The 72,089-nt window shown below is 39.1% G+C and overlaps 1 protein-coding gene across 2 annotated transcripts; it reads right to left on the bottom strand.

The window, feature by feature from the left end:
• Window positions 1-20,094: 20,094 nt before the first annotated feature.
• Window positions 20,095-68,936, bottom strand: LOC149005181 (NAD(P)-binding Rossmann-fold superfamily protein). Of its 2 annotated transcripts, none has more exons than XM_089167956.1 (17): window positions 68,785-68,936; window positions 61,467-61,712; window positions 61,207-61,368; window positions 60,769-60,819; window positions 43,506-43,640; window positions 43,292-43,315; window positions 43,034-43,145; window positions 41,460-41,585; window positions 41,309-41,358; window positions 30,021-30,179; window positions 29,842-29,937; window positions 29,641-29,756; window positions 29,393-29,516; window positions 21,587-21,700; window positions 21,291-21,371; window positions 20,566-20,747; window positions 20,095-20,219 (listed from the first exon to the last, which is right to left on the bottom strand). In XM_089167956.1, exons 1-16 carry the CDS (start codon window positions 68,845-68,847, stop codon window positions 20,601-20,603), a joined length of 1,806 nt encoding a protein of 601 aa, XP_089024082.1. In that variant the 5' UTR covers window positions 68,848-68,936; the 3' UTR covers window positions 20,095-20,219; window positions 20,566-20,600. The 2 variants fall into 2 exon arrangements, with proteins under 2 accessions (XP_089024082.1, XP_089024081.1); XM_089167955.1 differs by having other exon boundaries at window positions 20,095-20,222; window positions 68,785-68,935.
• Between the last annotated feature and the right edge of the window lie 3,153 nt (window positions 68,937-72,089).

The following is a 72,089-nucleotide window of genomic DNA, read 5'->3' as shown; positions in this document are numbered from 1 at the left end:
GAAGATCAAAGGTTTGGAACCAAAGAAAATTTAAAGTTTTGGTTTTTATCAAAAGAAAATCAAGGAAGTGAAGTTAGGTTCTATCTGAGAGAAAATAAAGATTTGGCAAGAAGTTTACGTAATTTGCATATGAAGTTCACATAGAAGTTGGATTTGAAGCCAACCGACTCCTCAACATCACTCCTAGACTCAAGAGGGAAGTTTTCTCTAGAGCTTCTATTGTTCTTGAGTTGTACTTGTGAGCAAATGAAGCCTAAATTCGTATTCAACTTTGTTTCGTTGCGGATAAGTAGGCGATCACTTATGCCGGTCAATTAAATGGACTAACCACCCTAAGCGATTGGTTGGTTGGAATTTTGCCTATTTTTGCCCATTTATGAATCTGATTTGATTTTTGGATTATTTTTTATTTGTTTTGCACCTACCTACTTGTATTTACATGAATTGAGGCATTCTAAGTGAAGAACTATACTTTTGATCAAATGGTGCAATGATCTATTATTGAATTTTCCAAGATGGTGCATTTTAGAAATTGAAATATGGTTAATGGGCAAAATGGTGGAAATTCAATAATGGTTAACCCAAGTCCCTCCACCTAGTGAGAACCCTACTCCACCTAATCCTCCCGCAATAATTACAGTGCAAGATGCGATGAACATATTGGGGAATGTGATGGAACAACAGCAAGCATAGTTCAACAATGTGGTGTAAGAGTTCATGAATATGCATCACGTAAGACAAGTAGTTCCCAGTCCTAATGGAGCTGGTACTTTTGCAATAGGTGCTAATGCTGGCAGGTTTGCCTTTAGGACCTCATGCTAAGTTGATGGAGCATTTCTCGAAGTTTCAAGTCCTGCATTTAGTGGAGTCACTAACGATGCCTTGCACCCTAACAAGTGGATCTGATAGATGGAAAAGGCATTTAGGTACCTTCAATGTACTGAAGCCCATAAGATTTTATGTGTTGAACAGAAGCTACAGCATGAAGCAAATGCTTGGTGGAATGCCACCCGGCCTATGTTGAAAGCTCTTCATTAGAATGTTACTTGGGATTTGGTTTAAAAATGCTTTCCATGAGAACTAATTTCCTGAGTTAGTGAAGGATGTAAAAGAATTTGAATTCATGGCTCTCACTCAAAGTTCCATAGCAATTTTGGAATATCAACATAAATTTGAGAAACTTTTCTTCTTTGCTCCTGAATCAATGATAGCTAGCCTATGGAAGGCAAAGAAGTTCTTTAACGAATAATACCCTCGATAAAGATATATCTCTCAGTATAGCTAGTGGAAAGCTATGCTTAGACAGTGCAGATTGCTAAGAAGGTGGAAGAAAGAGAAAAAGAAAGCTATCAAATGCAAAACTCTATTATGAACAAAAATAGCTTTGTAGAGCGGAACAATAGAAGTTTTACTAGGCCTACTCCTTATCCCACTCCCACCTATCAGCCTTAAGGTGTGAGTTTTGGATCGAGCTATGGATCGAGTAATGGACCAGTGGGTCCAACTGTAAGAAATCAGACTACTAGTGTAATAACCCCCATAATCCTAACTCGAAACCTAAATTTGCAGTCCGAGTACCCGAGCCTCTAGTTGGAAGAGCTATGGGCCAATTGAATTAAAAACCATGTTTCAGCCTTGAAGCCCATGGATCTAGATGAAGTTGGTGAAGAACCCTCCAAACTTGGAACCGGAAGAAGATCTAGCTAAAACCTAGATGGTTTGGGTAGGTGGATATCCAATACAAGAAAATCAAGTTTGGATGTTGTCTATGAGCAAGGTAAGAGCCCTCTACATGTTGCTTAAGGTTGTAGTTAAGGTAGAGATCAATTGGGTGAGCAAAATGCTTAAGTATTGAAAAGTGCTAGGAGGTGGTTGCTTAAGAAAGTTGATTGGCCAAGCAACCACCACCCGTGGCAGTTGATGGAAAATTCAGCAAAAAATGTTTGTTATGCCTTCCAACACTCTATTTAAGGTCCCCAAAACCTAATTTTGCTTTATTTTAATGCTCTAGACTAATGGGGACGGCTGCAACATCAAAATGCATGTGGAGAAGAAGAAGAAGACCTTGTTTTGTGAAGAGCTTCACAAAATTTTGGTTGACCGTTGAACTCTAGAAAATGTTAACTAGACTATTCTCTTATTCTATTAATTTCTTCACTCTCTTGTACTCCCAACAACGTGTTAGATGTCTTCTATCATTGTTGATTGGGGCCGTAAGGGTACTCCATACTAGCACTCATATCGTACCATGGTTCACATTCAGTTCCATTTGCCTCCTCAACTATATAATCAAGGGAAAATATATCCAAACTCGAACATGAGATCTCTTCTTCACCTATATAGACATCCAAAAACAACAAGCCACAAGGATGAGTTCTGAAGAATTCAATAAGTAATTCGAATAAATATGCATATCCACTATCCGAACATAAAGCAATAACAATAATATGGTGATATGATATGAAGTGACATGACTATGCAAATGCGAAGAAAAAAAATGCTCCTATACTCTAACCAATGAAGGTCTCTATTTAGGTAGACACGCATTAAGATATAACACTAGCCTCCTTTGGGTAGGTCTTGTCACTCTAATCCCTCACAGACAACTTACGTCTATTGAGATCTCAAGTAAGGGGTACAATCACTTCACAACCTTGGCTAAGGTTTAGATCACCACTCTCTCACCACACCATTGGCATGAGTATTGGTGTGCATCAGGAAAAAGCCTAGCCCATTGCAAGTCATCTACTTTGTCATATCATTCTAGGTTCAAATACCTCCCCTATGGCACCAACCAACTCGGTTATGTATCCTTCCCTATCTAGAGTTGATGTATCCTATGGCTCCAACCAACTTGGACTATATAGATTTGGGCTTCCCAAGATTCTCCTGACAGATAATGGTATGCAATTCTACAATCCAACCTTCAAGAATTTCTGCAAGAAGTATCATGTTGACTTTTGCCAAGCTTTATTCGCCTATCCTCGATGCAATGGTCAAGTCGAAGTCACCAATAGGACTTTACTAGATGGAATTAAATGACGATTGGATGATTGTGGTTGATGATGGGTCAAGAAATTGCATCATGTCTTGTGGGCATACATAACCACTATTTGAACACCAACTGGAGAAACGCCCTTTTAAGTTATCTTAGGGCACCGAAGCCTTGGTACTAGTAGAGGTGTTGGCATGTTTAATCAAATCAACTCATTATGATGTAGAAGCCAACGGAGAAGGCCTTAGGGCCAATCTAGAGTTTTTGGATGAAGTTTAAAAAGGAGCACTCTACAAAAAACATAGCTTATCAAAAGAAAGCGGTCAAGTATTACTTTTGAGGCAGGTGATTTAGTGCTCCATCAAGCTATTTTTCCAACCCCAGGGGCAGAAACAAATTATCTCCAAAGTGGGAAAGTCCTTGACTTGGTTGTTGTGAACTACAACCTAGGACTTACAAGCCTATGGATATGGAGACAGAAAGAGAGCTAACTCATGCATGGAATTCTTTACACTTGAAGAAGTTCTATTGAATAAAAGCTCAAACACTTGTTGGAAAGTATCCATGATATTTTTTCAAATAGTGGCTGCTCGAATATTATCAGGTACGTACACTTTGCAAATTTTGCTAAAATTTTTCTTTCAGCTCAACATAGCCATGCCTTAGGGGGCTAGAGAAAAGTTTGTCAATAAGTTAGTCAATGCCAGCTTATAGTGGAACTTTCATTTGAAAGAACAATGTTTTTGTGGTTTTTTAAGAGAGGAGGAAAGGGGGAGGGGAGAGGGGGGGGGGGGGGGGGGGGGGGGGGGGGGGGGGGGGGGGGGGGGGGGGGGGGGGGGGGGGGGGGGGGGGGGGGGGGAGGGGGGGGGGGGGGGGTTTTGGAAATTTTTTTGATTATATTAAAAATGAGTATTGTTGGGGGGCCTAATTTTTGGTTTTTGTTTTTTTTTGTTTTAAAAAGGGGGACCCCCCCTTTTTCTTTTTTTTTTTTTTTTTTTTTTTTTGTTTTTCCACCTTTTTATTTATTAATTATTTTTTGGAGTTTTTTTTTTTTTCGAAACAAGAACAAGAAGAAAAGAAAGCGTTTAAGAAGTTGCAATATTCTTTTGAAATGTTGAGGCTTGAAGGGTAGCAATAAAGCCCTCTGCCGTCTCCTCTGGGATATCTTCTTCTCTAAAAGTATCTAGAAGAGAAGTGGATGGAGAAACTTCAATTCTTTGCACACTGTGTCCACCCCATGCTCAAAAGATACCATGCATGCTCGGATCACTACCTCTTTATATTCCCGCGATGCCTAAAACTTCCCCAACACCCTATCTTCGATGGTTACAGCCTTGTCCTTGAGTAGGATGACTTGGCCATTCATCTCATGTAGTTGTTGTTTGCCTTCTTATCTACCTCTAATTGAGTGTACCATTCAGTTAGCTTGGCATTTTTCAGTTTGGAGTTTCTACACTTCTCGATTGCTCAACTGCACTTTGCCTAAGGCCTCTAACTTCTCTGCCAAAGCAGCATCTTTTGTTTTGATGGCATCTTTTGCCTTCTTGTTCGCTCTCTCCTTGCCCTACTCATGGTACTTCTTGTTTGTACATGCGTCAAAGTGTTTCTTCTTGGTCACCTCTAGCTCTTGCAAAGCCTTCTCATGATCTGAGACCAAGGCTCCATACTTTGACTGGATGCTAAGAAGTTGCTTGTTAAGCTCTCTAGCTTCTCCTCGATACACCAAGTTTCTCCTTCGAAGTTTGGCTACCTCACTAGTGGCCCAATACCTACCACTGTAGGGAAAGTAAAATTAGTAGGAGAAAGGAGGTGATCATAAAGGTTGTTACCTAAAAGTAGCTTACATGGCTGAAAGGGCTTCAAATTTGCCGACAATCATGTCTCTCAAAGTATATTGATCCATGGAAGATGTTGTATTATCTATCTATTTTTCATAAGGGAATCCTCCCAAACTAAGCAACCTTCGATCAAAGTCCACTTGGGGACCCAACGTTGAATGTTCTCTTAGGGATTTGCCATTGTGTAAGTTATGTTGCTGCTGCTATTGTTGTTGTTGTTGTTGTTGTTGTTGTTGTGGTTGATGTTGTTACCAGCTCTTGCTAGAGAGGCCTATAGATGTTGTCTCTCCAGTGATTGGATCACCCTTCTTGGCAATTACAACATGCTTTCTAATGTTCCCAACATAGTCAGAGTTGAAGGTAATTCCATCTTCAATCAACAATGAATACTTTAGAACCTCTTCATCATCATCTTGGGGTAGAGCGATCTTGGCGGTCTTCACCACCTTCTCCTTCCATTTCTGAGGAGATAAGGGCCGCTTTTGGTCTTTAATGATGAAGCCAGTTGAGTAGCAATCCTTGGAAAAGGGATCGATGGCCTTGGAGAAGTAGACTCCTTAACAGATGTCGACCTAGATGCCTTTTCCCTCGACTCCTCTAAGGTTTTCGGTTCAGTCCTAGCCACGGGTCAAGGGTGTCTATTCAAGTCAGTTGGATCATCCCTCCATTGTCTTTCTGCCTTGGAAGCGCCTTCGAAGGATGTCATCCTCTGCATTTTTCGGCCATTTCTTCACGAGAAATCATTTGTGGAGCTAAAAGGAGAAACGAATGCCAGAATGAATTCCATAATCAAATGAATGACTAAAGAGGACTCTAAGTCCATGAGGCTCATCGCCCACAATTCCCCACTTGGGGATAAGGGATTAGTCTCTTTAGTTTAAGTTGCCTTTGAAGAATCATCTTCTCGGGTGGCTTAGATTGTTTTCGATCAACGATTGTCAAAGGGCAATATTTTAGTTCAAAATAGTGTAATGAGGACAGACAAACGTGTCATCATGGGGAACACCTCGAATGGCGTGCATGTCCTTTCAACTGTTGACAAACCGTCACTTCAATTGATAAGTCATCTTAGGAGTCGGTTGACACTTCAAGTTCTCAGCAAACAATCTAGACCAAAAGACTTATGGAGAAAGTCACCCTTTGAACCTGACACGTGGAGTGCAAATCTGAAAACTAGGGGGCTTATGTTATGCAAAACTATTTTTGAGGCTTCCGAACTTGTACGAACCACATGAACCAGGGACAACAGGGTTCCGCTTAGTAAATTGCCAGGCATAGATAGGCACTCTTCAAAAAATAGTCTTCAGACTAGCCACTTGGCACTCCTCGAAGAATGTCTAATTGCCCAACCACCCGGGGGCAGTTTCATTCCAAAGACGCCATTCTACCATTAACATTTTCCAAACATGTCCCTTGACGGACTTTTCGACTATCAATTGTTTGAAAGATCTCCAATAGATATGAAGCACTCATCATACAGTTGTAAGCGTGCCATAGCATTAAATGTGTTGTACTTATGCATCAACGCTTATCAAAAGATAAGATAAGCCACTGCCAAAATCCCTCTGGGTATTGCTTCCCACCGGCTTTTCAAGAATTCAAAGCATGGCATGTAACATCTGGTGTCAGTTTTGAGGGTTCAATACGGACCTTGTCAGATGCACCAAACCCAAGCCTTTGCCTTGGTCCCTTCGATGAAATTCATTGGGAATCGTGTATGACCATCCTACGGCTAACATTTGTCATCTCCATGATCTTCTTCTTCTTCTTCTTCTTCTATAAGAATGCTCATTTATACCTTTGTGTGGTAAGTGATGCGAAGCTAAGTCAAGCTAAGCAACGCTCAAATTGAATTAACTCCTACACCTACCCAAGAGAACTTCATCTCTTTGAGCATTTACTCATCACTGAGAGGAACTATGTTATCCAAAGTCTAAATTCACCATTGGAGGTGGCCCACTCTCACATGTTTCTTTGTTTACAAATCCTTGGTTTGACAAGCTTCTCGGCTGAACTGGAGTTGGAAGATTTTGGAGCAACAATGTATATTCTAGAAAGTTGTCCATTTGGGTCAACAAGATCTCAGCATATGTTAGAAGAGGTAACTCGGTTTATTTTATATGATTTAAGAATTAGAGTTTTAGACTTTAAGAATGAGGTTTCAGGTTTCCTCTTTCCAGTATCCTTGTTATATTTGTTGTTTTAGCTATAATCAACTTTGAACTTCTCGAGGTGGTTCGGTTTGTGGTTAGGACTTATGGAGATGTGGCTTTTCTTCTATTACACATACCTAGTTGGATGAAATTCAAAATTCAATTTCAAATTTGAATTTGAATTTCACCAACTCTCTTCCTCATCTCTCCGCCTTGCCTTCCTTACTCGTACACATATATTTATTGTTCATACAATAGATAATAAATTTATTGTACATGTCATAACAAATTGTATTGATTGTAAATACCATAGATAACCCATTTTTGTATTGTATAAATAGTGGTCATTTACCACACATTAGTCAGTAAGACGAACTTACATTCTATGGAATTTCTTTCCTAACTTGGTATTAGCCTAAGATTGTTCTTGAGATGTTCTTGAGATTGCTTTCCTCATCATGGCTGGTGATGGTTCCATCTCTATTTCACCCACTACTGATATTTCTTCAACCTTTGTGTCGAGTTTAATGCATGAACAAATCACCCAATTGCTTCCTCTGGTCCCATCCAAGAATTATTGTTTGGTAAATTTATTAGGTACTGTTGTTTGTCATTAGCTAACACTTGGATATTGAATTTAGGTGCAACTGATCACATCACCTTTAATCCTACTCTATTGCGTCATTAAATCCTATTATTTCTAATCCTATATCTATACCAGATGGTTCCGTTGTTCCCGTCACTAGCTCAAGTAGCATTTCCATTTGTGATGGTATTCCCTTGCATAATGTTCTTTGTACACCTTCTTTTCATTTCAACATGTTCTTTATTAGCCGCTTCAGCGACAATTCAAATTGTGACATTATTTTTTCTAAACATTCTTGTATTTTTTAGGACCGTCAATTGAAGAGGATTTTGGCGATGAGTAGGCGCAGTGCTAATCTTTATTATCTTGATGTGGAATGTCTTTCCCTGCCATCGACCATTGGTTCTCCTTCTTCTTTTGATCTTTGGCATTGGTGCTTAGGCCACACTAGCACCCTTTCCCTACCACTTTAAATAATTCACATGATGCCATTACTTTCAATCGTATCCCTTGTTTTGTGTGTCCTATGGGACAACAAACTAAATTGCCATTTTTCTCTATGACTATATCCACCACTGCTTGTTTTGATTTAATTCATTTGGACATTTGGGGACCCTATAAAATTAAATCCCTCTTGGTTGCACATCTCTTCCTTACCATCCTGGATGACTTCTCTTGTAGCACATGGATCTATCTTATGGGATCTAAATCTGATGATTTTCTTATTCTTCAGTTTTTTGCCTTGGTTAAAACCCAATTCAAAAACAAATATGAGGTGTTCTTTCATGGCACAAATTTTTTTAATGGTCCCACTATCTCATAGCTTAAACAATTGGGCGTCCTCCACCAATCTAACTATGTGGATACTCCCCAACAAAATGGGGTTGTAGAACATAATCATAGACATATAATAAATATTGTAAGAGCTCTTTGATTTCAATCAAACCTTCCTTTGCATTTTTGGGGTGAATGTGTTCAAATCGTTGTTTATTTAATCAAATCGAATACCCACTACCATCTTGGGAGGCCTCACTCCATTTGAAAATTTTTATTGTAGACCCTCTTCTTTAAGTCATTTGAGAGTTTTTGGGTGTTTATATTTTGGCCGTAATACCAATATTTCTCATTATTTTGATAAGCATGCATACCCTAGGGTTTTTATTGGGTACCCCTATGGACAAAAGGGCTATAAGATTTTTGACATTTCCTCAAAAAAGTTTATGTCATAAGGGATGTTAGTTTTCAAGAACACGTTTTTCCTTATACCCTTCTAAACAAGTCCACCACACCACATCATGTTTTACCTTTACCTGTGCCTAATGTCCCATAAGAGTCTCATGATATCTTCTCTACACCGCTTGCCAATCATTTACCTCCTCATTTGGCCCCTTTAGACATGGTGACTAAAAACCAAGATGTCACCTCCGTACAAGAAACTCCCACTCCTACTGAGGCCGAAGTAGTACTTCTTACCGAAACTACTTCCATTGCAGCCCCTAGACCCCACCCATCCATCATCCCCCATGTCATTTTGAAGATTTTCATTGTACCTTCCCTCCGTCATTTCAATCCTCATCAAAGACAGGTACTAATACACCCTATCATCTCTCAAATTTCTTGAGCTATGCTAACTTCTTATCCTCAAACATAGCTTTCCTTGCTTCTTTCTCTACTGAGAATGAACCCAAGAATTTCACAAAGGCAACGAGACATCAGGAATGGCGTCACGCTATGAAGGATGAAATAGGGGCCATGACTCTTAGTAAAACATGGACATTTGTTCCCCTACCACCAAGAAAGAAACCCATTGTTGTCGTTGGATATATAAAATCAAACGTAAGGCTGATGGCACCATTGAACGATACAAATCCTGTTTGATAGCGAAAGGCTACACTCAGGTTGAGGAAGTAGACTTTATAGAAACATTCATTCCGATGGCAAAACTTGTGATTGTACGGGCACTTTTAGCAATTGCCACTTGCTACAAATACATGTCTTTTAGAACAAATGGATGTAAATAATATTTTTTAACAAGGCGACCTCAATAAGGAAGTTTATATGTTGCCACCTCCTAGATATTGGAGAAAGGGGGAGAACTTGGTTTGTCACCTCCATAAGTCCATGTACGGCCTCAAACAAGCCTCCCACCAATGGTATTCTATGTTTTTCATGACCTTGAGTGAACATGGTTTTACCAACTCCAACTTTGATTGCTCTCTTTTTAGCTATCGCCAAGGTGCTAACACTAATTACATTCTTCTATATGTTGATGATATTTTCATCACAGGTTCTAGCAAGCTACTAATCGACTCTATTAAGGCCATGCTCCATAAAAAATATCATATCAATGACCTTGGGAAGTTGATTTTTTTTTTTAAATTTTTAAATTTTTTTTTCAGGATATATGACAAGCCGCCGGCCGCTCCTGCTCTACATAACATCCGCCTGTTAACACCCCCGCTATTTTTTTGGACATTGAGGTTGCATGCTCTAATAAAGGACTTCATCTCTGGCAGCACAAATATTCACTTGATATTTTGACCAATTGTGGATTTATTGGTGTATGGCCTATAGACACTTCCATGGAGCAGCATCTAAAATTATCTTCAAATAGTGGTGAAGTTCTTCATGACTCATCACAATATCATAAGCTAGTTGGGTGTCTAATTTATTTGACTATCATTGGGCCCGACATTTCTTATGCTATTAGCATTCTTAGCCAATTTATGCATGAACCTCAACAGCCTCACCTTGATTCTACCCATCATCTTCTCAAGTATCTCAAAGCCTCTATGGGCCTAGGATTATACTTTTCAACCTAGACTACACTTCGTCTATTGCATTTTTTAGGGAACAATCCAATATCATGGAAGACAAAGAAGCAACATACGGTATCTTGTTCTTTTGTTGAAGCTGAATATCGTGCGATAGCCAATACAACTTCCAAAGTTCAATGCTTTACCACACTACTTCAAGAGATTGGCCTTGAGGTGAACTCCCCGACAACCAAGCCACATTACACATTCCATCAAATCCGGTTTTCCACGAGTGCACTAAACATTTCGAGATCAACTGTCATCTTGTTCGTAAGAAATTCCAAACCAGTTTCATTCGTGCGACCAAGATTCACACTAGATCTCAAGTGGCGGATTTGTTCACCAAAGCACTAGCTCAAGATCATTTCATGGATTTAGTTGGCAAGTTGAATGTCTGAAAAAAACACGCACTAACTTGAGGGGGAGTATTACACATACCTTGTTGGTTGAAATTCAAAATTCAAATTCAAATTTGAATTTCACCAGTTCTCATCCTCATCTCTCCACCTTGCCTTCACTACTCGTACACCCTATATTTATTGTTCATACCATAGATAATAAATTTATTATACATACCATACATAGCAAATTGTATTGATTGTACATACCATAGATAACCCATTCTTGTATTGTATAAATAGTGATCATTAACCACACATTAGTCAATAAGAAAAATTTACATTCTATGGAATTTCTTTCCTAACATCCATCCTCTTTTATTCTAATCTTCTTAACTACATAGCACCTCATCTTTGGCTAGTAATCATGTACTCGCATAACTTATAAAGCAATGAAACTAGTTAGCTACCTGTAAATTGTCAGGCTGAGATATCATTCTAACTGAATTGAAACAGACCATGCATATTTGCAGCTGTTCCTCCTGCTTTAGATTAGGATATGGCTCTCAACTACTTGTTTGTCATATATTTTCCTTTCTCTATGCCGAGAGTTGACTTTTGGATGTGCAACAGAGGTGTCTGTCAGGCCAAGGTGGCAGTTTAGTTTGGAGTATAACTGAAGACTTGTATTAAACAATGAGTGTTTCAAGTCCTAACATGGAGATCCAATTTAAATTCTTACATTCAATGAGTGTTTCAAGTCCCCCACATGAAGTACGTGGGACCCCAAGGCCACTCTCATGCTTCCTAATTCATCATTTATACTCAAAAGTCCTTGCAAACATCCCCTTTGAACTTAACCAGTTGTTCACTTTGGGTCATCAAGGAAATCTTCTGAAATCCCAGCAAATGTTTCTTGGGGGTCAAACCTTTCGGTTTTATACAGATGAAACTGTATTCCACGATCAGTCACCATCTTGCATTAGCACCAAAACTAATCTCAATTCCCTTGGGAGAGAGTCACACTTGCCAATCTCAGAAATGCAAATCCATTGATCTCCTAGAAATTGGTTGCCAAAACTTGGCTTTGGACATTCGTTTAATTTGGGTTTGGCTGGGTTGACATTCTGGAGCCCGAACATCAATATAGTAAGGGACGCAAGATGGGAAGAGCCCTGGAGACTCCAGGGGAAGACCCATTGCTCACTGGTAAATAAGCAACTGGCTATGTGAAAGGTTTACAACGAAGCAACGACGGGGATCCAAATCGGCTTGAAGTTGCTGGTTGTTTTAAGCATTATACAGTTTATGATTTAGACAACTGGAAAGGAGAGCCATTGACCCCTAATGATACGACTCAGGAAAATACCAAAGATAAGGCTGAGGTACCCAACCCGAGACGATCGACACGTAGAGGAAAACGCCATGCTTTTCTAGAAAGTTATATTTGAAATAGTCTTTTCACTATAGTTTACTCTTTTGGAATAGACGCATTAATATTTCTGTAACTGCTTAAGGGACCACTATAAAAGTGGGGTGTCAGACATTTATGAGGTTATGTAAAAAGTAACTATTCTCTCTCATCTCTCCTTACCTTTCTCGAGTCTTCTTTCTATCTTTTCTCATCTTTTAAATCCTCTGTTACTGTTCATCTTCTTCTCACCAACAAGAATACTGTATCATTGGTCCGAACCTGCTGGATCCACCATGGCTGAGGAACTCGAGCAGGCAGCGATTACTCAGGCAACTAAGTGCTGCGTCCAATGACATGCTTCAAAATTGATCGATGCAAGAAACCTTGACGGCTCACGTGACGCTCTAGCGCCGAACTCTGCTGGCTGATCATGGCAAAACTACTCGATGGCGGAAGAGTTTGCAGGGACACCGGATCGGGAATCAGTATTTTGGGTTCTCCTCCACGATCGACCACGGTTCTTCTTCAATTGGATCCAGACTAGAGCAGCTCGTGTTGATTTTCCCAATTCGATGGCACAAGTCCTTCGGGTGGTTCTGGCGGAGCAATTTTTTGAGTTTCATGCAACTCCTGATGATCAACGATTCATGTTGGCCTCGATCCATTGGAAGGTCTAGCGTTACGTGGTTTCAATGGATAACCAAATCCAGCTCTTCTCAACCTGGAGCACCTTCACCGGCTCTCGTGAGATTTGGCCCAACAGATACGATGATCCAAGAGAGCTTTGGGGCTAACTCGGCCACGCGGTGGACATTCCGCGCATTTGAGGGTCTAGAAATCGCGTGGGGCTTGCCTTCATTTCTGGTGAGTTTCTTTATTTCGGACTCCATCTGATATCGCCATGAGGTGAAATCCTTTCGACCGGTGAGTTGATGGATGCCATGATGCTGCAAGGATTCAAGGCATTAGGTGAGATCAGGCGACCAATTGTTCGCCCCATGCCATTCGTCAGACCACCATTTCAAATACATTCCACGGCGGGATCTGGAATTTCCAACCAGCTCTAGCAATACCATCACCGACCACCATCCCTATCAGCGATTCGTTTGCCGAATGCAGCAATGGAGAAGGGATTATGTTACAACTGTGACGAGAATTCTCTCCAGCTCACCGTTGTAAGACTAACAGCTGTTTCTCTTGGAGTATGAAGAGAGGACAGCGAGATCGTTGGTTTGGGGGACCTTTCGGAGCAAATCGGTTGTTAATGGAGAAGCGGTGACTGTCTTACCATTCCCTCACTGAATTTCGTCGCCGACAACCATCCGATTCACGGAAGATTGCGGACGCCTGCTCAATATTGCTCGATGGAGGGAGCACTCATAATTTCATTCGAACCATATGCTACCACATTTGGACACACCGGTGAACCTGCGAATATTCGGTCATGGTGGGCGATGGAAATAGGCTGAAATGCGAAGGGCTGGTCGTAATTTATCTGTGCACATTCAACAATTTTCCATGACTATTGGCGCCTATGTCCTACCTTTATGTGGAGCGGATCTGGTCTTGGGAGTCAATGGATGGCTACCCTAGGCCCAATTGTGTTCGATTATGCTAAGCGCAGTCCAATTCAATAATGGGCTTTGTTCAATAACATTACAAGGAGATGGGTCAAATGGGCCTGAACCTATTAAATATCGGGGCTTGCATAAGGTAATGGCCAATGAATCTGGATGGGCCTTGTTCCGATTAGAGTTGATGTCCACAGAACATGTTACATCTACCCAGTGACACCTGAACTCAAACCCTTCTGGCGGATTTGATGTTTTTAAGGATCCTATGGGCTTACCACCGGTTCGAGCCGGATCATGAGATCCATTTGTTGCCGGAGCTGGGCCTGTGAATGTAAGACCCTATAGATATCCCTATTTTCAAAAGAATGAGATTGAGACCCGGGTAAATCAAATGCTTTCTCTGGCCTAATTCGACCTAGTACCGGTCCCTTCTCCTCTCCGGTGCTTTTGGTGAGATGGCACATGGCGTTTTTGCGTGGATTACCAGCCCTTACGCGGTCACAATTAAAGATCGGTTTCCATCCCTCGGTTGCGGCTGTTTGATGAGTTATATGGTGCACAAGTATTTTCTAAAATGGATCTTCGATCCGGTTATCATCAATTCGTGTGCGCGTCGAAGATATTGCCAAGACGGCCTTTCGCACGATGCGGACACTATGAGTTCTTGGTGATGCCTTTTGGGTTGACCAATGCACCGTCCACATTCCAATCCATGATGAACTCCATCTTCAAGCCTTATCTTCACGGTTTGTTCTAGTGTTTTTTGATGATTTATTAATTTACAGCCCATCATGGCGGCCCATTTACAGCACTTGAGATTGGTCTTTGAGTTGTTGCGGAACATCAATTATTTGCCAAATTATCTAAGTGTGCTTTTGGCCAATAGAGCATAGAATATTTGGGTCATGTGGTTTCCTCTCGTGGGCTTGAGGTGGATCGGACAAAGTGTCGGCAGTTCTAGCATGGCCCATACCAACAACCTTGCACTAAGGGGATTCTTGGGCTTAGCTGGTTATTGCGGACGTTTCATCAAGAATTATGCACACATAGTTGCTCCTCTCACTTCCTGCTCAAGCATGGAGCTTTTACATGGACTCGGGGCTCAAGAGCCTTCCAACGGTTGCGCTCACCCTTACTCAGCACCGGTTTTAGCTCTCCCTAATTTTGCTGAATCGTTTACAATTGACCGTGCATCGGGTCTTGGGGTTGGGGCTGTCTTAGCCCAAGGAGGACATCCAATTGCTTATTTTAGTAAAAGATGACTCCCACCATGCAACTCGGTTCCACATATGTCGAAATGTATGCTATCACTCAAGCGTTGGGCGTTGGCGTCGGTCCAATTGGGTCGAAGTTTATCATCTTAGCTGATCGAGAGAAGTCTCCGGAACTCACGGCTCAAATCATTCAAACTCCTGATCGGGCCAGTGGTTAACGGCTGGTGGGTTATATTTTTGACATCCATTATAGCCTGGAGGAAAATATGGCTGCTGCGCCCTCTCTGGCCCATGGGCCTCGGACCGTGGACACGGCCCATTCAGCCCAACACAATAATTTAATTGGGTCGTTGGGTCTACCTGTTTGGTGCAACATGGGATGGACTCACCCGGTTGGGATTTCTTACCGTTGCGAGAGTCAGCGGCACATTCGCCTGAACTCCTCCCTATCCTTCGGCTATTCGTCTGGGACCTCACCTCCGGGCTTAGTTTTCGTGATGGAATTCTCTATTACCACCACGCTGGTTATTCCACCGACTCTTCAACAACGATTCTTACATGAATACCACAACACTTTCGGAGGACATTCCGGTTGGTTCCGCACTTACCGCATCTCTGCACGTGTTCGGGGGCTCGGGATGTCCAAAATTTGTTCTGCTTGTTCTACATGCCAACAAGTTAAACCGTTGCAATCCTAACCCGTTGGCCTTCTCCAACCATTACTAGTACCCACTCAAATATGGAAGATCTCTCGATGGATTTTATTACGGGTCTCCCTCTCGGCTCAAGTCTGCAATCATGGTCGTTGTTGATCGCCTCGGCAGTATGCCCATTTTACGGCCTTGGCACCTAATTTCACGACTACGAGTGGCTACGGCTTTCCTCCGGACATTGTTCGCCTCCATGGTTGCCAAAACAATCGTCGGTGGCCGTGACCCCATTTTCCTCGTCTGTTTTGGCGAGTTACTTCCCAGGAACTCGCTCGCCATGAGCACCGCTTACCATCCACCGCGGCCAACGAGTCCTCAATCGTGCCTTGACTTATCTCCGGCTTTCGGTGTTGCGTCGCGTTGGGTCAACCTCCTTCCTTGGGGGAATTTTGGTTCCTGCCTTTCCTCCTCTGCCGGGCACCCTTTTCGGCTTGTCTCGGTCGACCTCCCCCGCTGATCGCTCATCCCTGGCTCTCCCCTGCTGTGCGTCGCCGATTAATTTCTGCGACACGCCCTCTCTGCTCTACGCATCATCTGCATCGTGCACGCGCTGAAATCCCGGCTGATCGCGCGCTGCCGTGAATACATGTTGGAGAATGGGTATGGGTCAAAATCCGTCCTTACCATCAAACTTCACTTGTTGCTCGCCCAAACCATAAACTTGCCAAACGTTATTTTGGACCTTTTCGCGTCGTGGAGCGTCTGGGCACTGTTGCTTATCGCCTCCTTCTTCCTCCAGAGGCTCTGATCCATGATGTCTTCCATGTTTCCCTCCTCAAACCATTTGTTGGAGTCGAACCCTCTGTTCCCTCTGCTACAACAGCTGTTCCTCCACCCGACCCTGTTCCCCTTGCCATACTCCAGCATCGGTATGTTCGTCGCCGTGATGGTTCTTACCCTCAAGTTTTGGTTCAGTGGCAAGGTTTGCTGCCGGAAGATGCAACTTGGGAGGATTTCCATGAGCTTTGTCGCCGATACCCTGCTTTACACCTTGAGGACAAGGTTCTCTCCCCAGCAGATGGTAATGATACGACTCAGGAAAATACCAAAGATAAGGCTGAGGTACCCAACCCGAGACGATCGACACGTAGAGGAAAACGCCATGCTTTTCTAGAAAGTTATATTTGAAATAGTCTTTTCACTATAGTTTACTCTTTTGGAATAGAGGCATTAATATTTCTGTAACTGCTTAAGGGACCACTATAAAAGTGGGGTGTCAGACATTTATGAGGTTATGTAAAAAGTAACTATTCTCTCTCATCTCTCCTTACCTTTCTCGAGTCTTCTTTCTATCTTTTCTCATCTTTTAAATCCTCTGCTACTGTTCATCTTCTTCTCACCAACAAGAATACTGTATCACCTAATGACACCAGCGAGGAGATCCGGATCTGCACAGGGAGGTCTCCCATTTATATGGTTATAAGAGCACATCAGACATGCAACATTTTCATAAAAAACACAGCTCTTGAATGGTGGTTGGAATGCATCATCCAAGTCCTGTTGGTTTACCTCAATCAAAAGTAACAATAAAGAGATCAAATCCTATTTAAATTGCACAATGGCTGAACCCAATAATACAACATAAATTAAATTGTACTGCTTTCTTGGTTGCCACAGCATTGAAATGATACCAATCTACTCCTTTCCAGTAGTCTAAATCATAACCTGTATAATACTTACAGCAACTTTAAGCCGATTTGGATCTCAGTCTTCGCTTTGTCGTAAACCTTTCACATAACCAGTTGCATATTTACCAGTGGGCAATGGGTCTTCCCCTGGAGTCTCCAGGGCTGTTCACCATCTTGGGTCCCTTGCTATATTGATGTTTGGGCTCCAGAATGTCAACCCAGTCAAACCCACACATATTATACCCTTTCATGCTCTCCAAGTAATAAGTTCCCAAAGGATAGACTCCAAGCTCAGCAATAAGGCTGAGAACAAGGTTTAGCCTGACCACTAACCCTTGCTGATCGGAGGCATCCTTGCTCCATTGACTGGGTTGATTGATCAACAATAATAGGCCAGGTGGCACGATATAACAATATCACCGGACCACCAGTTCACCAGCTGATTCGACCTAATTTAAGACTAACCGAGCAGCAGGTGAATTGCCTAATGCATAGCGAACAACGCTTGGAAGGAGATCTGGCTGAGGTCATATGTCTGGTGCGTGACTATCAATTGGACTTACCTTTTCTATGGCCAAACACTATAGCCATCAGATCGGAATTTCGGTTGAAATTTCAATCTCGACCATTGAAATTCAACGGTAGATATTCAATTTCGATTGAGATTTTGGATTTGACGATCCAAAATCTCAGTTTGACTTATCAAGGTTATTTTATCCGACCAGGATGATCAAACCAATGAGCAATGCTGACTACACCACATCTAAGGAAGCTGACTTGGCAATCTTGTATAAACCCTAAATCTTAACAAACAAGTACCTAAGATTAAGGCCGAACAATGGTACACTGTTCAACGCTCAAATCCTCTGTTTACTCATTTTTCGTAATCTTTCCGTGTTGCTCATTGCCTAACTTTTTTTTTTTATACGGAAAGAAAACTTAGTATTAAATAAGAGAACAAGTACACAGACTATTAGCATCTATGACTTCTATTCTCCCTTGATGTTCTATGGAGGATATATATGCTATATATATAGCCATTCCTGGAGTGTGGTCGGGTGAATTGTTTAGACTAGGTTTCTTAATATTACAAAATATATTTATCAAAATTGGGACATAATCTATTGGCCATTTCATGTGGTTATGTAGTGAGAGTAGTTCTAGCACTTCCTTTTCATTGCTCCATATGTCTTCTACTTGTATGTTGTAAGCTAGTGCCTTTTCTATTCCACTTAGGATAGCCTCCACGATCTTTCCCTTCTTCAGTCCTCCTGCCGAGATACCTTAGGTGTCCTTCCCGAATGTCCCACACTCCATCCGTCTCTCTAATGCTGCATTATGTACCCTGCCACATCAACATAGGTAATGCTTAGTTAGTCATAGTTTTACATAAACATGTGTGTGGTTTAGAAACCATCATCTCTCTAGGTGTGGACCCTAACGGCATCTTTGTGTTGGTTTCTAGAAATTGGATCCAATTGTAAGTGTTGAACAACACTTTTTCTGGGTTTGGATTCAGCTTCTGAAAGATTTTATTGTTTCTTTCTTTCCAGATGAAATAGCAAGTAATAATAAAGACCAATACTACCCATTTCTTATTAGCTTCATCTTGCCTAGGGTCGATAGGGTTGCAGGGATCGGTGTTGATGCATGTGTCGTGTCTCTGTTCGAGGCCTAGGGTCTCATTTTACCATCGAAGGTACAGCTCATTGCCTAACTTTACCATCGAAGGTGGCTTGCCAATCATCTTGATTGGCCCGCTGTAATGTCTATGGCTTTTGGTAAATGTAAATCTCAAGTCAGTTCCAAAACCAATTTAATAACATTTCAGTGGGATCCTATCAACTGGAGATTTTAGCCAGTGATCCTACCGTTTTGGCAATTTCAACAGCGACAATGCAGCTTGACTCGTTTCTTTGTCTCTTTCTACCATCTTCCATCTTCGACTTCTATTTCTTTAAATCATAAGCCTTCACAAAATTTGGGAGATATGGTTCACGGATAATAATTATGAACATAGGATATGAGACTAATATTGAAAATTGATTAATAAAGACTAGCTGAGGTAAACTGTGTTAGTAATAAAGGGTCTGACTAATAAATTGGGTATGGTGGCATTAATATTAGGGGGCGGGACCGAAAATTTCCTTTCTCTAAACCAAGTCGAGTTGTAACCGACCCAGAGAGCTCACTACTGATAAATTTGCAACATCATGTGAGTCATAATGTGGGTTATTGGAGACTGACTCATCATACATTTTCCACCCTAAAATCTTTGAGAACCCCAATTGGTTGTATATGACAACGGACTCAAGTGTGACTGATTCAGTTTAAGCCAAGCCCAACTCAGACCTTTATAAGCCATGATTAAAATAAATAATCAACCTGAGATATAGATATAGGGTTTCAGAAAATTTTGAAGATTAATTTGGCCAAGTCTTCAAGTTTTCTCGAGTGGTTCAGGAATAATAGAACGGTTATTATCTAGCTTAATGGAGATTGTGCAACCGTTGCACCTAGTAAATTATCTTCCCTTCCCCACTCAGGTTACACCTGAACCACTCCCATGGGATTCAGAAAACAAACAGGTATACAATGTTCAGTTACAGAGCAGCTGGAATGGGGAATGCTTGCTCTGACTCTCAGCAGATTCAAAACTACCTACATAGCAACAAGATAAACTGCTCATACTGCACAGTGGCAACCATACCTCTGCCAAGATTATAACATAGCTCCTGAAGCAATAAAGAACAAGTAAAAAGTCTTCTTACTCCTTGGATATAATAATACAAATACCAGAAATAGATGCACCCTCTTGAATGCCTATAGTTCTTGTAACTTATCCTGAATTATGAAATATAACTGTAGGAAACGCGTTCACTATAGACAAATGCTTTCCTTCTTCGCATCATTAGTTTCTTTGGGACACCTTGGAAGTTTGTTGACGAGGGTTCTCCTGAGCCATTATAAGAAGAGAAAATCAATGGTAGCAGAGCAGAAACAAAAGAAATAGACTTTGATGTCATGAAAGAAAAAGGAAATTTCAGTTTCCTAAGCCCACATTCATCCATTGATATAGGACTTAGGACATATGGAATTGGACCACTCCTATCTTGTATCTACAAATAAAACTCTCACTAGTGGAAAAAACTCAGAGATTCAACCACAGGCCTGTATCTATCATTACCTCCAGGCCTTCTCCCATGCACTACACAGCATTATGGTGGAATATTGAACACAATTTTGTGGCAACATTTGGATATGAATAGCAAACATTCTGTGCTCTTTCAAGTACTTACCTGTAATAATGCTGAAAATGGATCATGTGCAGGCATCAAACAAACACTGGATTCTGTTCCAAGACTTCTTTCCCTGTAATACCGTCCTTCAAAGTTTTGAAGTATATATTATAATCCTTCTCAGGCGGAGGATTTTCAGGGTCCACTGTGAACGGTTCACTGAATGGAATGACACTTTTAACCTGCAAATAAATTGGAGTATGTAAACAAATCCATGAATAAAATAACTAGACTTAGATTCTGATAGGATAATGATCATATCTTAAATTACAGTATTCTTTCATTAGTAATAATGGATTTAGAGGTTTCTCCATGATTAGCAAATTTGAAACACATTAGTGGTAGATTAGTTGGCCTCTTTATGTAGAGTTCTGTAAAGAAAATTGACAGTTTTTCAAAACCCAAGAGAAGATGGCCACATATAAAACCAAAAGCTCAATATTGTCCTCCTTCCAGGATATTGTAACTTTGCATATCTTAGCACAGAAGATTGGACCAGGAAATTTTCAAATTGGTAAAAGTTTCAATGATATTTTCATGGACTAGCCCCATCCACCCTGTTATACATTCCATACATACAATCTCAGTCGATGAATAGAAAAACATAAGTTAGGACAATTCATGTAACTATAAAGCCATGATACTGTCAACAGAAACATAACAGTGACATGGATAATCCTGGACTTAACAAGACTACAAATAGTGAAAGGCAGAAATACTGTAACCTCAAATGTCTTGTCACATGCATACGGGCTTCCAAGAGCAGCAACACAAATGCGGGCAACCTCTTCCCTTGATATCTTCCCCTGTGTTGTCATGTAAATTAATTATTTAAGAGTCAATGGCTAGACCGAACCTTAAAAGTTATTATCCATGCCCTAAAAAAACCACTCTTGGAAATAGTTGGACGGGGACTTGGAAAACAGGATACAGGATACTGCTTTGTAATAACAAAGGCAACGGAGAAATGAGAATGAAAACTATTAAAGTAAAATAAAAATGCAATCTTGAATGAGTATACCGTAATATTGTCTCCTTGGTCAAAAATGAGATCAGCACCAGCAGGCTCCTCAGTTAAGGCGCATGGCCTTACTATTGTAAAAGGAATACCACTTTCACGGATCAAATCCTCCCCCTAGGATACAGCATAAGGGAATAGAGGAACAAGAATGTTAAAAGAGAATGAATTCTTAGCTGGTGAGCCCACAGTGCCACCAAAAACAAAAACAATAGATTAACAGTTTTTATTCACTGAAATATTTCCGTATGTATAATGCATGGGTTATGTGACCACTAATCTGGAAATTGTAAATTGGAACAACATTGAAATATTTTTCTTTGTAGGATGATGCAATGTTTGCTTTTTTAATTTTATAAAAACAAACCAGGGTTGCTCTTACATATGTGGGGACTTGGATCTCATGGGTTCTCAATGTTACAGGTCATCACGTTTATCGACTAAAGCATAGGTAATAGGGTTTCATACAGACTAGATGCTTTAGTGCCATACTTCGTTTTATTTTGGTGTTTCTCTTCTCAAACTGAACCAGTTCAACAAGTGGTTCAATTTAAGTGAATTTAGTAATTTTTCTTTGACGTGTCAAGTTGGGCTGGTTTGGGACTCCGTTTTGAGTCTAATTCAGTTTCCTAGTCATTTTAAGTGACCAAATAAGTTAAGGATGGTTAGGATTTTCCTCGCTGTTGAACTCTATTTTTCAGTCATTTATATAAGTTCATTAAATTCACTTACAGCATGGTTGTTAAACTTTTGTAACATTAGCACTAAAAGGTTTTCAAAGCCACAGACAGCTTGAAACATCATTCAATAAATTTCGATTTGAGGTTCTACCAGAAAAGGAAGTATTCATGGAAAGGAAGCCTAAAATTGTAGACACAGCTGAAGTTATCACAATGAACTATGATATATGACAAGGACCACGAGTTTGAAGCTTTAAAGATGGTAAGTTTAAATGTGGGAGTTTCTGAAGAGGTCAATGTTAAAGAGATCAACACAGTCAATGCTGAAACAATAGAAGGTGAAGTGGCGCTTCAGAAAGAGATCATCAACATTCAAGATTCTGTTCTTATAGAAGTGGAACTTGTGCTCCAAGTTTTCAGTGAAGGATACCGGAGTTCTTATCTTGAACAGATTCAACCAAGGTTCAATTTAAGGGATTTTAGTAGTTTCCCTTCAAAGTTTTTAGTTGGCTAGACTAGGGCTTTCTTTTTAGTCTATTTCAGTTTTCCACATCAATGTAGGTTACCTAATAGGTTATGGATTGGGTTAGGACATCCTTTTTCAGTTGGGGAGTCTATTTTTCAGCATTTTATTTAAGGTCATAATGGGGCCAAAAATTGAATATGAATTTTTGTAAATAGAACCAGAACAAGGAACACAGAAAGGAGAGAAAAAGAGAATAGTCCAGGTATTTCTTTGGAGCTTCACTCGAGCTTGTGAAGACTCCAACGGCACTAGCCTCATTTATAGGGTACTATTATAAGTACTAAACTGAATAGGAAACAAATACAAATTTGGAAAAGGACTTAAAGTCCTAAAACAACTCAAACTAAGTTTCAATCCTACTCAAGCAAGGAACCAATGCGTCGACAATCTCAGTGGGCTTTCATCTTGCCCAAATTGACCTCCAACACTTCCCCTCAAGCTAGAGTATATATGTTAACCCTGGCACTCTCCAAAGCTTTAGTGAACAGATCTATTAATTGCTCCCTTGTACGGACATGGCTAGGCGATATCAATCCTTCTTGTAGCTGGCTCGCGAACAAAATAGCTTTCAACTTCAATATGTTTTGTGCACCTCATGAAACACATGGTTTGATTCTAGATGAATAGCCATTTGGTTATCACACCATAATAACTTAAGAGATTCATCAACAACACCAAGCTCTCTAAGTATGATAGGCCCCTCATATCTCATGTGTATCTCGCAAGCATAAGAAGAAAGCTAGATTTGGCGAACAACAGCTAGGGAAGGCAATCAGATATGGTCCTGAGAAGAAGGTTGCTAAATAGAGAAAGCAATCAGATCTGGTCCTGAAAAGGAGGTTGCTGAATAGAGAATGATTTGCAGAATATTGCATAATATTTACTACTGAATAAAAGGGATTTGGGGACAGGCAGAATATTGTGAATGATTTGCAGAATATTGCAGAATATTTACTACTAAATAAGAGAGATTTGGGGACAGGCAGAATATTGTAGAATATTTACTACTGAATGAGAGAGATTTGGGGAGATTAGGGTTGATTAGGGGTTATAAATAGGGGTAAGATGTGAGTAGTAGTTAAGGATTATTTATATGAGTGTTTGGGCAGCCGTAGGCTGAGGGGCAGCAATGTGCTGTGGGGGTGACTAGCACCATTGTAACCAGTTTATCATTGTTCATCGTTATTCTATCAATTAAATAATATCAGTTTAATTCATGGGTTCTTATCAAAGTAGTTGTTTGATCCACATTAGTTCACACGTAACTGTGCCATTGTGCAGTACTTTGACTTGTACTTGACCTAGGAACCATTGTGTCTCTTCCTCATTCATGAAACCAGATTGCAAACAACAAGAGTACACTAACCTGTGGGAGACGACCTATCAACTAAAGAACCTTCCTAAGCAGCATCTGAGAACCCTCCCACATGCCTATTACCAATTTACGATGACCTGAATATAGTACCCCATGTCTAGGAGCACTCTTGAGATACATCAAAATAATCATCATTGCATCCCAATTAAGCTGTCCTAGGAGCAGACATGAACTAGCTTATGACACTGAAAGGAAAGGCAATGTTGGGTCATTACTTCAACATAATTCAGTTTGCCAACCATCCTTCAATACTTTTCAGGGTCATCAAGAAGATCTCCATCGCCTGGGAGGTTGGGACAAGTTTCAAAGTTGGGTCCATGGGAGTCACTAACGGTTTAGATCCAAGCATTCCTGTTTTTGACAACATATCGATAACATTCATGTGATAGAAACATACCCTTTTTGGATTTTGCCACCCCAATACTCCAAAAATGCCTGAGTCGACCCAGACCTTTAGTCTGAAATTGTCGCTGTAAGTGAGCCTTCAACTTCTCTATACTTGCAATCATCTTCAATAATGACAATATCATCAACATACACAACCAGACAAATAGCTAACTAGCTTTAGAATGATGGAAGAATACTGCGTGATCTATGATAACTCTCACTCCTAGTTAACCCAATATCAGTTACCATGGAAGTGAAACATTCAAACCATACTCTAGGGATTGTTTCAGTCCATATAAATATTTCCTCAATTTAAATGTCAGATGTTCTCCCCCTGAGCAACAATCCCCGGAAGTTGCTCCTAATAGACTTCTTTTTGGAGATCACCATGAAGGATATAGTTCTTCACATCCAGCTGATACAAGGGAAAATGTAAAGTGGCCGCAATAGTGACATAAAACCCAATTTTAGGCTTAAGGTTTTATGAAGATTTCCCTACAATTAAGGGCTGCACAGAATCCTCCAGCATGTAAGTCTTATTAAGGGATGTATGAGATGGGTTTTACGGTTCACAAGGGTTTGTAAGTGATGCAAACCCAGGTTTTGGGTTAATCTTCAAGATCTTCTAATTTGGAACAAAACACAATTAGGGTTTCTAGGTGTTTTGGTGAGTGTTTTTATAGGTTCTCACACTGCCAAGGTAAGCTGAAATTGAAGTTTCAGATCTGACTTTATATAGGAGTTAAAATTCAGACTTGAAAAATCAAATCCTATACCAGGTAGGACTGGGATTATGGTTTCGGCCAAGGCTGGAAAGGGGCGTGGCTGTAAGTGAGGACAGAACTTGAAACACCTCTGTTTAGAGGCTTCAGAAATTATTCCAAGGGTTTAGGGGCTGAGTTTCAATTCTAAGAATTCTGGAAAATCTCAGAAAATTCTGCAACTTAATTCACGAAGAAGATGAGTTGCAGGTTTTTCAAGAGTCCAGAAAACAGGCTGATTTGGGTAAAAAGAATGTCAGGACTCTGTTCTAGGCTTAAGGGTGACCAAAAGGAAAGGGTAAAGGGTTCAATTGGGGCTGGAATGTGATTTTCCTATTGGGGCTAGGACTGAGGATGTAGGGAAGAAGAAGAGGGTGGGATATGGCTTCTAGGGCTTGAGAAGGGCTAGAAATTGCGGAACACTAAAGGGGAAGGGTAAGAGGGTATTTGCAATAGGGTTAGGGCTGCTCCTAAGGTCTAAAACTTTAAGGGAGGAGTTGGGAAGGCAACGATCAAGAAGGAGAAGACTTCTGTCAGGAGATCCAACCCAGTCTGCATAAGTGTATGCTTCTACCCTAAGATTATCAGTGGGTGACAAAAGTATTCCTTTTCCAAGAGTTCCCTTCAAATATTGCAGTATTCTGGTAACAACCTTCATATGAGCTAAATATGGATCATGCATGAATTGGCTTACTACCCCCACGGTATAAACAATGCCTGGCCTCTTGTGAGACAGGTAAATAAGCTTCCTTACCAACCTTTGATATCTTCCTTTGTCCACTAGTTCTCCCTCTTTTTCCTTGAGTTTAGCTCTAGACTTAATGGGGGTATTAACTGCTTTACACCCCAACATTCCCACTTCTGATAATAAATCTAAGACATACTTCCTCTGGGATAGGTATATACCCTTCTTTGATCGACCCATTTCAATCCCTAGGAAGTACTGTAACTTCCCTAGATCTTTAATCTCAAACTCTCTGTCAAGAAAGTCTTCAACCTTTGAATTTCCTTACCATCATTCCCTGTGATGACAATATCATCCACATAAACAATGAGAAGTGTGATATTGGTACCTGACTTCTTGACAAATAGTGTATGATTAGCATTGCTTTGTTTGTACCCAATAGAGGTTTGCCTTTTGGAGGCGTCCAAACCAACATCTAAGAGACTATTTTAACCCATAAATTGACCTCTTCAACGGACAAACTTTCCCTGCAATATAATCATTAGAGAAACCATATAGGATTTCCATATAGACTACTTCCTCCAACTCCCCATACAAGAAGGCATTCTTTACATCTAGTGGGTGTAAGTTCCAGTCTTTGTTCACAGCTACAGACAACAAAACTCAAACAGTGTTCAGTTTCACAACAAAGGAAAAAGTCTCCTGATAATCAATCACATATGTTTGGGTAAAACCCTTTGCACTACTCTAGCCTTCAACTTGTTGACAGATCCATCCATATTTTGTTTAACCACAAACACCCATTTACAGCCCACGGGTTTTTTCCTAGAGGGAAGTGTAACCAACTCCCAAGTATCATTGTTCTTCATTGTCTGCATTTCCTCTACCATAGTTTCCTTCCATCTTTTATCAGTATAGGCTTCCAACCAATTTTTCGGAACAGAAACAGATAATAAAGAGGATATAAAAGCACGATAAAAGTCAGATAAAGAGTAATAAGAAACATATTTAGCTATGGGATGCTGAGTACAAGATGGAACTCCTTTTCTAATAGCAATAGGAAGATCAAAAGAAGATACCTGCGGAGGAACAATAGAATCTAATTCTGGTGCAAGGGACTGAAGTGGTACCATGTCACTTTTTTAGACCTACTTTGACTGATTGTAATTCTTCCTTTGATAAGTCTGCACCTCCTTATTATGGTCAATCTTGTTTTGAAAGACCTCAATAGTGTGTCTTACAGGAGTGGTCTACCCCTGACCAGTTTCTTCACATGGTTCAAAAAATGGAGGGGGAGAATTAGAGTCCTCATGTATACTAGCCGAAGTCTCCCCCTGGTCAGGAAACTCTTCTAGAACCCCTAAGTTGTGTTGTGGTGGTGTGTGGGAGTCATTATGTATGATAGGAAGGTCTAAAGTTGGAAAGAACACCTCTCCTCTAGGGTCTCAAATAAATAAAAGGGCTCAAATTCCGGTCAAACAATCGCTAATGATAAGAACAACTCAAATCATGAAGCTTGATCAAATGGTTGTTGATTGAGAATCAGAATAAATTAGCAAGTCAAGATCCTTAAACCAAGCTTTCTCAGTAAATAATGGACTGATGTAGATCTGTCACAATAGATCTTACAGCAATACCCAGAAAACCCTTCAAAACAGGGTCCACTGGATACCCAAAAAAAGGTGGAAAACTGCCAGAAGTGTTCCAGATCCCATTCTCAGTCCAAGGCTGATATCCTCAACAGATCAGTGATTGAATAATGGTAATAGAAGAGGTTTAACTTCCACCCAGCAGCAGAAATTGATGGATGAAAAACAAACTCGGAAATAAAGTAGTACCAACATGAGTTGCAGAATTTATCACTGGAGAACAAGTTTCAGAAGAGAAGCTATGACCAGATCTCCCACCTGATCTTTTGGAAACTGCACTAGCAGTATTGAAATTTCACTATTCGATAGCAGTGTCAGATTACTAGAATATGAATTCCACAGACCATTAACAGCAAAAGCCATCAAGATTTCTTGATTCATCAAAATCGTTGGGTAGCAGCACCCATCTAACAACATAAATAGAAGTGCACTTGTCATAACAAAAGAATGAGGAAAACAAAAAAAAAAGACGAAGAAGAAGAAGAAAGAAAGAAATAAAACATTCCAAGTCGTAGGAGAGGTTTTAAAACTCTAGTTATCTAAGACAGCTAAAACCAAGTGTGATAGTTCTCTTAAAGTGCTTCCATTACAACTAAACAAATAACTAATTTAGAGAGAACCCCCCCCCCCCCCCCCCCAAAAAAAAAAAAAAAAACCAAAAAACCAAAAAAAACCAAAAACCTTTATAAATGTTTCACAATCCTGGTTTAGGGGATAAAAAGCAGAAAATGCCCAAGCTTTAATTGGAGCAGGGCTGAAACAAAACTGGTTCAAACATAGTCAACTCAGAACCCAAGCCTGAGTTTGAGCAGACTTGCAGGAATCTCTAGAAGAAAATCCCGTTCCATAGTGCAGACACTATATTTGAAAAGTTACCCACCCCAAAGACCAATAGTTCCCCCTTCAGTGCCTCGAGTGAAAGTTTGGGGTGGTTAGACAGACATGAATCTATATTGGTGATATATCCATTGCAATATTTCTCAAGTTTTAAGGCTTCTTTTAGTACTTCCATTCTCTTAGCCAGAAGCACTCCTTTATCTATATCTCCAGCTTTATTACCAAAGACCACACAAATCTTTGCCCCACTAAAATGAAGATAGATAGTACATTCACAGTTCAATATAACAGCCACCATTTTAGATATAGAATGCTAAAATTATCTCCTTGGACTTCCTGTGTGCATGTATCTAATGGGACCATTCATCAAAGATAAGCACCTTCCGAAAGAAATGGCCTGATGAAGTTGCCAGTGTGAAAGACAGGAGGAGGCAGAACAGGAGAACCAGAATAAATAAATAGAAGTGAAAGAGGAATGCAGCTACAGGATCGATAAAGGTTAAAAACATTTTAAAGTTCATCCTGAAAAAAAATTTCAATTTTTTTTTTAAATCCTCCTCGGGTTGCCTACCAACCCAACAAGATATTTTGCATACAACTATACGTTGAACATCGTGTTAGTGATGAAACATGTCAACCATTTATTCAACACCATGATTTCCCTTGCCAACATCAAAATTGAGGTAAATAGGTCAGATTGAACTTTCCAGTCAATTTTAAAAGGCGACACATCCTTTTTTAAAGGAATATGTTCCAATGTCCATCCAAATGTCTGCTTGCGAATGACTGCCGATTTCAAACAGGAATCAGGGACTCCAAGTCCTCTCATGGAGAACATCGTCCCCGAATGGATTACTAGTGACTAATACAGTAAAAGAGAAAGAAACAAGCACAGAGATGGCACACAACCTTCAACTTGAATGTGAGAACAAAACCCAGTTCCTTATTCAAGCGAACAGCAGGTGGTTGTTTACTTAAATCAAGTCCAGGCCTTTCAGGTCGAGTAACCCCTGCAGAACTCACATGCACAAACCTGAAAGCAGTGCAGCCCTGTCAAAAGCTGAAGCCCAGGCATCTCTGGCACATCTATCACTTTCAAGTTTTAAGGAGGAATTTTCCAGAGACAAATAAATTTGCATGAGACGAAAAGAGATGACCTGGGAGTTACTGGGTCTTGGATATATGCTCTTATGCTTGATACTGGAAGCTGAAATTCACCTTCAGAAAAAGTTGGGTTCAGCTTCCCATCATATTCAAACTTACTGAACATGAGCTGGAAGAGAAGTTGTATACATTGTCAGAAGCACAAAGAAACTTGATCAGCAAAATAAGGGAAAAAGAAGTGACACAGATCATACCTGTAGAGACATAATTTTGCTCGGATCAAAGGGAGGAGCATCTGGTACTGTACGTGCTCGGAATATAGGCCTTAAAGAAGAAAATGGAAGACGTATCTGAGGCAAATAAGTTATATATGGTGAAAACTATATGAATATAAAAAATAAAAAAAGGCATACTGAGTAGTAGAATTACTTACTGACTGCCACTGTCCTTCTATAGTGTCAAAGCCTGCAGTGTAACCAATAGTATCCCAATCTGCGCTAATGCGAACAATCAATTTGTACCTACGTCCATCACCTTTAAGTCGTAATTCCAAGCCATTGTAAGCAGAGAGGTCCTCAGGTACAATAAAATTCTGAAAGAAGAAACCCACAGATAATGCCTTTGTCATGCACTCACAAAAGTAACCAAAAATTAAAACATCTTCATATATAAGTAATATAAATAATAGGTAGAACAAACTGCGAAGCGGTTGCACCTCTTTAAATGGGAAGAAAAAAAAGCAGTAATAGCAGGTAATACTTGAACATCGACAATGAAAAATAGAATCAGCTTCATCATGCATTTACCAAAATGACCAAAAATTAACATCTTATAATATATAAATAATATAACTAATTCGTAGAACAAATTGCAAAGAGCTCACACCTCTTTAAATAATCAAAAGCATTAATAGCAGGTAATACTTGAAGAGCACTAATGAAAAAGAGAATCAGCTTCATCATGCACTCACCAAAGTAACCAAAAATTAAAACATCTTTATGATATATAAATAATATAAATAATTGGTAGAACAGATTCCAAAGAGATTGCACCTCTTTAAATGGGAAAAAAAAAAAAATAGTAATAGCAGATAATACTTGAAAAGCTATAATGAAAAAGAGAATCAGCATTATTTAATCTCTACGTCACCATTAAAATCCTTACCATTGTTGTACAACTACTTGAGTCTCAAATCATTTTCAAACATCTTGAAACAACAGATAAAAATGGGCATATAGTTGAGTGGAGATGGTAAGACAAATGAGCCGGCAGGGACAAGATGGTTATCACCAAACCAGAAATGAACTTTCAAAAGGAAACTTTCAGGATAGCAACCATTAGATTAATAAAATCTAAAGAAGAATTACTAGCATGGGTAAATCATAACCAGCAATAGCACCAACATGGGGCAAAGACAAATATGGGCTCATTAAAGGTATTAATAAACGGTATTGGGTTGGTTACTTTTACCACTTTTAAGTGCAGTTGCTTGGGTGTCAAGCCAGGGGGTATAGGTTAAATATGGCACTGATAAGTTTTCATATTTTATGTATAATTAGTTTAGGGATCTTAGACTTTGACCTGATTTGATATGAACTGTTTTTGTCAGTCTTTCTATTTTTTGGAAAGTGGACAGTATATTCTGTCCAGATTTATGTAATCTTTTTACATAAATAAAGGGCCTATGATTCTAGAAGTCGAATCCGACGCAGGGAGCTTCTTCCCAAGCTGGTTCAATCTTCCGTTCTCCTTCTTCTCCACCTCTTCTTCTCCTCCACCACTTGTTCTCTTCATCATCTCCGCTCTGGCTTCTCAAACTGCAGGTTCTGTTACATGGTTTCAGAGCATTAATCTAAGGCCTGGTTGCTATTTTTCCGTTGCAGTTTCGATAGTCCTTCATAGTGTACTGGTGCTGCCTTATCTACCTACTGCCTGCTGATCAGACAATCATGGAGATGAAGGATTAAACCTTCTAATTCTGATCTGTCTTGCTGCTGATCTGCACTTGGAGTCATCATCTAACATATGATCTCTAGATGTGCAGCTGTTTGAAACTCTACATGGAGTCATCATCTTATGCCAGAAGATGTAGATGCTCTCCATGATCCAGAAAAGTATAGCAGACTAGTTGGAAAATTGAATTATCTCACTGCGACTCGACTTAATATTGCCTTTCCAGTCAATTTTGTGAGTCAATTTCTGTCTGCTTCTGTCTGCTTCTGTCTGCCTCTCAGACATCTCAATGGAATTCCGTTCTCTAAATATTGAGGTACCTTAAGAAGGCTTCTAGTCATGGACTACTATACAGAGATAATGGTCATAAAAGAGCTGAGATTTTTATGCAGATTGGACTGGATAACTGGTTGACAAAAGGTCAACCACAGGCGCTACTATACTCTGATTGGTGGTAATCTTGTATCTTGGAAGAGTAAGAAACAAATTATTGTGGCCAAGTCAAGCACGAAGTCTGAGTTAAAATCCATGGAACAGGTCAGTTGTGAGTTGATCTGGACCAAACACATGTTGAAAGAGCTAGGCGTTAATGATGATTCTTCTATGATAATGTGGTGTCATAATCAGGCTACCATTCACATTGCTACTAATCCGGTGTTTCATGAACGTCCAAAACATATTGAAGTTGACTGCCACATCATTTGTGAAAAGCTACAACATTTGATTTCTCCAAGACAAGTTCGTACAGGAGAACAATTGGCAGATTTACTAACAACGCCCTTGGCTGCCAGAGTTGACTACATATGTAACAAGCTGGACATGTTTGATCTCTATGCTCCAGCTTGGGGGGAGAGTTAGAAAGAGCATTAGAAAAGATCTCGAGGATCCCTACTGTAGTGGTGGATAACCAGCCAGAGTACCCCATAGTCAAGTTAGCCTATGTACTTATTGGGGAACAAGTGAAGAGCCTCCCCCTTGGGGAAGGTATAAAGAACCCCGACTCGGGGAAGGTACGAAGAACCCTTAACATGGTAAGCATGAAGGATCCCTATCAGGATTAATGTGAAGAACCCCCCATCGGGACGGACCCTGGTTGTGGGCAAGTACTCCAAATCTGAAGAACCACATCCAAAGAAGTCTTCAAAGAAAGACTTAAGTCAAAGGGGCCAGTTATGGAAGTAACCGCCCTATACACCCTTAGCAAAGCATGAAGGAGTGACTTTCGGAGCAACAACTCCATTAGAGTCCATTAAGGGAACCACCAAGGAAATGGGAATGTGCTTCCTAAGGAAACCCACGCCACTTCTCACTAAGTGGGTGAAATCTACAGAGAAACTGCCTAGGGGTAACCTCTATATAAACTCAAGTCAAGAGACTCGCGAGGTACGAAGAATATCTACTACTATTGCTGATGCTCTGAGAACCCCTCATAGAGCCTTCAACTGTTGTGCCTAGACTAACTTGATTGTCGTAGGCGGTTCCCCAACCTTCACTAGGTCAGGTCACTCTAACATTCATTGTGAGTGCAAGCATGCTCCTACTCAGGTAACATTGAAGAAGCTCCTAAGAGGTAATCCAACTACTCGGGTAGCTCCAAGAAGGTCTAGACACAACACCTAATTTCCTTATTGGTGTAAACCAAAGTTTCTTTTATTATTTTTTGATTTCCTAGCTGGTTGTAAGCACTAGAATAGCCTAAATAAAGCTTTTGGTTGTAGGAGGCTCATACGATGAGTGAGGCCTCCTAGCCTTTCTTTGGTTTTCATCTTCTCCCTCTCACGATTCTATTTCTCTTTGATGTCTCTCTAATCTACAGAATGCAATACACCATATTAAAAAAGTATATAAACTCCCTCCCCCCCCCCCAACTAACCATCGAGACCGCCTGGCAAAATTCCCAAGTTTCAACCAAAATAGTCGAAATTTTGACACCATCTCGGTTTAGAGGCCGGTTTCGACCTTGTTGGTTTCTGATGCACTGCCCCCAGGCATTTCCACACAACCTGGGGCTATTCAATCTTCTTAATTTGCGTCTCTTGCCTCTTCAGTGGGTAAACTACTGACTTCAAGCTTAGTTGATAAATAAAAATAGACTCAAAACATAATATAAGCCCTCTCGGGCATAGGGCCTTCAAGCTGATACTATTAAATGCTAACTAAATTATATAAAAAGACTTAAAAGTTTTTTTAATTTATTTTCTCCTTTTTCTGTTTGTGTTTTTTATCTACTTTTAACTTGGACCAGTATAGTAAACTTAAAATTGAACAAGATTTGAATCACTAATTCAATTAACTTAACTAAAAGACTCAATAAACTAAGTGTGAGGATTTTCATACTCTCTCTCTCGCTCGCACATATACTAGTAAAAATCCACCTGCAAATGCACCTGTTTTGTATCTCCGGACATAAATTTATAATTTGGAGTGTTTTATATATTTTTTTAATGTGACATATACTGTATGATTTCTTATATAGGGTTTTTTGGGGTTTGTTGAAGAGAAACATGGTACAATTTAGTATAGTGAAGTGCTATTTGACAACATGGTACAATTTAGTGTAGTGAAGTACTATTTGACATTGGTTATATGTATATTAATATACACACTAAACCCTATTGTGTAGACTATAGATAATATCTAGTGACTTTGTACATATATAGTATTTATGTTAATTGAAGAGATCCTCGCACTAATAGATAATATCTAGTGACTTTGTACATATATAGTATTTATGTTAATTGAAGAGATCCTCAAACTAATATATTTGACTCATTTATGAAGTAGAATACAATTCAATATTTCTAGTATGTCCTCAAATAGAGCGGATTGGAAGGAAAGAATCCATCTAGCCAATCCCATTTTCTATGTTTTCTTTTTGGTTTTCCTTCATCAATCAGAACTCACAATTCCCCAAACCCAACAATAACGAATTACCCTTAATTTGTGATGCCCCGCATCTTTTTATATTATTATTTTATTATTGTGTGGGAATGTTTCAATCTTTAAGATTATTAAAGGATCATGGTGGTGGATCATGTGTCAAAAGGTTTGGTTTGATGGTTTGACCAAATAGTTCGAGTGTAGTTAAAAAATAGCTTAAATGAGACTAGATTTTAGTTGATATCTTGTTCGAGGTCCAACATCACTTGTGGGTCCCACAATGGTGGAATTAGACTGAACTGAGAGCAAGGGATGATCAGCATAACTTTCTGAACCCAGAGGTATTAATATTCGTACCTCAGAATGGGCCCTGCATAAGATAACAGAGCGGGCCCACAAGCCCATAAAGAAGCCCACTATTCAGTTATAAATATATATATATATATATATATATATATATATATATATATATATATATATATATATATATATATATATATATATATATTATACTATACGTAAGAATGAGAAGAGAGAGGTAGTGACACCTCCCTCTCCCTCCCACCTACGTGGTGGATTTTTGCAAAAGATCGCATACGTGAGGTGTTAAGAGGAAAATCAGAGAGAGAGAGAGAGAGAGAGAAAATATGGGAAGTGAATTAAAGAGAGGAGAGAAAGAGTCTTAGGGTAAAATCGTTACCTTATGCATGGAAGTGAAGTGGAGAGTACAGAGTGAGAGAAGTGAGTTGAGAGAATAGAGAGAGGAGAAGCCATTAAAGAGGGAGACAAGAGTTAAATTGAAAAGTGACTTATGCGTGTAAAATTGATTGGCAACAGAGCCAGCAACCTTCACTTTGTCAATCTTGTGTTTTCATGGTGGAGACCAGCGTTTCCAGTTCTGCGATCACCTTGGCACTAGATAACAATTTGGAGCTTGAGGATTTGTGCTTAGGGTCGTGGATTTTGTTGCTTGTGAGGTTTTGACAACTTAGGCCACACTGTATAAATGCTTTAAGATCGAGACCCAAGAGGAAAGTTTTGGTTTATAAACTTTTCTTGCAGAGAACCCATTGAATTTAAAATTTCTTTGTTTTTCTTTAATGGGGGGCCATTGTATAAGGAAAAGAGAGGGCTACAAGAGATGCATGTAGCTGTAAGTCTATATAGAGGGTTGGAAAGCCTTGAAGCCTATGATGATGATGAGGAAAAACTTCAAAAGCAAGCAATCATTTGGTGTCTCCAGAAAGACATTAAGTATTCTGGCACTAGGTATTTGCCTTCTGTGGTGAAGAAGAGGAAGAGCTTTCTTAACCTTATTTGGATCTCAATCATTATTGAAGACTTGGTGGAATTTCTACAATAATTTTTTAATCAAATTCCCACCACTCTGAAAGAAACATCCAAAACCGGAGTTTTCCAAGATAGGCACTAGAAAAATAAGTAAGGAATTGAATAACCTTACTTGAAAATCGTGCCACGAAAAATATTTGATAAGGAATTTGAATATTAAAGATTCTTTAAAGAAACTAGGGAACAAATAAATAAGGAAATTCTATGATTTCGGTTATGGATGTATTATTTGTTATTTTTCTAATGGAATATTTTTTTGGGTGAAATGAAATTTACTAAATAACATAGAATCGAAAGACTGGTACAAGCCATCATGTTAGGGTCATCAATCTTCATTGATATACTTGTAAATCATGCCTTCAAAAATATCTTTCTTTATTAATAAATCTACCAAATAAAAAGACTGGTACAAGACCTATCAATAAGGAATTATCAAATACGATTGGGTATGGAAACAAAAAAGAATTTTCGGCAACATTTATTGCCTCTTTCCAATAAAAGAGTCAATAATGACATTTTGGTTTTGGGAATAGGAATGGAAACAATTATTATTGATCTAACAATGAAAATTACAACTGTGGGCATCATTGCATCATTTTTACTATATCTAATTGATTGAACAAATAAGGGTATAGCAATGTCCCTTGAGTTCATGCTTTTATACACCACATACAGAGAGAGGGAGAGAGAGAGTGATGTAAACCATTTCAAAGGGCAGCACAGGGCCTAAGGTTGCTTCCCCAAACCCTACAACAACAACAACAACAACAATAAGCCTTGTCCGAACTAAATGGGGTTGGCTATATGGATTCTTGCCTTTGAACCAGTTATGTTTGAGGCCATGCTAGATACAATGCCTAAGCTATGCATATCCTTTCTCATAACTTCTCTAAGGGTTATCTTAGGTCTATTCCTAGCTCTTTTAGTCCCTTCAATCTGGATTATATCACTTCTCCATACAGGAGCATTTATAAATATCCGTTGAGCGTGGCCATGCCACCTCAAACGACTTTCTCGAAGCTTATCACTTATGGGAGCAACTCCCAAACCAACTCTAATATGATCATTCATTATCTTATCATTCCTAGTTTTGCCACTCATCCATCTTAGCATCCTCATTTTTGCTACATTAGTTTATCTATATGATTCTTTTTCACAGCCTAACACTCTGCACCATAAATCATAGTTGGCCGAACAACGGTCCTATAAAATTTTCCTTTAAGCTTTAATAGAATACGCCGATCACACAAGACCCCGGACGCACCTCTCCACTTTGTACCCTATAATTCTTCGAGAAACATTATCCTCTATATCACCTATTTTATTTATGATTGAACCTAGGTACCTAAAACAATCACTCTGAGGAATCTCCTTATCGTCAAGTATCACCACCTCATCGTCTACTCGATCATAACTAAAGTTACAAATTAGATATTATGTCTTTGTTCTACTTAGTTTAAAGCCTCTTGAATCCAAAGTTGCTCTCTATGATTCTAATTTGATATTGATCCCCACTTGAGTCTCATCTATCAATACAATATCATTAGCAAAAAGCATACACCAAGGGACCTCATCATGAATGTCTTTGGTTAATTCATCCATTACAAGTCCAAAATAGATATGGACTTAAAGTATCCTTGATGTAGCCCAACTGTAATTGGGAATTCATTACTTTGTCCCCCCACTGTTCTTACAATTGTCACCGAACCATCATACATATCCTTAATTATGTCTACATATTTACTTGCAACACTTTTTTCTCTAGTACTTGCCAAATTAACACTCTAGGAACTCTATCATAAGCTTTTTCTAGGTCAATAAATACCATATGAAGATCTTTCCTACATTCTCTATACATTTCCCTAAATCTCCTAATTAGGTAAATAACCTCTGTTGTGGATCTTCCCGGCATAAACCCAAACTGGTTCTCCACAATTGTAGTTAAGTGTCTCAAACAGCTTTCAATTACTCTCTCCCCAAACCCTATGGCCCCTAATTCCATTAGGGCTATTTTGATCATGTTTGTAATTTTCATTAGTCCATGTTAGGGCATCATTGGGTCCATCACGTTAGTGGAGCCATAGATCTACTCTCTTTTTTTAAATTGAGTCCTTATTTTGCAAGTTATTTAATAGTCCTGATTAGAGTTGGTTTCCTAGTTTGTGAAGGAGTCCACTAAGGTTGTCCTACAGTCCTATAGTCCTACTCCATGAAAGAAATCTACATCTTTCAAATTGGAACACTCTAGCATAAGTTATAAAGGTTCCTTGTGTGAGTTCAAATCTTCGAAGTTTTAGATTGATTAAAATTACAAGTTAAGAGTCCTAGTTTGTTTTATTTCTCTAGTTGAGTCCTATTGTGAATTCCTTTATGTAGGCTATTTTTTAAATATGCCTCTCTAGGTTGTAACAAGGCAGTTTATGATGTAACCTGAGTTGACCCCCTTCTCTCTCTCTCTCTCTCTCTCTCTCTCTCTCTCTCTCTCTCTCTCTCTCTCTCTCTCTCTCTCTCTCTCTCTCCCCAAAAAAAAAAAAAAGGGCCCCAAAAATCCAAACCCAAAGAAGCTTCCTAAAGATGGCTAAATTAACGTAGGGGTATTTTGATCATTTTCCAAGCCCCTTTTTAGGGCTCAATGGGTCTTGACAAAATCCCCTCAATCCAAGAGTCATGGATCTACCTTTGGGTTTTTGTTTGAGTTAGTAGTTTGAGAGTCATAGTCTATTTTAAGTTGTGTTGAGTTAGTAAGTTGTGGATAAGATAAGATTCCTTATCCAAAGGAGATCTTATATTGTAGAGTTTGTCTCTATTTGGAAGTTAGGCTCTTATCTCTAAGAGTTGGGTTTTTCTGAAATTAGCTGAGTCCTTATTTAAGTAATTGTTAACTTAAGTCCAAATTGTGGGGTAGTTGGATCCCTATTAAATCCAACTATAATAGCCCTTCTGAGATCTGAACGCTAATTCTATTGCTGTACAGAACCCCTCATCGATCAGATATATTAGAATCATGGAGATTAACTTTGGAATCAAAAGGCTTTAAACTTAGTAGATCGAAGATAGAATATTTAGTTTGTAACTTTAGTCATGATCGGGCAGCTGATGAGCAATAAAGAGATTCCTCAGAGTGATTGTTTTAGGTACCTAGGTTCAATCATAAGTAAAAGAGGTGATTTAGAAGATGAGGTTTCCCAAAGAATTAAAATAGGGTGGATGAAGTGGAGAGGTGCGTCCGGGGTCTTATGTGATCGGCATATTCCATTAAAGCTTAAAGGAAAATTTTATAAGACCGTTGTTCGACCAGCTATGATGTACAGTGCAAAGTGTTGGGCTGTTAAAAAGAATCATTTAGATAAACTCAGTGTAGCAGAAATGAGGATGCTAAGATGGATGAGTGGCAAAACTAGGATGGATAAGATAAGAAAGGATCATATTAGAGTTGGTCTGGGAGTGTCTCCCATAAGTGATAAGCTTAGAGAAAGTCGTTTGAGGTGGCACGGCCACATTCAACGGAGACCTATAAATGCTCTTGTACGGAGAAATGATATAATCCATATTGAAGGAACTAGAAGAGCTAGGGGTAGACCTAAGATAACCTTAGGAGAAGTGGTGAGAAAGGATATGTATAGCTTAGGCCTTGTATCAAGCATGGCCTCGAACAGAACTGATTGGAGGGCAAGAATCCATGTAGCCGACCCCATTTAGTTGGGACAAGGCTTATTGTTGTTGTAGGTCTGCACCTTCAAAGGCAGCAAGCTCAGTCCCTTTAATACCCTAGCCGAACTACCCAGAAACCCCAGTTTTGTGCTGGTTCTTATCTAAGAATATCCTGGAGATCTAACCCATACCCTGGGTTACATTAGTTTATGATTAATAAAATAAAGCTGAGATTGAGGAGCAAGTGAGAGAGTCATGGATTCCCATGGAGGGGACTTGCGGAAGCCTTGAATGAGAGTTTTCTGAAGTTTTTTCAATTCCTGCAATCTTCTCAAAGTGCAGTAGCCCTAATTCATTCCAACTACAAATGCAACCCCCCCCCCCCCCCCAAAAAAAAAAAAATCCCCTATCCCAACCCATTCACCATCTTTTCCCTCACCTGCAAGACTCCCCCACCCCTTTAAACAATGAACCTTAGTTTCTAGAATCCCAGCCCCTTTGCCCCATCGCGGTCAATCCCAGCCCCATCCTAACCCCTGCAGCAGCCTTAGGAAGCCTCCCCCTTCATTCTTAGTTTCTACTAATACTTGCTGCACTTCTGGAAATTCCAGAGAATTAAAATTCAGAAGCACAGCAACTAGTTTAAACTTAAACCCTTTAGGACCTTATACCCCAGACCTAAATCTTTCTCCTTTTAGCATCAAGCCCTAAATCCAACCCCCTACATTCGATCCAAAATTCCACGCGTTCCCACTCCTAAACCCTAAATTTATGCTACTTAACTTCATTAATAGGAAATCTTAACCCTTGAATTCATTAAACCCTAACTTCCCTATACCATAACTTCAAATACAGATCTGAAATTACAATTACAGCAAGGTTTAATGATTGTAACCTAAAAATCTAGATCCCTAAGCATGGCATAAACCTATCCTAACCGTAACCTAACCCAGCACCTATATACTTCTCATAGAAACCCTTGACCGAAGGTGATTACAGCCCTAGAAGACTGCCGATTCTCAGGGGAAAGGATCCTGGAGTGAGCTTGGATCTAGGGCATTATTGTAATCAACTAAACCCTAAATTCTGGTTCACATCAGAGAGACAGAGAGAGAGTGGTGGATCTGCATCACCTTGTATGGACCTGCTTTCTTACAAGTTTGAACCAAAGTGAGGCACGAGCAACCAGTATGCTTTAGCTTAAGGCCAATGAAATCGACCGTCACATTGTTTGGAACCCCATCCTGAGTAAGCAGATTGTTACTCCATTTGTATCTACTGGAAATCAACTGCTGATGTATTTTACCCCATCTTTGGATCTTCTTTTACACAAGCTAGTAACAAGCTCCGCACGACTGATCAGGACGCTCCAGCTTGAGATGAAGTTCTTAAGAAGAGAACAAGTTCCCCACCATAGGTGGAGTCCATACCTCGGCTGCATACTAATTCTGTTCCTGATTTACTTATTATTTTCTTTTACCCTAGTTAGTGCTAGCTTTCCTTCTTTTTTTCAATTATTTCCACCACTCTAGGATTCCTACTAGGTGTTTGAGATTGGAGTCCTAGCTTTTTGTTTGTTACAACTTTTACTTCTCTTTCTATGTCAAAAATAAAATCAGAGGTGGGAGTGAGCTGTTAAATTGATCTGCACTCTCTCCTTCTCTTTGTGATTGCAGGTATCCAGTCAATGAAATTATTAAAAAAAAAAAAACCAACTGTTGTGGATAAATAGATCTCCTATCACCTATCATGGTAAAATAAATTAACATGAAGAAGAGATCAAACATAAAAGATTTCAATATTTCATATACAAAAGCAAGAATCAGAAAATGAAAAAACTATCAGGCTATGGAAATGTTTCCCCCAAAAAAAAAACAATAAGCTTACCCTTGTTCTGATACTGGTGAAACCCCCATTGTTAGCAGTTGAAACGATACCTGAAGAAGAAAAAGGAATTCAGAGGCAGAATTGTAGAAATCTATCTACATATTTGTAGAAAAATATTATGGACAAACAGGATAAGTTCATGTGCATAGACCCCTGAAAAGACCAGTAGGTCCACCATTTTCTCCACCAGTTGGATCAATCTGGAATGTACTTTTACTAACTCCTCCCATGACCACATCATCTAATGCTCCCCAAGGAAGTTCCCTAGACAACTTATCTGCAAAAAAATCAGTGTAGTGATCCATAGAGGAGAGAATAGTTATTGGGAAAGATTTTTGCAGCAAGAATAGAAGAAAAAACTGACCAGATAATAATCTATGGCTAAGTCATACCAAATCCAAGTTGCATGCTGTTCCAAAGACTTCATTATAACCCCCAGTATCAAACTACCAATACAGTATAATGGATTATTTCAGGTGCATTATCCCAGACTTCGAGTTCAAATTGATGCAATTTCTTCAGTGACTCAACCAAGGGCCTTTGTGGTATCAATTTTCATTCTCATTTTTCCATGATTTTTCTTTCTTTTGTGTCTTTGGTATCTGTTATGAATTTGATTTTCATTTAAAGAATAGAAAAAACTCCATAATCCATAAAATTCTTTTAGTCTATTATGGAGTATGGACTATGGACCAAAAACTCTTTTTGGAAAGATTTTGCACAAGATCGCTTGAAAGCCCAATTCAAATGGAGGGTATAATAGCAAAAGTACATTCTTTTTATGAAAACCCTATCTTTTCTATTTTGTTTCATTCCGAAAACCTCAAGATCTGTTCTTGCAACTCTGCATCTGTACTTGTGGCTCCTCTTGCCTGAACTTTCTTAAGATCTGCAGGGATTTCTACAAGTTTCTTCAGGCCTCTCACTATCGCTCTGCCTTCTCTGGTTCCTTCTAATCCAAGAAAAAAATCTGAAGTAGAACTTAGTGGAAGAAATTACTTAGATCAATTGTCTTCTTCTGATCCCTTTCCGTTGAATCTTGTCCTCATTTCTTCATCTTCTCTGAAAGCTACTGCCTTCTCTCCTCCATTCTCATCCAGAAAAATTCCAAAATAAAACGAAGTGGAAGAAATAGTAGAGGGAATGAATACTGAGCTCGCAACTTGCCAGAGATTTCTAGGGTCTAGGGTTGCAAGATCTATCGATTTGGAGATGGAAGAAGAAGAGGTTAACTTGGTATTGATTTCTAGGATTAGGGTTACAATTTTTCATTTTGATTTACCAAATTTTTTTTCCATTCCAAGACCAATTCTGGACAAAACTTATTACCAACCTGTTTTTCATTTTTTCATCCAAAATGAATTTTTGTATTGATTTCTTTTAAATAGGAAAAAATGAAAAAGAAAGTTGATACCTAAAAGGCCTCAGAGTCTCAACAATTTTTGCCCAAGGCAAGGCTCACTCATATCAGATTGAGGCTGTATTACTCACATGATTGTGTGTCTAAAACAAATTGGACAATGTATGCCTCTTAAAAGAATGATAACAGCAACCTACAAATGCTATATTAATATATAAGGTTCAACAGTTTCACAAACATCAAGGTTTCTTAGCTTAAATGCATGCTTTTGTAAGAGATAACTCTTCTATATCTCAAAAAATTTGTCAATCTAACAATACTCTGAATCTGGACATCTTCCAAGTTCCAACAGTCAAATTTCAAACCTTCAAATCCAAATAGCAATTTTCCATTTCGAAGTCCAACACTAGCCTTTACAGCACTAATTAAATTCTTCATCCCAACATATTCTACCATTTCTGGTGAATCACCTTTTACCTAATTGCAACAAGCCAAACACGGATTCGCAGTCAGTATAATAAGTCTGACAAGTACAACAGAAATAAAGAGCAAATGAAAAGCAACAAAATAAAAAAATTTATTATCTGACTCCTGACACATAACATATGCAATTATTTGACCACCTCAGGTTCAAAAAACTTGATTCCCTGCATCATTCCAGGAGATCATAATGTCAATAGTGGAAAAAAGAAATAGTGGATTTCTAAAATGTTGTTCTAAACTTCTATTGGAAATAGATAGTAATGAAGCCAAGGATTTAAAGATTAGTACCAAACTACTTCAGGACTAATTCTTTTAACCATGACAATAATGGACATCATAGAACTCAATGCTTACTTGGCTGTATTTTTCCCTCTCAGGAGTGTCCCCTTCCTTTGGGCCAATGATGACAGAAGCAGCATTAATGACTTTTCTCACATCTTTGAAGTACTCAGGAAGAAGAGTACCTTCCTTCGTAATGTCTGCAACAACCTTGGGGAAAAAAGAAAAAAAAAAAAGAAGAAGAAGACAATAAGCTCAGAATTATTCATATAACAAATAAGTTGGTAAACTTAAAAACTCTCCTTTCTTTACTCAACTCATAGGTGAGAAATGCTGGAAAATCCCCATTCAGATTAAGTTCTAAGACAACTTGTTGCAAGGCAGCAGCAATATTAGTGGCAGCAGTAGTATTAATTATTTCTTTAGGGTTAGAATTGTCTTGTTAGGTTCTTTCATTACTCTCTTTGTAATCTTCTCACAATTCGAAGATTTGTTCTATTTTTTAGTAAGTTTCTAAAACAAATAAATGACCTGCTGTGTCTCTCTAACACAAGTCAGGATTTCTTCAAACCTTACAACGTGGTATAAGGCCATCTCTAATCAACCCTAGAAAAATTTTGTTTAAGCATCACCACAACTTCTGCCTCTCTCTAGCACCACCACATCTCGACCTCTCTCTCTGCCCTTCCGCTATTCTCGTACCTCTCAAAACCCTTCGCCTCCACATCCTACGGTGGCCAAGGACTAGCCCTGCCACTTCCGCCAGATCCCAGGACCTCTGCCACCCTCAACCAGCCTTTTGCCACCTTGTTTTCTTCTTTTTCTCCCATTGCAGCCCAACACACCACCACCAACCACCTTCTCCACCATCACTGATAGATCCTGGAATGTCACACCACCTCTGTGACTCATCTAGGCCTTCGCCTTCCACCACCAAGCCTTCCTAGCCCATGCAATAGCCCTATAGGTGTCGCACCATTCCAACGATCTATATAGGGCCATCATCCATTACCGCCAGCAAGCCTAGAACCCAACGATAGCTGCTAGGGCTGTCACAAATCCTTTTTCTTTGATTCAATCTGATGTCTGGGATTCGTGTCCTACAGTTTCTACTTTGGGTTTTAGATATCTTACTACTTCTGTTGATGATTTTTCAAGAGTTACTCGAATTTATTTAATGTAAACAAGCTGTGAATTATTTGGTAAATATTGTAATTTTATTGCAGAAATTCAGACTCAGTTTGGCATTATGGTTAAGATACTTTGCAATGATAATGCGAAGGAGTACTTTTCAAACCTTTTTACTTCGTTTATGAATTGTAATGGCATCCTTCATTAATCCTTTGCTGCCTACACTCCACAACAAAATGGTTTTACAGAGTGGAAGAACCATCACCTAATGGAAGTAGCAAGTTCTTTATTGTTTGATATGAAGGTGCCTAAACCTTTTTGGGCTGATGGAGTCTTGACTTCCTGTTTTCTCATTAATCATATGCCATCTTCTATCTTGAAAGGGAGAATTTTGTATTCTACTTTGTTTCCATCTATTCCCCTATTTGCCTTCCCACCACAAGTCTTTGGGTGTCACTGCTTCTATTCATGATCTTTGTCCTAGCTTATCTAAATTGGATCTCAGGGATCTAAAGTGTATGTTTGTTGGTTACTCTCATACTTAGAAGGGGTACCAATGTTACTCATTTAATCTATGGAAGTATTTGTTTCTGCTGATGTTACTTTCTTTGAGCCCAAACCTTATTCTACTAACGTTTCTTTGTCCACCCTTGATGATGATGTTCCAATCACTGTTAATTATACTATTGTGTCGCAGGATATTGTTCATCAACGAATTCCCGCTGATCAAAAAGATGGCTCAATAGTGTACCAGCAACGTCGCCAACACCTCCTTCACTAATGTATTCTTCTTCAAATCCGGTGGTAAGTCTCCCCCCCCCTCTTGTCTGACCTTGATGTTCTAATTGCCCTTCGTAAGGGAACATGGAATTGTGTTTAGTATCCTGTTTCTAAGTTTGTGTCTTATGCTAATGTATCCTCCCAATTCCCCAATTTTTTTTCTGCAAATGAAATTACCCTCTCCCCAAGTCTATTGTTGAAGCCTTGTCTAGAACAGGATGGACACCAGCTATAATGGAAGAATTGCCCGCCTTACATGACAATCATATTTAGCATTTAGTGCCTTTGCCTCCTGACAAGAAAGCTATCAACTGTCAGTGGGTGTTTGCCCCCAAGTTTATTGTTGAAGCCTTGTCTAGTATAGGATGGACACCAGCTATGATGGAAGAATTGCCCGCCTTACATGACAATCATATTTAGCATTTAGTGCCTTTGCTTCCTGGAAAGAAAGCTATCAACTGTCGGTGGGTGTTTGCTGTCATAGTTAACCCTAACGGGAGTCTTGCTCATTTCAAAGCTAGACTCGTTGCAGAAGGTCATGCTCAGGTGTACAGTGTGGACTACTTGGTGACCTTTCTCCTGTCGCCAAGATGACATCAGTTCGAATATTGATCTCTTTGGCTGCCATGTGTGAATGACCTCTTTTTTAGCTTGATGTTAAGAATGTTTTCCTCAATGCTGATCTCCATAAGGAAGTTTATATGGAGCAACCTCCAGTGTTTGTTGCTTAAGGGGAGAGTGATATGGTGTGCCATCTTAAAAAGTCTTTGTATAGGTTGAAACAATTGCCTCAAGCATGGTTTGGTAGGTTAACTTTAGTGATCTTAGACTTTGAACTTACTTGTTGTGACTCTGACAGTGACCATTGAATATTTTACCACCGCTTTAGGACGAGGAGTCTTTTTTTTTCATCATTTATGTTGATGACATTAATATCACAAGAAATCATTCCACAGGATTAATAAGTTGACAACAACAATTTCAGACCAAGGACTTCAAAGATAAAAATATATTTTTTAAAAATATATTTCGGGTATAAAAGTTGCTTCGATGGATAAGTGGAAAAACTAAGAAGGATAAGATAAGGAATGGTCATATTAGAGTTGGTCTGGGAGTTGCTCCCATAAGTGATAAGCTTCGAGAAAGTCGTCTGAGGTGGCACAGCCACGTTCAACAGAGACCTATAAATGCCTCTGTATGGAGAACTGATATAATCCAGATTGAAGGAACTAAAAGAGCTAGGGGTAGACCTAAGATTACCTTAAAAGAAGTGGTGAGAAAGGATATGCATAGCTTAGGCCTTGTATCTAGCACGGCCTCAAACAGAATTGTTTGGAAGGCAAGAATCCATGTAGCCGACCCCATTTAGTTAGGAAAAGGCTTATTGCTGTTGTTGTTGTTGTAGAAGTTGCTCAGTCTAAGAAAGGAATTTTCTTGTTACAACGGAATTATGTACTTGATTTGTTGACAGAGACTAGGTTGCTTGGCTCTAAGCCTCTAGATACTCCTATGGGTCCTAATGTGAAGCTTATGCCGGAAGATGGAGATGTTCTCAATGATCCTGAAAAGTATTGAATGCTAGTTGGATAATTGAATTATCTCACAATGACTTGACTAGATATTGCTTTTCCATTTTTCCAGTCAATTTCTATCTACCCCTAGGACATCCCAATATATGGAATACAATTCTCCATGTATTGAGGTACCTTAAGAATGCTCCTAGTCATGGACTATTATACAGAGATAATGGTTATAAACAAGTTGAAGGGTTTTCTGATTCAAATTGGGCTGGATAACCAGTTGATAGAAGGTCAACCATAGGCTACTGCACTTTGATAGGAAGTAATCTTATATCTTGGAAGAGTAAGAAACAGACTGTTGTGGCTAGGTCAAGCATGGAGTCTTAAGTATAAAGCTATAGCATAGGTCACTTATGAGTTGATCTGGACCAAACACATGTTAAAGGAGCTAGGCTTTGGTGATGATTCTTTTATGCTATTGTGGTGTGATAATCAAGCTACTATTCACATTGTTACTAATCTGGTGTTTCATGAACATAATAAACATATTGAAGTTAGACTGCCATTTCATTAGTGAAAGGCAGCAATAAGGTTTGATTCCTCCAAGACATGTTCATAGAGGAGAACAGTTGACAGATTTACTGACGAAGTCCTTAGGGGCTGCCGAAGTTGACTAAACAAGCTGGGCATGTTTGAACTCTATGCTCCAGTTTGAGGGGGAGTGTTAGAAAGAGTATTAGAAAGGATCTTAAGGATACCTACTTTCCTTATTGGAATAAAGCAGAGTTTTCCTTTTTATTTTATTTTATTGTTTTTGGGTTTCCTTGCCAGTTGTAAGCACCAGAATAATCTATAAATCAAGCTTTTGGCTATAGGAGGCATACACGAATACACAATGACTGAAACCTCCTAGCCTTTCTCTGGTTTTCGTCTTCTCCCTCTCTCGATTCTCTCTCTCTCTCTCTCTTATTTCTATCTACTCTACACATACAACTGAATACTGATGCAGGTAATTTTCTAAAGAAGTACGATTTTCTCATTGAGCTAAACCCATAATGTGCCAGATGTGTGTGTTAGAGGTGTTAGAAGTTATGTATTAGGGGCATTTCTATCACACGTCTATTGTCAATTCATGTGAAGCTGTATTTAACTCCCTAAGAGGTCTTGAGCAATTCCTAAGAATATGTATTTGGAAGTGTTAGGAAGGGCAATTTGGGAAAGGAAAGTTAGCTCAAGGAAAAGGAGGCCGCAGTTAGGTGTTCAAGACCAATTGAACTTGGGAGATCATCCCCTATTAGTCTATATGTAGTAAAGTTATTTTGAGGTGCTCATAAGTTCTATCTGACCCTCCGCAGAAAAATCACCACTTCACCTTCTTCTCTCCTTCGTTCTTCACCTTATTCTTTCTCAAACTTTCATGGTATCAGAGCTGTAGGTCTTCCCTTTCCTTCAATCCTAAAATTACCTGGAGAATGAAATCTAAAGACAGGAAAGAGATTGTACCTGATTTGAGAGTCATATTCAAAAAGAATTAGAGGGGGGCAACACCTTACGCTGCACTCTTGTTGAAGTTACAATCAAAGAACTGAAGCAACGTCTCACGTGCAACTATATGCGATTTCTGGTTGAAGGTATGGTCTGGAGATCGATCATTGGTGAACTGGGGCAACTCCTGGCTGATTTAGATAGAGGTTAGTACCCCTTTTGTGTGTTTTTCTTCAGGGGGAGAAGTCTTCGATTACTGTTTGCCTTGGTGGTTGCTGGAGTTGTGCCAGAATATCTTGCTTTTCTGGTGGAGAAGTTCTTGCGCTTTAGTGAAGACTCTACGATATAGAGAAGACAATTTGGAGAAGAAAAGTGTTTTAAGGTTGGTTCACTTTGGTTTGACTGGTTTAGAGTTAGTTTGCTGGTTCAATCTGGTTCAATCTGGTTCAATCTGGTTCCTTTTCTAGGATTTATCTGATTCTAATTTCTGGAACTAATCTGATTCTGATTTCTGGGATTAATCTGATACTGATTTCTGGGATTAATCTGATTTCTGAGATTATTCTAATTTGTCTTGGTCTTAATTGTGTTTGGATATGGGAGAAACTTCAAGTAAAATTACCATGACTAAAATTATTTTTCCATCCCCTTATCGGCTGACTGAGAAGAAATTGGAGGGTGTATCAAACTTTCACCAGTGGAGGGCTATAGTTAGAATTGTTCTTACTAGATGGGGACAAATAGATCATTTGACTAAGACTGCAACTAAAGATGATGATACTTAGGCAATTATTGATGCTCATATACTTGGGCAGATGTTTAATTCCTTGGCTAATAATATTGTTGATTTGGTTACCCACTTGCAACTGTGAAGGAATTATGGGAGTATTTGAATGTGTTGCATTCTGGTCAGAATAATCTAGCTAGAATCTACGAATTGTCCCAGGAATTTTATCGAGTAGATAGGAAAGGTAGAGATACCACTCAATATTTTGCAGATTTTAAAAGAATGTATGAAAAACTAAACTCTATTTACCTATCTCCTTTGATGTCAAAACTATGCAAAATCAAAGAGCACAATTAGCTATGATGAGTTTCTTGGGAGGCCTTAGAAAGGAGTTTAAGGCAGTTATAGCACAAATTCTTGGTAGTGATCATGTACCCACTTTAGCTGACACCTTTTTGAGAGTTCTTTAAGTTGCAAGGGAGAGTACCAATAACTCTACAAAAAATTCAACTTTGGCAACAGTTTTCCGTGGCACTTCTAGAAGACAAACCCCTGGCGAACAAAATACACGACGAAATAATACTGAAAAAAATTCGGGTTCACACAACTTTACTGACAATACAAGACAAGTTAAGACTTATCATCATTGTGGTCAACCAAGACATATTCAACTTTATTGTTGGAAGCTTCATGGGAAGCCCCCACATTGCTAATGTGGCCACCACCTCCGAACCAGCCTCAACAATCACTAAAGTTTCCTAAGGGTAGGATTGTAAAGATAACCAAGGAAGATTATATTCGTTTCCCTCAATTTCAGGCTACCCAACCACAATCTGCCATTGCCACCCTTGTTCAAACAAGTAATGCTACCGCTTGCCTTTTAACCACATCTTGCACTTGGATCATTGACTGTGGCTACAAGTATATTTTCCTCTTTTGTTCCATCATCTTCTTTGGTTACACTTGCTGATAGTTCCCATACCAATGTTAAAGGAATGGGTATTATTCAACTCACTCCCTCCATAACCTTATCCTCGGTTCTTTACATACCTAATTTGCCTTTAAACTTATTATAATCTGTTCATAAATTTACTTCCACTAATAAACTGTTTTGTGACATTATTTCCTAGATATTGTTTATTTCAAGATCATATGACGAAGAAGACGCTTGCCAGAGGCCATATGTCAGGGGGTTGTATCTATTTGAGGAGATATCTTATAATGCTTATTCTAGTACTCCCATCCCCCATCAAATACACTGCTGGCAGGGGCATCCCTCTTTGAAAAACCTAAAATTAGTAGATAAACGTTTTCATTCTCTTTCTAGGTTAGACTATGAGTCTTGTCAATTTGGAAAACTTCATCGTGTGAGTTTTCCCCCTTGCATAAATAAGAGATCAGACCATCCTTTCTCTTTGGTTCATCCAAATGTGTGTGGACCTTGTCATGTTACCTCTATTTCAAGTTATAGATACTTTGTTACATTTGTGGATGACTTTTCAAAAGTCACTTGGCTTTATTTAATGAAAAATCATTCACGAGTATAAGACATATTTTGGAATTTTGTTATTGAAATTCGTACCCAATTTGGTGTTCCTATTCATACTTTTTGTAGTGATAATACTAAAGAATATTTCTCTAATCCATTTTGTAAAGTTATTACTTCTAATGGAATTCTTCATCAATCCTCTCATGCTGATACTCCTCAACAAAATGGGGTTGCAGAAAGAAAAAATGGATACTTATTTGGGGTCACCCGTTCTCTCTCATTTGAGATGCAAAAATGCAAGTTCCTAAATCCTATTGGGCTAATGCTATTTCAACTGCATGTTATTTTATTAACCGGATGCCTTCATCTGTATCAAAAAGTGGCATTCCTCATTCTCTGTTATTTCCTTCATCCCCTTATTTGCTTTGCCTCCCCACGTATTTGGTTGTGTATGTTTCATTCGTAATCATCACCCTAGAATTTCTAAACTAGATCCACGTGCTCTTAAGTGTATGTTTGTGGGGTACTCTCGGACACAAAAGGGATATCATTGTTATTCTTTCGACTTGCGGAAATATTTTGTTATTGCAGATGTGTCATTTTTTGAGTTCATCCCTTTTTCCACTAAAATTTATTAGCTTAACTGACCAAAATGATAATCTTTGTATTATTCAAAGTGTTTCTCCATAGGGCACAGTTCCTTCACCTCCACCATTGTCGACCATCACCAAAGTGTACATACGTCGTCCAAGACCACCTACTCCCCCCCTCGCACCTACAGTTTCTACCTCTATGCCGACTTCGTCTGTTGATCCTAAGGACTTTCCTCGCATTTGACCTTGATATTCCCATTGCTCTTCAAAAAGGTACTCATCTTTGTGTTAAGTATCCCATTTCTAACTTTATTTCTATTCTGCTTTATCCCTTGGTTTTTCTATTGCTCAATCTATTATAGAGACTTATCCTATTCTTAGGAATGTTCTTAAAGCCTTGTCTGATCCTGAGTGGGTCAATGCAATGAAAGAAAAATTGTAGGCTTTAGAAGACAACTAGACTTGGGATATTGTGCCTTTATCCTCAAGAAAAATTGTTATTAGTTGTCGGTGGATATTCACTGTGAAAGTTAATCCTGATGGTTCTTTAGCTTGCCTGAAAGCTCGTCTCGTTGCAAAAGGATATGCTCAAGTTTATAGAGTGGATTATGTAGATACTTTTTCACTTGTTGCCAAGCTTTCATCCATCCACATCTTGATCTCTCTTGTTGCTACCTACCAATGGCCCTTGTTTCAGTTGGATGTGACGGATCCATTCCTTCATCGAGATTTGCATGAGGAAGTGTATATAGAGCAACCAACTAGGTATGTTGCTCAGGGGGAGAAGGGTATGGTTTTTCGCCTCCGCAAATCATTCTATGGTCTCAAGTAGTCACCTCAAGCATTGTTTGGACGATTCACTTTTGTTGTAATAGAATTTGGGATGACACGTTGTGAGAGAGATCATCTTGTATTCCTTAAAAACTCTGATGCAGGCAAAATCTTTCTTGTGGTTTATGTTGATGATATTGTCATAACAGGAGATGACACCTCAGGAAGTGACAAGTTAAAGACCTACTTACAAGAGAAACTTTAAACAAAAGACTTGTGAGACTTGGGCAAGTTAAAGTATTTTCTAGGAATTTAAGTCGCCCAATCAACAAAGGGCATCCTCTTATCTCAGTGGAAGTATGTATTGGATTTACTCTTTGAAACAGGAATGTTGGGATCAAAACCCCTACATAGTCCCATGGAAACCAATTTAAAGTTAATGTCAGTAGATGGAAACTATTCTTGACGATCCAGAGAAGTACACAAGACTTGTAGGGAAACTGAATTATCTGACTGTGACTCGACTTGACATTGCCTTTCCTGTTACTGTTGTGAGTCAATTTTGTCTACCCCAATAACAATACATTGGGATGCAATCATTCGAATTCTAAGGTATCTTAAGGAAGTACCAGGGTGTGGACTTCTTTACACTAATCATGGTCATAGGAAGGTTGAAGGATTCTCTAATGCTGACTGGGCTATGTCACCTATTGATAGAAGATCAACCACAGACTATTGTACATTTGTTGGAGGAAATCTTATGTCCTAAAAGAGTAAGAACAAACTGTGGTAGCAAGGTCAAGCGAAGAATCTGAGTATCGTGCTATGGCACATGCCACATGCGGGATGGTATGGAAAAAATTATAACTCTAGGAGTTAGGATTTGTTAATGACACACCAAAGAAGTTATGGTGTGATAATCAAGTGTTGTTCATATAGGCTATAGCATCCAATCCAGTCTTTCATGAACGTACCAAGCATATTGAAGTTGATTATCACTTTATTCGTGAAAAACAACAAGGCATAATATTCCCCAGGCGTGTGAGGACTGGAGAACAACTTGCAAATTTGTTCACCAAAGCTTTAGGGAGTGCAAGGGTTACCTATATTTGTAACAAGTTGGGCATGAGTAATAGACTTGTAAATAGATCGGATTTAGCTCAAAGACACCACTATCCGAATACAATATCCGGCAGAAATTTATAGAACATATCTGAATTCGAACCCAGAACTTTATCAGACATCTGATAATAATCAGATCCGATAAAGTATCTAATAGAAAAACTCCAAAAATTCAAAATTTAAGAAAACCGATTCATAATAAAGAAGAAGTTGCTTTTGGAAGAGGGGTGGGACTACAAAAACAAAATGAAAAAGGAATAAGAAGAAGACATAACAAAAAACCCAAACATTCAAAATCCAAGAAACCCAATCGAAAAAAAGGAAACGAGAAAAGATGATGAAGAAGAAGAAGAAGAAATAAGACTGTTAAAAAACACGATTTTGATAGAATGGCTTGAATTGATCAGTGTGATCTCAAGCCCTCTATTTATAATAAAGTGGAAAGAATGCTATTACATGAATACTCCTTACTTCGGTAACAAGAAATAGAAATTTACATGAACAAAAACTCTAATAGAGTTAAACTCCTAGTAGAACTCAACTAACACTCCCGCTCAAGTTGAGGCATGGATATTAGTCATGCCCAACTTGCCTATAATAGGAAGGAAATCTCTCCTTCAAACCCTTAGTGAAAATAATTGTCACTTGGTCTCAAGACCTCACAAAAGGCATGCAAATGAAATTTTGTTCTAGCTTTCCTTTAGCGCAAAACCTGTCAATTTCAATGTGCTAAGTTCGATCATGTTGCAAAGGATTATTGGCAATACTATTAGCAGCCTTGCTGTCACAATAAAGCATCATAGGGTTGGGAACTTGTACTCTACTATCTTCTAGCAAGCCTTTCAACCATAGTAGCTCACGAACTCCACGAACCATAGCTCTATATTCAGCTTCAGTACTGGATAAAGCTACCACATTATATTTCTTACTTCTCCAAATAACTAGATTACCTCCAACAAAGGTACAGTAACCTAAAATTGACTTCTTGTCAGGAGAACCACCCAGATGCATCAGTATATGCTTCTACACTAAGATTATCAATGGGGGACAAAAGTATTCCTTTTCCAAGAGTTCCTTTCAAATATTGCAGTATTCTAGTAACAACCTTCATATGAGCTAAATATGGATCGTGCATAAACTGACTCACTATCCCCACGGCATAAGCGATGTTTAGCCTGGTGGTGGACAAGTAAATAAGCTTCCCTACTAGCCTTTGGTATCTTCTTTTGTACATGGTTCTCCCTTATTTCCCTTAAGTTTAGCTTCAGCTTCAACAAGGGTATCAACTTCTTTACACCCCAACATTCCCACTTTTGATAATAAATCTAAGACATACTTTCTTTGGGATAGGAATATACCCTCCTTTGATTAAGCCACCTAAATCCCTAAAAAGAAATGTAACTTCCCTAGATCTTTAATCTAAACTCTCTGCCAAGAAAGTCCTTCAACCTTTAAACTTCTTCATCATCATTCTCTGTGATGACAATATCGTCCACATAAAGAATGAGAAGTGTGATATTAGTACCGAACATCTTGACAAATAGTGTATGATCAGCATTGCTTTGCTTATACCCAGTAGAAGTCATTGCCTTTAGGAGGCGTCCAAACCAGCATCTAGGAGACTATTTTAACTTATAAATTGACCCCTTCAACTAACAAACTTTCACTACAGTATTGTCATTGTAAAAACCATATAGGATTTCCATAGAGACTTCTTCCTTTAACTCCCCATGTAAGAAGGCATTCTTTACGTCTAGTTGGTGCAAATTCAAGTCTTTGTTCACAGCTACAAACAACAGAACTCGACAGGTGTTCAGCTTCACAACAGGGGCAAAAGTCTCCTGATAATCAATCCCATAGATTTGGGTAAACCCTTTTGCAACTAGTCTAGCCTTCAACCTGTTGACTGACCCATCCATATGTTGTTTAACCACAAACACTGATTTGCAACCCACGGGTTTTTTTTCCTGAAGGAAGTGTAACCAACTCCCAAGTATCATTTTTCTTCATTGTTTGCACTTCCTTTACCATGGTTGCCTTCCATCTCTTATCAACATAGGCTTCCTGCCAACTTTTAGGAACAAATATAGATGATAAAGAGGATATAAAAGCACGATAAGAGTCAGACAAAGAGTCATAGGAAACATATTTAGCTATAGGATGCTGAGTACAAGATCTGACTCATTTTCTAACAGTCATAGGAAGATTAGAAGAAGATACCTCAGGGGGAATAGTAAAATTTGATTCTGGAGAAGGAGACTAAAATGGTAACGCATCACCTTTCTCCACCAGCTTTGGCCGGTTGTAATTCTTCCTCTAATAAGTCTAGGCAACCTTATTATGGTCAATCTTGTTTTGAAATACTTTAATAATGTACCTCACATAAGTGGTCTCCCCCTTTCCAGGTTCTTCACATGGTTCAGAAAACGAGGGGGGAGAATTAGAGTCCCCAGGTATACTGGCCCAAGTCTCCCCCTGGTTAGGAAATACTTTTAGAATTCCTAAGTTGTGTTGTGGTGGTGTGTTGGAAAGGTCTAGAGTTGGAAAGAACACCTATCCTCTAGGACTCTCCCCCTAGAGAAGTTTATAGTAAGGGCAAAATTCATTAAAATTTACATCCATGGAGACAACGGTTTTCCTGGAAGGAGGATGATAGCATTTGTACCCTTTATGAGTAACAGAATACCCCCAAAAAATGCATCGTAGGCTGCCAAGAGCCAGCTTACTTTGGTGGATTGTGAGTCTAGCATAACACACACATCCAAAAACCTTTGCGGGAAAAACAAAAGAAGATGCTCCCTGGAGAAGCTCATCAGGATATTTAAAACAAGTATCCTCATAGGCATCCTATCCATAAGGTAAAAGGCAGTAGGAATAGCATCACTCCAGTAATGGTTAGGGACATTCATATCAATCATAAGGGAATGGACTCTCCATTTTGGGAAGCTATATCAACACAACTGATCTAGTGTATTATGCTAGAGTTAGAGAGATATCTTTGAAATTCACCATCAATATACTCTGCGCCATTGTCACTGCGAAGGATCTTCATAGTGGCAATGAACTGAGTTTTAAAATCATATTATGAAAATCACGAAAACATCGAACAGAAACCGTCTCAGAAAGATTAGCCTTCGATTTTCCCATGGAGCTTCCAACAATTGGCATTGGTATGATATAGTTTGTGACAACTCACACTTGACAATCTCCTTAGCCGAATCAGATTTAGTGGTAAAAGACTGTCAGGAGGATAACTCCACAATAGGAGTATGAAGCATGGCTAATCGACGATTTCCTCACACTAAACAAGGGCATAAGACCGTTCTATAAAAAGGGAGAACAACTTAATACTTACACTCTGATCTGATCATACTCTACATTCAAACTTGCCAAGAAGTCATATACCCGAATCTTATCAACATGCTTCCTATAAGTAGCCAAATCATTTGGATTAGTGGGGTGATAATCCCCATAATAATCCAACTACTGCCAAAGAGATTGCAACTTAGCACAATATTGCGCTTCCACTTCCTCCTCAATTGCTCCTTCCAAATAGCCTCCCTGCGACGAATCTTCCATTTAAGAGGAGTCCTAATCACCTATACAAAAATCTAAAGAACACACACATATAAAGGAATGAGTTCATAGAACTCAGTGAGGTCAACTAAACATCCATGTCATGCATTCGATTATACGTTCCACATCATATTCATAGGATAATAATTGATGATATAAATAAAATGATGTATGATTATGATATTATACTCCTAACTCTATCATGAAGTCTCTATGGTAGACACACATTAAGTATATCACTAATCTCTTTTGGGAGGTCTCAGTCACTCTCCCTCAACAAGAGATGTCTATTAGGTTTTCCGGCAGTTATTGAGTAAAGTCTGTCAAGCCATGGTTGGGGTATAAGTCACCACTCTCTCACATCACCATTTGGTATGAGATTTGGCGCATGTCAAGGATAACTCTAGGCCCAATACAAAGTCATATGGTCTTGTACTAAATATGGTCCAGATATCTCCCCTTATGCCTAGCGCCCTTTTGGTTCGATACCTTCCCACCTATGAATAGTATCCTTAATGGGAGGCATCTGTTGATCATCCACATATAATGGACAGGATGCTCTCCATGTCCTCTCATAGGTTGGTCACCGGTCTTGAGCGCTCAGGAGCCCTTATCTATTATATGCTACCCTATCAAATTATGATGACAATAGGCCTGCTTGACACACAAGACCCATCCACTAGCATCACCGGTTAATCGGCTTCAATACCCTTACCGGAAGGGTAGTAACACTCATAAGGATACCTAGCCCAACACTTCTAGACACCTAGCATTCATGCACTTAGGTTCTAGATGCAATCACATAAGGTCACTAAGGTAATGGGTGAACCCACAACCCTAACAGGTAAAAATAGAATATGGAATAATCTCATTCAATGTCATTCATTCTCATACATTCTCATACATTCTCATATTGATAATATAAGATTCAAAAGAAAGAATAATACACAATCATATAATATTACCTTCCATTCGCGCAAAGTCACACACAAGCATATCATGATAGATATAACTAAAGCAATTTATATCATTAATAGAATGAAAACAGCAATAGTTAAACATACAAGACATGGTCAGTTTATTCATCACCTTTCAACTTGATTTCGTTCCTCAAAGTCATAAATTCACTCTCAAGAGTCGGCGGTTATACTCAAAATAATCCTAATCATATTAAAGAAATAATAGACATTAATTAGAAACCAACTGGGTTTCAAAAGAGATCCAAAATCATCCTACAAAAACCCAATTTGTCATATGGTTTCGAACATGCCATTCTCAACCCAGTTTCGACGAAAAATCATTATTTCACCACCGATTCGAAGTCAAATCGAAACTAAACTTTGGGAACATCTAATTAACAGTAATAGGGTCCTAAAAGAATCAATTTGACCCAATTTGATCTCAATAAAAAAGCCCCAAATTTGGCTCTCGCAAGTGCCCGCGGGCATCTCTGAGAGTCAAAACGCGAAATCGTTTGCAATGATTTGCACAAATCACTCAAAAACTAAAGGGGAAGCATAAATAAAACTATTTACAAGCATTCATTACACCTAACATGCCCTAACTACCGAAATCTAGTATTTATTATAAAGAAACCCCACAAACTTAAGTTTCAAGAAAAGGGTTTGAAGAATTCTCACATTTTCCAATGATTCGGGTCTTGGCGCGCCTCCGTGTGGGTGGGAATCAAGATTCTCCTTGGTTTCTCCTCCTCTCCAAGCTTCAACTCACGTTACTATTATAAAATGTGTGTAGGAGTGAATAAAAGCTTATAATAGGGTTTTAAAACACAAATTCCCAAATTTGCCTTGACACTGGGGAGGTGCAGTCGGACCAGACCGGTCAACCGGTCTAGTATACCGGCCCTTTGGTTGACCCCTCAACCAAGGTTCAATTCCGATGATTTATGGCTTGAAAGAAAGGTCTTTCGATTATCTTTATTTGGGTATATTTACCTCATCGATTGGATTCTCCGTCGTCGGTTTTCGAACATACCAAAATTGTATTTTAATACTGTCGTGATCACAAGGTCTTTTAAACCCTAGGAGAGAGGTCGAGTAATCACAAGGTTCATCCACTAGTATTGGGTCCACTTCCGGACCTTCGGGCTTGATTCGAATGGTCCAAAGTTGTTGCCAATTCGAGGCCTGGGTTCGCAATCCTGAAATCATGGTTTAAAGGGTTGGAAATGTGGGGGATTTCACTATTTCAGCGACAAAGCAGTTGCAGCAGCGGTGGAGGTAGGTCTTCGTCAATGATAGGTTTTTTTTCTTCTTTTTCCTCTTCCCTAATCAAACTTGGGCTCTGATACCATGTTGAGAAACACGATTTTGGTAAAATGGCTTGAATTGATCAGTATGATCTCAAACCCTCTATTTATAATAAAGTGAAAATAACACTATTACATGAATACCCTTACTTGGGTAACAAGAAATAGAAAATTACATAAACAAACTTGAAGAATGGGAAACTCAACCTTGAAGAATGGCAGAACGTTGGACGAGTGCTTTGGTAATTCAATTTGGGGATTTAAGGTTATGCGTTAATGGGTTAAAATATTATGGATTTACCGATTTAGCCCTTTAGGTGAGCTCAACATTAGGGTTAACCGAAAGCCATATTATATATAAATTTTAAAAATCATATTATTCTATTGGATAAATCTTAATTAGATATTATCCAATCCAATTAGCAGTTATCCAAATGCGAATCTGATTACTTATGGGAGGGATACAGATATTTTTCGATAAGAAAAATTTCGGATTTGGAGACCCTAAAACAAATACGAGTGCAAATTCGGAGGCGGACTTCGGCTATCCATTTACAAGTCTAATGAGTAATGTATGCTTCCAGCTTGAGGGGGAGTGTTAAAAAGGGCAATTTGAGAAAGGAAATTTCCCTTGAGAGTTATTAGCGCAAGGCGCTAACTCTCAATAGGAAAAGGAGGCGGCAGTTAGGTGTTAAAGACCAATTGAACTTGGGAGATCCTCTCCTATTTTGGTTCTACTATTTCCTATATAGATTTAACTTGTAAAACAGCCTATATATAGTAAAGATATTTTGAGGAGTGCTCATAAGTTCTATTTGCCCTCCACAACAAAATCACCACTTCATCTTCTTCTCTCCTTCGTTCTTCACGTTATTCTTTCTCAAACTTTCAGACAGGAATAGCTGAATGAGGAAGCTAAGCTTATTCCAGATTTCCCTTTCATTACTTCTTTCTCTTCTCTTTCGGTTCTTTTCTCCTTCTCTTGGTTCTCAGCCACTAGTCCTTGTTTCTTTGGTTGAATCAACTAACTCTATTGCAAGATATATTTTTACAAGATTTCCAGACGAAGATCAACAAAGCCAATATATGATTTGCAATAACTTTGCATCAGAAGCTTGGGGCAAACAAGTATACAAGGAGTTACTTCAAGGGACCTTCAAAACCCCAAAAATATTAGGGTTATCCAGCAGAAAGAATGAAATTACTCTTACAGTCAAGTAACTGCCAGAAGCTTTAAAAAAAACACAATACTGCCAGCCAATAGATAATGGAGGAGGGTCTTCACAGCAGTAGAACCATAGTTTTCAATCATTGTATCAACTAGGGCCCCAAGCTGATAACTTTTATATCATTGGTTGCTGTGGACAAATAGGAGAAGCCAAGGAGACTCAAATTGTGAAAAGAAAATAATCACTGAATCTCAATGCTCTGAAACCATGTTATAAAATTAGATATTAATCGCCAGTAAATATGTAAAGGAAGAACATAGAAGAAGGAGATCAAGAGAAGCCAAGAGATACAGAGAGGAACAATATAAGTCTGCCTACGGTGTCTATTGTGAATAGGATACATAAACTGAGTTTCTAGGAGATGATTTATATTAATCACAAGAAAGTAACTACCAATTTACATTATTATTAGGTATGTCAATACCAAAAACAACCCAGCCCCCGCTAAATAAGATGATAAGAAAATAACACAACCAAATCTATCTTCTACAATGATAACTCATACTTCAAAAGAAGTTGGAGAAACCACTAACCTATCAAAATGTAGAAGAAATAGTATATAGATAAATCAGACTCACTAACTTATGTGGAGTGTGTTCCATATAAGTTTCTTAATAGCATTTCCAAAGATAGGTAGATGGCTCACCAAGTCGACATCCAAACCTAGCATCCTTCTTGCTTTCTCTTCATTTCTGACCTGAATTTTTAAAGAATAAAAACCTTAATAAGTGGAAATCAGTTGCTCAATCAAAAAGTTGATAATCTCCCCCCCCCCCCCCCCTCTTAACCCCCAAAAAAAAAATATTCCCATTCCCTCAAACTTGCCCCAATGTTTTCTTTCCCAAGACAAGTCATGAGCTATGATCAATAAAAAGGGCATACCCAGTGTACGAGGCTCCCACCACTGAAGGGCCTAGGGAGGGTCATAAGGTACAAACCTTACCACTGCTTTCGCAAGGAGGTTGTTTCCCAAATCGAACCCATGACCGTTTGGTCACAATGGAGCAACCTTACCATTGCACCAATGCCTGCCTCAGCTATGATCAACAAAACAACCAAATATCAGAAAGGCAAAAAGTAATACCAGTACTCGGACTGGCAACCCTTTCTTGCGTAAGATATCAACTACTCTCCTTCCAACACCTCCAGTGGCTCCAGCTACCAGGATGACATCAGAAGTCCCCATTCGCTTCTCTGGTTCGTTGGCTGTCGTGCTCGATAGTTTCTCAATCAGAAACTCAAAAAACTTCACACATAAAAGGTTAATGAAAGCATCAGCATCCTGAGCAATGGAAAAAACAAATAGCATATTCAATAACTAAACTACAAGGTATATTATTCAACCTTAGCAGGAGACGGAGACCCATTGAAAAAGTATAATGTTTTCAAAAATCTACCGAAGTCCCAACCTTGTCTTCCAGCTTCTGCAACTATGGACCCTCTATATGTTTTCAGCGATAATGGTGTAGTTTGTCTGTAGAATGGCTGCACTCTGCCACTGAGTTGAAGAAAGTTTTTAAAATTTGAGGACAGCAGCCCCTGATGCAAATTTCTCTTAGAATACCTCCTACCAACAGGTGAAGAAAACCCCTGCAATACCGATTAATTCAGTAATCCAACAAAAAAATGACTGCGAGGTCAGCCAACATGGCAGTGAAGTTTACACAGCTATTTCATAGTAAAGCCAAGTCAATAGCAAAAGTTTTTGAAACCATCCAGGGGCTCAGTAGCTTAGGATCTGTATCACCACTTAAACGTTATCCCACCATTTACTTGCATACCCAAATTAAATATAAAAACACAAAAAATAAGTTACCGAGAAAGTTTTACCAGCTAATCAGTAACTTGAAGAGACTCTAGAAATAAGTTATTGACTTCTCTTAAAGGACTCTTGCAACGGCAGGTCAATAATCATCTAAGAAGATAGTATAAGGGTGGGATCATTATTTGACAATATCAAACCGTATACAATCATTCAACATTTGCAGTGTTACTAGTCAAGGGCAAAAAGGGAAAGATGGAATCTCGAGTTAGCGCCTCCTGGCTTCCTAGTTTATGTCAATCTTTTATTATATTTTTTATGTTTCCTTATTAGGACTATAACCCTACAGCTCTCTATAAATAAAAGTGATGTTTATTGGAGCCTTACAGTTCAAGTAAGGCCTCCAAGGGTGCCAATTCTTTTTCTTCCTCTCTTGCCTATCAAATCTTCTCTTCTCTGCCTATTCTCTGATTTACATGAGAGCAGTACGTCTTCTATTCTTTTTCGATTTGAAGCATTATTGGTACAATGAATTCTTTCTACAATTGGAGAAGCCATCGCAGCTGGTTTGAGGGGTGTACCGGGCTTTGGTTATAGAGGGACAGCACCTTACGCTGTGACTGTTGGTAATTTTGTTAGTTGAAGATCCGATGCAGTAAAGTTCTTAAACCTCTATTGTTACTGAAGAAATTCTCGTGCAACTTCTGGTCTGTATTTCAGAGAGGTTAGTATCCTGTTCAGTGGGAGAATTGTGCAATAATTCTGCCCAGTTGTCCCCTTTTGGCTCGAATTATTTTTTCACCAAGTTGTGCTAATTTGTCCAAAGTTGGCTGATTCAAAACTGACTAGTATTTCTGAGATTTAATCTCGTTCTGCATAAAGTATTGATTCTGTTTTTGTTCTGGTTCCCTACTTTGTGTGGCTTTCAGTGTGACTGCTGGCTCTTGATTCTGATGTTAATTATGGTCCCATACTGACTGAGTTATCGATCTGAAGTATAACCTGTTGAAGGTGTAAAGTCAGAAATTTTGAATTTGGTGATCGCTTATGCTAGAGTTGCAAGGGCAGACTTTATTTAACATTTTTTTATTGGTGTTGGAGTGTTATTCTTGCTCAAAGAAAGAAGAAAGAAAAAGAAAAAAACTAACTGCTGACACAGTGTATACCAGGACTGAGGTTTTGTCCTCTCTCTGCCACCGACTTACTGAACATAAACTTGTAGAGGCCACCAACTTCCATCACTGGGAAAATTGTTAGGGTAGTAATTGGAACTCCGAAGAGAGCAACAAGACGAGCTGATGCTACAGACCCTAACTGGGAAACAGCAGATGCTCATATCTTAGGACAAGTGCTGAATTCTATGGCAAACATATTGTGGACCTTGTTACCCATATTGATACAATTAAGGAGTAAAGGAAGTATTTGAATGTACTGTACTCTGGTCAGAAGACTAAGAACAACCTATCCTGCATATATCTAAGAGCTATCCGTGGAGTTTTACAGAGTTGATCAGAAGGGCCATCCCTTGACCTAATATTTTGTGGACTTCAAAAGGATGTATGAAGTGAGCAACTCGTTGTTATGAGTTTTTTAGGGGGACTTGGGGTGGAGTTTGATTCAGTAAGATCCCAAGTTCTCAGTGGTGACAAAGCGCGCACCTTATCTGACACCTTTTTGCAGGTTCTCCAAGTTTCTGGGGAGAACTCTTGCGTTAATACATCCATTGACACATCTGCTCTTGCCACATGTACTAATAATCATGGACCAATTCTGGAAATACTCAAAGTTGCAAGGTTGCTACTAGAAGAAAACCTTGTACCACATTCAGGAGCCTATGGGTACACCAGTTAAGACTCGTCACCAATATGGTTGGGCAGGTATTCAAAATTTTGTTGGAAGTTATATGGCAAACCCCCTCAGGTTGCCAATGCAGCTACCACCACAGAAACCACTTCTACACCTCCATCATTTAAAGAAAAAACTGTGACAATGTCTGGGAAAGATTTATTTGCTTCACCCAGTTTTGAGCAGCCAATCTCAAGTCCCAAACATCTACGACTACTTTTGTACAGACAGGTAATACAACAGCCAGCCTATCATCCACCTCTCTGCCATGGATCATTGATTCAAGTGCCTCTGACCACATGACTGGCACTCAAGAAAACCTTTCCTCTTTCTGTTCGTCCGCTTAGATCAGACTTACAAATGGTTCCCATACCACAACATCCCTAACCTAATCCTTCGTTCTTTATTTACCAAACTTCCTGTTTAATTTATTGTTCGTTCATAAACATACCACTAAATACAATTGTTGTCACCCTTTTTTTCTTGGATTTTGTTTTTCCAAGATCTTGTGACAAAGAAGACGTTCGGTAAGGGTCATGAGTCTAGGAGACTATATCTGTTTGACACTTATGTGGCACGTTCGAACATTTCTCTACCACATTAGATTCATTATCAACTGGGACATCCTTCTTTTCAAAGTTGGAAATCATTAAATAGTCCTTTTCAACATATTTCAGAATTACAATGTGTATAATGTTAATTTAGGAAGCTTCACCGTGTGAGCTATCCACCTCAGGTTGTTAAACAATCTTCTCACCCTTTAGCTATGCTTCATTCTAATATCTGGCTTGCCAATTATTTGTTTATACTTTGGGTTTTAGATATTTTGTTACTTACGTGGATGAGTTTTCTGGGGTTACATGGATTTATTTAATGAAAAGTCATTATGAATTAGTTGATATATTTTGCAATTTTACTGTGGAAAGTCACACTCAGTTTGGCATTATGGTTAATATTCTTCATAGTATATGGAATATTCTTCAAACCCTTTCAGTTTACTTATAAATTCTAATGGCATCCTCCATCGATACTCTACTGTCTACACCCCATAACAAAATGAAGTTGCAGAGGGGAAAATCATCGCCTTATGGAAGTAGCTCACCTTTATTGTTTGAGATGAAAGTGCCTAACTTTTTTGGGCTGATGGAGTGTTGACCACCCATTTCCTTATTAATCGTATAACATCTTCTGTTTTTCAATGGGGAATTTTTTACTTTATGTTCTTTCCATCTGCTCCCTGATTTATCTTACCTTCTCATGTGTTTAGGAGTGTCTGCTTTGTCCATGACTTCGTCCCGAATTATCTAATTGGATCTGATATTGTTTTACCTTTTCATGTGTTTAGGAGTGTCTACTTGTCCATGACTTCGTCCCGAATTATCTAATTTGGATCCTAGAGCTCTGAAATGTATGTTTGTTAGTTACTCTCATACTCATAAAGGTTATCACTGTTATTTATCTGACTTAGAGAATTATTTTGCCTTTATTCATGTTTCCTTCTTTATGTCAACACCTTATTTTGCTGATGAATTTCTTCCACCCTTCATGATGATGTCCTTGTCACCACTACTCAATACTATTTCACGGGATATTGTTTGAATGCAATTTCAAACTGATTGCATGGATGCCTCAGTAGTGTACCAAAGACAACACAACCGAATGATGCCCCTCCTGCTCTGCACCTTCTTCACCAGCGCCTTCCTCCTCTCTTAGATCTGATGGTAAGTCCTCCCCTCTTCCATTTGACCTTGATGTTTTGTTTGCCCTCAAGTACTCGGAGTTGAATTCAATATCGTATTTCTAACTTTCTGTCTTATGCTAACTTATTGTCCACATTCGGTGCTTGTTTATCTAATATTGAAAATTATACTCTTCTTGAGACTGTTGCAAGAACCTTGTCTAGTACAGAATGGATAGTTGCTATAATTAGAGAATTCTCCGCTTTACATGACAATCAGGCTTGGGATTTTGGGCCTTTGGTTCTTGGGAAGAAAGCCATTCGGTGTCAATGGTTGTTTGCTGTGACAGTTAACCTCAACAAGAGTCTTGCTCATTTAAAGGCTACACTAATGGTTAACGGGGCATGCCTAGGTGTATGGTGTGGACTACTTCAAAACCCTTTTCCCTGTTGCCAAGATGACATCCATTTGCATCCTGATTTCTTCATCTGTTATGTTTCATTCGCTCTTATATCAACTTGATGTTAAGAATGCTTTCCTCAATGGTGATCTCCATAAGGAAGTTTATCTAAAGAAACCATCTGGATTTGTTGCTCAGGGGGAAAATGGCACAGTCTGTTGCTTAAAGAAGTCCCTGTATGGCTTCACACAATCGTCTTATATCAACTTGATGTTAAGAATACTTTCCTCAATGGTGATCCCCATAAGGAAGTTTATCCGGAGAAACCATATGGGTTTGTTGCTTAGGGGGAAAAATGGCACGGTCTGTTGCTTAAAGAAGTCCCTGTATGGCTTCACACAATCCTTTTATATCAACTTGATGTTAAGAATGCTTTCCTCAATGGTGATCCCCATAAGGAAGTTTATCCGGAGAAACCATAAGGGTTTGTTGCTTAGGGGGAAAAATGGCACAGTCTGTTGCTTAAAGAAGTCCCTGTATGGCTTCAAACAAATGCCTCAAGCATGGTTTGGCTAGTTCAACTATGTTGTACTTGATCTTGAACTAACTCTTTGTGTAAGTGACCATTAAGTATTTTTTTCACCACTCTAGTACTAGAAGTTTGTGGCTTATTGTTTATGTTGATGACATTATTATTACTGGAGATGATTTTGTAGGGATTGACAAATTGAAAATACATTTGTAACAACAATTTTAGACTAAAGATTTGGGAAGACTAAAGTACTTTGTAGGTATAGAAGTTGCTCAACCTAACAAATGGATCTTGCCACAATGAAAGTATGTGATTCACCAATTAACAAAATAGGGATGCTTAGTCCTAAACCTTTAAATACTCTTACAAACCAAACATGAAACTTATGCAAAAAGATGGAGATGTTCTTGATGATCCAGAGAGATATCAAAGTCTTGGTGAGTAATTGAATTATCTCACTATGACTCAACCTAACATTGCCTTTCCAATCAGTGTGGTGATTCAGTTTCTATCCGTTCCTTGAGCATCTCATTAGGATGCAGCTCTATAGATATTGAGGTTCTCAAGGAGGCTCCTTGTCATGGCTACTTTACAAAGATTATGGTTATAGAAGAATTAAAGGTTTTTCTTATCCAAATTAGGCTGGATCACCCACTAATAATAGGTCAACCACGTCTAACTGCAATATAATTGGATGTAAGTCATAACCTTGTATCTTGGAAGAGTAAGAAACAAACTATGGTGGCTTTATTAGGTGCAAAGTTCGAGTATAGGGCTATGGCACAGGTCACTTGTGAGTTGATATAGATTAAACAAGTGAGAGAGGTTGGCTTCACTGATGATGCATCTATGACTTGTATGGTGTGATGATCAGGTGGCCATCCATATAGCAACTAATATTGTGTTCCATGAACGAACTAAACACATTGAATTTTTTTGGATGAATATTGGTTAATTCTATACACATTGAAGTTGATTGCCACTTTGTAAGAGAGAAGCCACAATAAGGGTTAATTTATCCAAAACATGTTCCTAAAGGAGAGTAGCTGATGTAAACAAATTCTAGGGTTTGGAGTTTTGAGATTAAACCCTAAAATTGGGTTCACTCCAGGATCCTATTGGAAAAAATTAGGGTTTTATTACCCAAAAAGTACCCAAGATTTGAGAAACTAGTAATTCAGCTATGGGATCAAACTCAGACTTGGTAATGATTTATTTTGTCATGACATCAAGGATTTGGCCCAATCCAATGCATCAGATGTTTCAGGAAGATCGCTAGTGGATTGGGCATAAGGTAAACAGTGTCATAAAGCTTGCAGCTAGGGGGGAATTTAGGGCTATGGTCTTGCGGTAAAGGAGAGTGGGGTTGGGATCTTGCAACTAGGGGGGATGGGGTCTTGGAGGTCTGCAGTTGTGTTATTAGTGGGTTTAGGGATGAACTAGGGTTAAAATAGGTGGCTGTCCTAAGGTTCTTGAATGAACTGGGGTAGTGGGTTCGCCTATCAATGGTGAAAAAACCTACACCATTCATGTAACTGAGAGGAACTTCGGTTTTCTAGTTTTTACATCGTAAACCTGATGAGTTGGGACTTGTCTAGGGGTTGGAGTTATTACCCTTCTCAGAATTGCATCTCCGATTAAAGCAAGGACTGGAGATCCTAGACTATTGTTGCAATTAAAACATTGAAGAGCCTATTGAGTAATATATGGAACTCTAAGTAGAGTATTAGTGTATTACTTTGTAAACGTTAAGCCAAATCACACAATTTTGATGTCTTGTGTTTGCTTTACTTTCTATGCACATATCGAAGAATTCTGACTGCAAAGTGGTAGGATACTGTCTGGTAGTCCAAGCCACATTATGGCGAGTGGTGGATATGCCTGTGTGTGGTTTGTAATTACAGGATTGCCCCAACCAATGTTGAAATGCAATTAAAGAAGCATCATTAGATCAAAAGTAGTTCTAAGATAATACCAATTCACCCTCCACCCCCCAAAGTGTCAACCTGGGATTCATACTTACCTTCTGGACTAAATGAAATTCGGCCAACGTCTCATAAATTATTTCAGATAATACTGCTGAGATAAGAAATGCTTTGTCACTCAACTTAACAGAAATTTTCCTCGCAAGGGGTTTCTATACCATACGAGGGGCATCACCACACTGATCTACAAAACACTACCCCGCCTAGACAAACAAAACAAATCAAATTTGAAATAAATACGAAACTTTTGTTTTGCTTGTTGCAGGGAATAATTCTTAACTGCAGGTAGTATTGAAACATCCATAAACTATTTAACGACAAGGTAAATCAATGAAGAAATGGGTCAAAGAACCTTGCATACAGCTACCTCGGTTTCACTCAGCAGATAGGAACTACGATGGCAGCTCAAAATTTAAGACACTTGGAAGTGTAGGATGGTCTAAGAAGATTTGAGATTACCTGAAAATTGAGGATAGTTGAAGAAGAAGATGTTGATAGTTGAGTAGAATAGCAGCACTCCATTTTCCGGACTAACGCCTGAACTTGAGTAACTGACGCTGGAAGAAATAAGCGTAGGGAAGATGAGTGGTCTTAATTTTTTTAAATCACGGGGAAATTTAAAAAAAATATGGACCACAAAAAATCGCGGGAATGGGTGACTCTGGAGTCGTGACGAATCACCCAGTAGAATGCGCTGCACAGCCACCGTGCCTTTCATTTTTCCTTTTACTGAGCAATTTTTTTTTTCTTGGGCCGACTTTAAGCGCGGCTTATCTACATCCAAGCGGATTTCAGCTCTGGCCTAGAGGTGAAGGGATTTGAGCGTTTACCTTATCCTATGAAAAATTGGTTTGTTGCCAATTAAGGCTCTCTTTTTTTATCAATTCTCATTCCTTTTATACTTATTTTAAAAATAATAAGTACAATAAGTCATTATTGGTTAAGAATGAAAATTGTTTCATGACATTTGTGGAGATTAAATTATGGAATGAAAAATAAGTTTGGTATGTCAAAATGAAAAATTGCTAGAAAATAATAATAAAAATTAATATAAAAAAAACCTATTAATCTAAAAATTACTAATTAACTAATTATTAAAAAATGCATTAAACAAAATATTAGCTTAACAATATTCCTTTGCAAAGTTTGTATTCAACTTTTGTCCATTTCTGTGACATTGAATACCAAGATTGACTAACAATTTTGTCATTTCTTTTATCCAACAATATGTTTCTCTTAAATCCTTTGAATCACTCGCCATGCCAACTTTAACCCTTCATCAAAAAATAGTAAAACAAAAAACTAATCAGCACAAACCAGCATATCATTGAAAGATAAGCATTATTATCATCTTTATCTGATTAGAGGATTTCTAAGAAGAGAATGAGATTTAAGCAACATTGTAAATTCTACATATTGTATTGGAAAGTGATGGTACTCTTAACAGGATCCACTACATGGATCCAAGGAGAAAATGAATGGTTAAAAGAATTGGGGGTGGGCTGTAACATTGAAATAAACTTTAGGGTGTCACCCCAATCTGTTGGTCATCAACAGAAACACTAGGGGCATCGACCAATAGGTATGTATCACTTCTTATCAACCAAGAATTAGGCCATCAACACAACCGCTAGGCAACAACCACAAATTCCACTTGCAAAACTATCTACTTAATGGAAAGTACATAACAAAAGAAGATTGGATTGCGCTTGTTACAAGAACAGTTTTATTAACAATTTGCAAATCTAATACATCTCGACACACCTCACTACCTAAAAGGGCAAAACTAACAGCAAAAATAGGTCTTACAAAATTGAGAGATTCTTATACTACAATATCTTCATATCGAGACAAAACAATCGGTAGATAACAGAAACCTATCAAGCATGTACCATGGATAATCCTACAAAATATCTAAAACAGAACAACCAAGTGAACCTCTATAAAAGTAAGGAAGAAGCAAAGACCACTCCATGTGGGCATGCTATTGTAGTTAATAAATATGTGTGTGGGAACTGAAGGCCCATGGAGTTGTGTCTTCAAAGATCTCCAAACAAGTAACACAGTAACCCAGTTGAATTCCTAGCATGAAGCTTCGAGTTTGTCCCTTGTCTCATCTTGATGAGGAAAAGGCAAGCAAGATTCACGGGATCTAAATTGTGGCTCTTCACCAACACGAACCGGCAAATTCAAGAACGCTCTCGGGTAGCAAATCCTGCCTTCAACATGAATCCCTTCCGCTGTTCTTTTGTCCCTTCAAGGTCTTCTGCCTGTCTTACCTTGCTCTCGGGTAGCAGTCTCGTCACTACTAGCTAATCTTAGGTTCGGGGGATGTCGGATAGGGTGAATCCACTTGGATTGGAAGCACATTTAAGGTATGGTTGAGTGAACAAACGGAATGAGAATATATCGAGCCGATTAAGCCTTTATGATCTCCCTCAGCTACAGTGACCGGCAACAACCGTCTTTAATTCCTTGATCTCAATTCGACTGTTTCACATAATGATCCCTCTCTACCAACACAATGTACTAATCTTCTGGTTGCAGGTGCTCAATCGGAGTAATTTATTTCTGATTTTTTTCTTCTTTTAGCATCCGTAACCCTTTCTCCCAAGCTTCAATAATTTTTGCAAGTTCCTTTCCTCTTTGGGTTGTTTTGAATCTGTTAGACCTCTACACTTCCTTTCGTGGGTTCAGGCGAGGTCTTCAATGGCGCACGTTGGGAAACAGATATATGCTAGGGGTCACCGTACAAATCCTTCCTTTGGAGTTACCACCAATGCTTCTGGAAGGGATCGGTCTTGGGCAAACGACGGGCATAGGCATGGCTCTGGCAGCAAGGAGTGGAGGGAGACTGGGTCGTCAACCATTCCAAACCGGAGTGTGGAGTCTAAAACTCTCTACGGAAGGGTCATTGGCAAAAGGCTGGATGATATCTCGAAAATTTGCAGGTCTCTTGTTGATTTATGGGTGCCTCTTGGGGCTGTTGACCTTTCGATCTTAGGAAGGAATGGGTTCCGAGCGGCCTTCGCTTTGGAAATAAATAGAAACGAGGTGCTTTCAAGGGTTCCGTGGTGGATTGGTGATGGATTACTACTTCTAGCGATGGAGCCTATTCCAGATATTTGAGGGAATGCTCCGCTACCAGTGTGGATCCAGATGCATGGAATACCGCTGGACTGCTATGAATATGGCCTGATCTTGAAAGCGGCAAATGAGATGGGAAAGGTGGTCGATATGCAACTGGAGGTCGAGGCATTGAAGCTCCCAGAGAGTTCGGCCAGAGTGAAGATTATGTTGAATATTAATCACCCGATGAAGTTATATGCTCATATCAAAAGCAACGGGGACAAATGGGTTCACGTTCAGGTCAAATATGAATTGTTAGTGCTTTGTGAAGTGTGCGGGAGAGTGACTCATACCACGGGCCAATGTTCATCACCGGATCCTGCGAAGGGGGCGATATTTGGAGTGGAAGGAAGAATTTATAGGGATTTGACTACGAAGCCAATAAAATTTGGCAATCATCGGCTCCTGTCTTCAAATGCCCTGGAAAACTTCTTCACGCTTCCATTAATGGTGAAAAGGAACTTTGCGGGTAGCAATTTTCTTGAAACACTTGACAGCTCAGGGGGTAGGCGGGCTGATGAATGGGAAAGCAAGTATGGCAAATCAGGGGGAAGAAAGAAAGAAGAAAATATCATAAGGGTCCCAGGAAAGGGATCGGGTAAGGGTTATGGTAGAACACCAGTTGAAGAAGAAAT

The sequence above is a fragment of the Hakea prostrata genome, chromosome 9 (genome assembly GCF_041222555.1).
Source record: "Hakea prostrata isolate BN-2017 chromosome 9, UWA_Hpros_2, whole genome shotgun sequence".
Classification (NCBI taxonomy): Eukaryota; Viridiplantae; Streptophyta; class Magnoliopsida; order Proteales; family Proteaceae; genus Hakea; species Hakea prostrata.
This window is presented reverse-complemented; position numbering and strand designations above follow the sequence as displayed.

Coding starts and splice junctions, on each gene's coding strand:
- LOC149005181 (XM_089167956.1), bottom strand. CDS start 68,847: ATGGAGTGCTGCTATTCTACTCAACTATCAACATCTTCTTCTTCAACT. Junction 43,316..43,505: donor AGAGGGAAAAATACAGCCAA/GTAAGCATTGAG, acceptor GGAATGATGCAG/GGAATCAAGTTTTTTGAACC. Junction 29,757..29,841: donor GCAAAATTATGTCTCTACAG/GTATGATCTGTG, acceptor CTTCTCTTCCAG/CTCATGTTCAGTAAGTTTGA.